The following is a 72,089-nucleotide window of genomic DNA, read 5'->3' as shown; positions in this document are numbered from 1 at the left end:
CTGCTCGTTTTATCTTTTGGGGACAGTGCGTGAGTGTTGAGTCAGTGGAATCTAAAAACAACATTTACATATTTACATATGTCACATTGACCGTTACGGTCTTCAAATTTCAAGCAAGATCTGGAAAACCTCACAGGTCATCTTGCAAGGTCACTTTGATCGGTCTTCTTCAATTCAGTACCAGAGACACAGATTCTGATCACTTGTTCAGGCTCTGAAAAACCTCAGAGGTGGCCAGATTGAGGTTCTGAGCTGAAAGGCGAGTTCAGCTTTTATTTCAGGCAAGGCACCATCTCGGTAAAGCAGTCAAAGCTTGCAGAGTCTTGGAATCAGAGTGCCGCTGCAGCACAGGAGGAGGCCGTAGAGTCTCCACCGACCCATTCAGCCCACTCCCCCACCCTATCCCTGTAACCCCACCTGCACATCTTTGGGCACCGAGGGGCAATTCAGCATGGTCAATCCACCTAACCTGCACATCTGTGGACTGTGGGAGGGAACTGGAGCACCCGGAGAAAAGCTACGCAGACACGGGGAGAATATGCAATCCCCACACAGACAGTCACCCAAGGTCAGAATCGAACCCGGGACCCTTGTGCTGTGAGGCAGCAGTGCTCACCAGTGTGCCAATGTTTGAGGAGGAATTTGGAAACATGTTGGGAGACTTTCTGGAACACATTGCCAGCTTCCTTATCAACGTTTACCCTACAAATAATCTGAAGGCTTCCCCAAAAAAAGGGCAAGTGTCTTGCGGAGCCATCTGACACAAGTAGCCAGGAGAAGGCAGTCCATACTCATCGGCATCTAACTCTGGGTCTCCCTTAACTTGCCGGAAATTAGGCCAGGCAGCGCATTACCAGCTGGCACACTTGGCACGGACATGGGCGGAAAGAGACCAAGTGGCCTCTGCCCTTGGGGTATCGGACATCCTCCTCTTGACCTCCTGCACCAGTGCTGCATCCAAGAACATGTGTGTCTTCAGACTCAACCCCTGAGCCACCCAGAAACATGCCAGTGGGACAATGGCAAAAAGGGCGTCAGGGACCCCGAAACTTTCCAAAGATGCACTCTGACCTGCACTCCCAGCACCTTTTGGTTTTCTTGCAGATTTCCAGCATCTGCAGTATTTGGCTTTTGGATTGATGCTCCCCTCGACTTCCCTTCCCTTGAGGCGATGTCCCCCGAATCACTGGGATTGCGTGGGGTCATGAAAGGCACTATAAAAATGCAGCGGTCCTGTGGTGAATGTGATTCACACCGGATTATAATCTGTATATACATGTGTCTATATTGTAAGTGCAGTTGCACTACATGTCCTCCAGGGGGAGTAGCTCTGGGAATGCTCGAGTTGTACGGGGCTTCTCCCTTGACTCTGCCCAGGTCTCCTCCCCCAGAAGCTGCTGTATAAAGATCAGTGCCACATGGTCAGCCGGCCAGTTCACCGAAAGTTCAATGGCAAATAGGCTGGCTCTGTTGTGAGTATATTAAAACCGCTATTCTAATCCTACAAGCAGGTGTCCGTAGAATTGTTGGTTCCAACAATTTAATATACTCAGGAAACAGTCGAAGAAATTATGGAAGCAGCCCTCAAGCCTGGACGCCTAGAACTCGACCCAGAGGATGCAGAGGCTAAAGACATTTTTTCCCACTGGCTGTTTTAAAGCCTACCTGGCAGAAGCCAGCACCGCCGGAACAACGGAGGAACAAAAACTCAGCCTACTGCATGCGAGGGTACGCCACAGAATATCCACACAGCTGAATCCGGCCGGTTCTTACACCACAGTGCTGGCAATATTGGACAAAATGTACGTTAGGCCCATTAACGAGGTTTATGCACGCCACGTGTTTACGACTCGCCGTCAGCGGCCTACAGAAACGCTAGCCGAGTTTGTAAGGGAATTAAACAGTCTTTCCAATGACTGTAATTATCAAGCCGTTACCGCGGCTGAACATAGGGAGCTTGCTGTGCGGGACGTTTTCGTAGCGGGCCTTAGGTCTAACTATGTGCGCCAAAGACTGCTAGAAAAGGGGGGCCAGGACATAGACACTACTGTGGAGGCTGCTACCACTATGGAAGTTTCCTTCCGCAGCCTCACCTCGTTTCCCGCAGACCCTGCAACCTCATCGTGGACCCTCATTGGGGCCTCACGGTAGCATGGTGGTTAGCATCAATGCTTCACAGCTCCAGGGTCCTAGGTTCGATTCCCGGCTGGGTCACTGTCTGTGTGGAGTCTGCACGTCCTCCCCGTGTGTGCGTGGGTTTCCTCCGGGTGCTCCGGTTTCCTCCCACAGTCCAAAGATGTGCGGGTTAGGTGGATTGGCCATGCTAAATTGCCCGCAGTGTAAGGTTAATGGGGGGATTGTTGGGTTACGGGTATAAGGGTTACGTGGGTTTAAGTAGGGTGATCATTGCTCGGCACAACATCGAGGGCCGAAGGGCCTGTTCTGTGCTGTACTGTTCTATGTTCCATAACCCCCGACTAACAGTCCCCCCAAGCCTGGGCTGCACGGCCCCCCAGCTACCGCGCTGCCAAAGCCAGTTACTCTGCTGCCCCAGCCAGCTACTCGGCTGCCCCAGCCAGCTACTCGGCTGCTTCAGCCAGTTACTCTGCTGCCCCAGCCAGCTACTCGGCTGCCCCAGCCAGCTACTCGGCTGCTCCAGCCTGCCATTTCTGTGGCCAGAACCAGCACCTGCGGCAGCACTGCCCGGCCCGTAACGCGACCTGCAGCAGCTGCGGCCGAAAAGAACACTATGCCAGAGTGTGTCTGGCGAAGAAAGCCCCAGCCTCTAACCCTCCCACGGCTCAAAGCACTCGTTCCCTAAATTCACAGGCCTGCAGGCCCCGAAATGCTGCAGCCTGTATGCCGACTCCGCCCCCACCCGACATGTACGACTCATGGGGGTGGCCATCTTGGCAATCCTCCTCCATGCGGCCGGCCATGTGTGACTCATGGGGGCGGCCATCTTGGCATTCCTCCTCCATGCAGCCGGCCATGTGTGACTCATGGGGGCGGCCATCCTGGCAATCCTCCTCCATGCGGCCGGCCATGTGTGACTCATGGGGGCGGCCATCTTGGGATCCATCCCCTTCAAACTCTGAGGGCGCGATTCTCCCAAAACGGGAGAAATCGTAAGGCTGGCGTCAAACCCGGGCGGGTTTGACGCCAGCGCGCCCCTTCCCGACCGGGAACCGATTCTGGTCCCCGGTCGGGGCTAGCAGCCCGACGCCGCAAGCTCCGGCATCACGGGCTTAACGAATTTCGTTAAGTCCGCTTGCCGGAGTTAGCGCCGGCTGACGCGTCATATGACGTCAGCCGCGCATGCGCGGATTGGAAGACTCCAACTCGCGCATGCGCGGATGACGTCATCGCGTATTTGCGCGAAACCCGCGCATGCGTGGGCCGGGATGCCCCTCAGCCGCCCCGCGAATGGATACTGCGGGGCGGCGGAAGGACAAATAGTGCGCGGGCATCGGGCCCGCGATCGGTGCCCACCGATCGCGGGCCCATGGCACCCTTGGCACGGCCGTGGTACAGCCGTGCCAATCGGTCCCATGGTTATGAAAAGTGAGTTTGTGACGCCGTTTTTACGAACAGCCAGACCAGGTCTGTTTGCCATTCGTAAAAACAGCCGTAAAGGGCTGGGACTTCGGCCCATCGAACAGCTGTGAATCGCTGCCGGCCGTAAAAAAAACGGCGGCAGCGATTCGTGTCGGGAGTTGGGCGGGGGGGGGGGAGAATAGCGGGATGGCGGAAAAAATGTCGGGAAGGCCCTCCCGCTATTCTCCGACCCGTCGTGGGGGTCGGAGAATTTCGCCCTGAAAATCACCTCGACGACTACGAAGTCAGAGGGCAGTCATCACGGGGCCACTCCAGCACAGCTGATCGAGCCACCGACTACCCGCAACTCAGCGCAGTCACTCTGGATCAATCCTGCCCCAAGCACCTACGAAGTTCGATGGCGGAGGTCCAGATCAATGGGTACAGCACGCCATGCCTCTTTGACTCCTGGAGCACCGAGAGCTTTATACATCCAGAGCTGGTAAGACGCTTTTCACTTACTATTTTTCCGGTGAGCCAAACTATCGCCCTCGCTTCGGGCTCCCACTCAGTCCAAATCCAAGGACGCACCGTTGCTACGCTCACAATTCGAGGCGCTAGTTATTCTAAATTTAAACTTTATGTCCTGCCCGACCTCTGCGCACCACTCTTATTAGGCCTGGATTTCCAGTGCAACCTCAAGAGCCTCACCCTCAGCTTCGGAGGGCTCTGCCCCCACTCACTATCTGCAGCCTAACCACGCTGCGCATCTCCCCCCCTCCGCTCTTCGCCAGTCTCACTCCAGATTGCAAGCCAGTAGCTACTCGCAGCAGGCGATACAGCCTACAGGATAGGGTCTTTATCCGATCGGAGGTCCGACGGCTGCTCAGTGAGGGGATCATAGAGGCCAGTAATAGTACCTGGAGAGCTCAGGTGGTGGTCGTCAAGACCGGGGAAAAAGTTTGCATGGTCGTCGACTATAGCCAGACCATAAATCGCTTTACGCTCCTAGACGCGTATCCCCTCCCCAGAATTGCAGACATGGTTAATCAGATCGTCCAATATCGGCTATTTTCCACGGTGGATCTGAAGTCTGCATACCACCAGCTCCCAATCCGCCCGGAGGACCGCCACTACACGGCATTCGAGGCCAATGGCCGCCTCTTCCATTTCCTCCGGGTCCCTTTCGGCGTCACTAATGGGGTTTCGGTGTTCCAACGAGCAATGGACCGAATGGTAGACCAGTACGGGCTGCGGGCCACGTTTCCGTATATGGACAATGTTACCATCTGCGGCTATGACCAGCAGGACCACGACGCCAACCTCCACCGTTTTCTCCAAACGGCACAGAAATTAAATCTCACTTATAACAAGGAGAAATGCGTTTTCCGCACAAACAGACTGGCCATCCTCGGCTACGTCATGGAGAACGGAGTCCTGGGCCCAGACCCGGACCGCATGCTCCCTCATTGCCCCAAGGACTCCCCCTCCCTCATTGCCCCAAGGCACTCAAACGGTGCTTGGGATTCTTCTCATACTACGCCCAGTGGGTCCCTCAATATGCGGACAAAGCCCGCCCACTCTTTAAGGCCACACGATTTCCCCTGTCAGCTGAGGCGCGCCAGGCCTTCAGCTGCATCAAGGAGGACATTGCCAAAGCAGCCATGCGGGCGGTGGATGAATCCACTCCCTTTCAGGTTGAGAGCGACGCCTCAGAGGTAGCTCTAGCAGCCACTTTAAATCAGGTAGGGAGGCCCATTGCATTTTTCTTCCGTACCCTATCCGCTTCAGAACTCCGACACTCCTCAGTCGAGAAGGAAGCACAAGCCTTCGTGGAGGCTGTTCGTCACTGGAGGCACTACCTCGCAGGTAGGAGGTTCACCCTCATCACCGACCAACGATCGGTTGCCTTTATGTTTGACAACTCGCAAAAGGGCAAAATAAAAAATGATAAAATCCTTCGGTGGAGGATCAAACTCTCCACCTATAGTTACGATATTAAATATCGACCAGGGAAGCTCAACGAGCCCTCGGATGCCCTATCCCACGGGACATGCACCAGCACGCAGATTAGCCATCTGAAAGCCATCCACGTTGACCCCTGCCATCCAGGGGTCACCCGGTTCGCCCACTACATCAGAGCCCGAAACCTGCCTTTCTCCAACGAGGAGGTAAAAGCGGTCACCAGGGACTGCCTGATCTGTGCAGAGTGAAAACCACACTTCTATAGACCAGACAGGGCCCACCTGGTCAAGGCGTCTAGGCCCTTTGAATGCCTTGTGATCGATTTAAAAGGGCCACTCCCCTCCACTAACAAGAACATTTATTTCCTCAACATCATCGACAAGATCTCCCGATTCCCTTTTGCCATTCCATGCCCTGATATGACCTCCCACAGTCATTAGGGCCCTGCATAGTGTCTTCACCCTGTTCGGTTTCCCCAGCTACGTGCACAGCGACCGGGGTTCATCCTTTATGAGCAACGAGCTGAGTCAGTACCTACTCGGCAAGGGCATCGCCTCGAGCAGGACTACCAGTTACAACCCCGGGGGAACAGGCAGGTGGAGAGGGAGAACGCAACGGTCTGGAAGACCGTCCTACTGACCCTCCGGTCTAGAAAACTCCAAGTCTCCCAATGGCAAGAAGTCCTCCCAGACGCGCTCCACGCAATCAGATCCCTCCTCTGTACAGCTACAAATCAAACCCCTCACGAGCGACTCTTCATTTTTTCTAGGGGCACTATCACAGGAGTCTCACTTCCGGCATGGCTGAGTACATCAGGCACGGTCCTCCTGAGGAAGCACGTCAGGGGGCACAAAACTGACCCCCTTGTTGAAAAGGTGCGCCTCCTCCATTCCAACCCCCAGTACGCATTCGTGGAGTTCCTGGATGGTCGCCAGGACACAGTATCCCTTCGGGACCTGGCACCCGCTGGATCCAGCCCCCCCTACCCCCGCTGAGGAACCCCTTACCCCGTTCCCTATGCTGCCGCCCCCTCTCACCCCCGATTCCGCAAGCTCACCCCACCGGTTCCACGCGCCAGAACCAGCCCGCCCCCAGTCTCTGGTCGAGCCAGAGGTGTATAAAGTTCGGATGAGACCCACCCAGCTCTCAACACCCACCCAGCCACCGCAAGAGGCTGCAACCCCGGTGCTCCGCAGATCGAAAAGAACAATTCATCTACCGGACAGACTAACTGTGAGCCACCACCCCTGCTGGACTTGATTTTTTTCACAGGGGGTGAATGTGGTGAATGTGATTCACACCGGATTATAATCTGTTTATACATGTGTCTATATTGTAAGTGCAATTGCACTACCTGTCCTCCAGGGGGAGTAGCTCTGGGAATGCCCAAGTTCTACGGGGCTTCTCCCTTGGCTCTGCCCAGGACTCCTCCCCCGGAAGCTGCTGTATAAAGATCAGTGCCACATGGTCAGCCGGCCAGTTCACTGAAATTTCAATGGCTAATAGGCTGGCTCTGTTGTGAGTATATTAAAACCGCTATTCTAATCCTACAAGCACGTGTCCGTAGAATTGTTAGTTCCAACAGGTCCTTTGGGTGAAAAAAGGGCCGCAAAAATCTGAGGTTGATTGAAGATTAGGTGAAATGACATGGAGGTTGGACAGCTATGATTTGTTTTCCCTTTGAAAGGCAAGCAGAAATCAGCTGAATCTGCACTTGCCTTGTAATTGAGGGTTGAGGGCTTTGAAAGGGATTAATAGACCAGAAAGGGAGAAATATTTTAAGTGGTGAGGGGAGTCTAGGACCAGGAGACATGACCTTAATATCATGAAACAAATGTTTAGAAGTGAAGTTTGGACCCAAAGGAGTGGTGGAAGTGTGAACTCCATCACAGAAACTCTAGTTGCGACGTCAATTAATAATTTGAAACTGAGATTGAAAGTTTTTTGCTCGCCGTGCAGGGATATAGCACCTGAGCAGGTCAATGAAGTTAAGAATGCAGATCCGGCTCCAATCTCTCTGAATGATGGAATACGCTTGAGGGGCTGAATGGCCTGCTGTTCCTCTGCTCCCACTGTGGAAGATAAATTGCTTGTTGAATAACATCAACAATTTTTTTAAAAATTTGTTAATTATTTTTTAAATTTAAAGTACGCAATTATTATTTTTTCCAATGAAGGGGCAATTTAGCATGGCCAATCCACCTACCCTGCACATCTTTGGGTTGTGGGGGTGAGACCCACGCAAACACGTGGAGAATGTGCAAACTCCACACTGACAGTGACCCGGGGCCGGGATCGAACCCAGGTCCTCAGCGTTGTTAGGCAGCAGTGCTTATCACTGCGCCATCGTTTAGCAATTAACTCCCTGTTTAGCAATTAAATCTAACCCCATCACTGCCACCCCCCCCCCCCCACCCCCCGTGGCAAACTACCAGCTCTGTTCAACCTTGACGATGTCTTGTACTCCAGACCCTGGACCCTCACCTAGATTTCTCAATGTAGCCAAGTATCGCTCGTGTTGCACTTGTGTGTTCTGATCATCCTAATCTTTCCAGCATGACTCACTTGTCACACAGATTTCACCTAATTGTGGATAAACAGTTCGAATCATTCAGTCAGCTTTGTCATCATCAGGTTGTGCTGATCGGGGATTGTAAAGAAAAAAATCAGTGACACGTCAAGGCCTATTTTTGCCAATTCGTGGAAGAAAAGTGGCTCGCTTCACGCTGGGACTTACAACCCAATGAAACTGAGAGCATACCAAATTTTATGTGGATTGGATTAGAATCAGAGTCAGAGAAATGAGAATTAGGGATCTAATTCACTGCGCCGTCCAGCAGCCTGTCGAAACGCTCATGAAAAAATTATGGGACACTATAGACAAACACACTTTTACTGGTCTGGCAATAACTTCTGCAGGCATCATGTCACCAGACAAACAAAATATTTCTTTACCTGTTTCTGCAAATCCAAAGAATTTTGAAAGGTAGTCGGGCCAGGATTTGGATTTGGATTATTTCAGTGGACATGACACCAATCTTTCTCCTTCAGACCTTGCCAATCCTGTCTCCCGCCCCCCCACTCAGCAATTGGAATATCCAACACCCACCATTTTTCTCCTCTCCTCTCCTAATTAAGATTTCTGCAAAACAGTCATCGCTTCAGCAAAGTAAAACTTCAAAAGAACATTTCACTTTTACGACAAGTAATCAGTTCCCAAGTTTAATTTCAGAGCTAATGATGCAACGAAAACAACCAGACGGGAAGAGGACTGGAGTCCAATTCAGTCATTCAAAATATCATCTCTTGTTAGAGGAGGAGGAGTGGGTTAATTAACCACAATCCTCCCTCTGTAGCTTGGGTGTGCTGCTAAACTGTGCTTGCATCATAAACTCACTTTCACTGTGCCCAAAGGATTGGAGCAGGACTGTCCACCTCAGCAGGCAGATGAGTGTGCTGTTTGCTGCTAGTTTGCCAAGTCGCTTTTGGAAGGAGGAGACTAGATACGAATCCAATCTCAAAGATGTTGGGCGTGAAATGCCGGTCTTGTCACACCAGGTTCGGTGTCGCGATGAGGTCATTAAATCTCGTGCGACGATCTCGCGAGACTTGCGACGCTCGAAACGTCGTGTGAGATTCAACGGAACCTCGCGAGACATTGCGATCTGGATCTCGCCCTCGCTGGACGAGATCCGGATTAGCATAGCTCATCTGCGCCAGACAGATCACCTTCGGGATGTGTGATTCTCAGTGCATGTCTCCTGTGCAATGCTGCCTCATGTGCGACCCACAGGCTGAGCAGCTGCTTCCACCACACCACGTCCACCTCGACAAACATTCTCCCTCTTTGGAGACTTGTTCCTTCACCGTCGTGTGTCGCAAAGTTTAACAAAGAAATTATAGGACGGAATCAGGCCATTCAATCCCAACGTAGCCATACGGACAAGCCTCCTGGCAGCCCCATCAACATATCCATTCCATTCTCCCTGACCAGCTCCCACAACCGTACCCCCCACACCCACCCCGGCAATGTGATGGCCCAGATTCCCCTTAACGTTTCTGTACCTTTAAGACTTCAATAACTGTTTTGGTGCAACATGGAGCGCTGCTGCTCCCAACAATGGAGCGAGTGCCACAATGAGGTTCTGCATAACATCCATACCTCATCGTACTGAAGTGTGGATGAACCCGTCACCATCGGACAATTGACCGGTGCAATCTCACAGCAGCTTTGCTCCCTTGCGAGGTTCAAAGGAATCAACTCATGAGGCAGACTTGACAAAATCAGCATTTACTACTGTGCTGCAAAGGTTCATCATAAAACTATAATCAAACTTTGGACTTGCACAATAGGGTTCGTTTGAATTAGTGAACGTATAAAATGGCTTCCAACAACTTTTTATATTGGAGCTCAGAGTTATTGAATCTGAAGATTGAGAAATATACCGAAATCATAGCTAAAGTACGAGAAATGTTGCCATTCTAAATTTCAGAAAGCAGAAAATCCTGGAAACTAGTATCTCAGGCAACATCTGTGGGGCTAAACATTTGAAGTGTTGTCACTGTTTTTAAGGAAGTCAAACATTATTTGCAGTTCTTCAAACCAGGGCACATTGGATTGAATCTGGAGGTGTGGATCAGACACTTCAGCAAATCGGTTGCACAGTGGTTAACACAGTTGCTTCACGGCGCCAGGGAGCCAAGTTCGATTCCCGGCTTGGGTCACTGTCTGTGCGGAGTCTGCACGTACTCCCCGTGTCTGCGTGGGCTTCCTCCGGGTGCCCCAGTTTCCTCCCACAAATCCCTAAAGACGTGCTGTTAGGTGAATTGGACATTCTCAATTCTCCCTCTGTGTGCCCGAACAGGTGCCGGAATGTGGCGACTGGGGGATTTTCACAGTAACTTCATTGCAGTGTTAATGACAGCTACTTGTGACAATAAAGATTTTTTTTTTAAAGCTACAAGGGAAGACCAAGGAAATAACGAGCACGTCCATCTCTCAATCCTGGGAGAAAGGTCGAGTGTGAAGTTACCCTAGTTCCCAGCCAGTTCAGATAGATAGAGTCTTGATTAATAAGGGAACCGAGGGTTATGGGGAGAAGGCAAGAGAATGGGGGTGAGAAACAGATCAACCATGATCAAATGGCGAAGCAGATGCGATGGGCCGAATGGCCTAATTGTGCCCCTATGTCTTATGGTCTTTGTGGTTCAAAAAGGCAACGCACCACCAACTGTTCAAGAGAAATTCGGAGAGGGCGAAAGATGCTGGCATTTCCCGTGACATCCATATCCCATGAATTGATGATTTTGTAAAAAAAAAAATCAAAGTGCCCCAGAAACATCAATTCAATTCCACTGCTATGCTGTTGGAAGCAAAATCGATTTTGTGAAGAGGCAGTCTAAAGATCAGAGGTATCACACACGGACATTCAATTTGCTTTGGTTCCAGCATGTTTTCATTGGTGCCGCACTTTGACTCTGGTTCATAAAGAGAGAGGTTTTAGGATTCAGATCAGGAGTAACAGTGGATAACCTAAACTAAATCTCCATTGGTATTAACGAGAGAGAGAGGGCTCCAACCACCCTTCAGATTAGATGGTAAACTGAGGCCCATCTGCTTTTCCTGATGTTTCAGCAAAGGCTCACAATCCAGCTGGCACAAGACAAATAAAAGGATTGAGATATCCCATTACCCAGGAGCACAATGTTCTTCTCCCTGCTATTATCTCATTATTATTTGTGGCATTTTATTGTGTGTGCCCACTGAATAATCCCTGGAAAGAAATCAGTTGCAAATCAGCCATATCGTGCAGCACCATCGCAGGCCTCACTTCCCATGTGATCCGGAAAATCTGAACATTCCTTCTGGACAGCCGTGCACGTTTGGGATAAGGCATTTGTGCAGTCATTCATTTTCAGAGCAGAAGCTCTCCCCCCCCCCCCCCCCCCCCACCCCCCGCACCCCCGCCACCTCTCCCACTCACATCACAAATGTGCACAGCCCCAATTCTGACTGAACCGGTGAGGAACAAAAGCGATGGATGCGATTTTCCGGTGCCACATTCCCGCCTGAAGTTTTACTGGTCCACTGAGATGGGGGATAAATTATTCATTTCAATGTTGAATTGATTGGGTTTTGTCAGTTTCTTTTCGATATCTACCTTAAACCCTTCAACACCTCCATCAGAACTTATCTTCGCCTTATCTGCTCAGTGCAGAAAAATGCTCGCCTCGTCAGTCTACCTTCATCACCTCCCTCATGCTCTCAGCCATTGTGGTCAATCTCACAGGACTCTCTTGAATGCTTTCAAATGTCCTAGTGTGGAGCCCAAAACTGAGCTGAAACAGTGTCCTTATAAAGTGCGTGAATGGGCACACATACGCATACACACATACATAAACACTCTCTCACACAAATACATCACCCTCTCATACACACCCTCTTTCATGTGCTCTCACATACACAAACTCTCCGACACACGTACACACATCAAGCTCTCAACTACACATTCTCTCTCTCTCACAGAAACACACTCTCTCACTGTGAGAGTTTTTCCTGTTTATTTCCTTTGTTCCCATTTATTTTATTATTTTGGTCCGTGGACCCATAATCAGCCTTCAATCAGATAACTCACACTTGAAAACAGCTTGCTGTCCAGGACACAGTGATCCCAGCTTTTATATTTTGGAGAGGAGAAACCAGACTCCTCGGCACCGAGTGGATCTTCGGCACCAGGTTGGGGAGGGAATTGGTTCAATTGGTTAAGTGGCAACTGGTGGGTAGGCCAGGCACAGTGTTCTGCCTGACAAAGGTCAGTGATTGGTTCCTGCGTGATGCTTTCTGAGGGAAAGTAGCAGAGGCAGAAGACCTTGGAAGTAAAAGGAATGCTCTATTTTCTCTCTCTCCTGTTGCTGGTGAAAAAATGGCTCTATTGTTCAGAAAGCAGAGAGTGCCTGGCACATCCATTGCTGCAAATCAGAAATGATGCTCAGTCTGCAGAGAAAGTAGACACCCTTGCCAGAGAAACCCATCTGGAGCCTAGAAGGGAACTGGTACCTAAACAAAAGCCTGAACTTCAGAAAGACATTGATTGGAAGTCATCCCAGTGCATCAAAGATCTAATCCTTTTATTTTTATTCATATTTTCTTTCTCTCTCCAACACCCCTTCCCCTCTGTGTTGTTTGTCTGTGTGCATGTGTCGTGGACGAGTTAGATCAGTGAGTGTTGGAAAAGGGATGGTAGATAGTTTTTTCCATTTAATTATAATACTGTACATAATAAAAGTTTATTTGAGTTTTAAAGTTACAAACCCGAGCTTGGGTATTTTGAATAAAAACAAATTTAATCTGCGTTGTGACTCCGTGTCAAGTGGGGCTGGAATTGACTGCGCTCCAGCTCAGCGTGTCATAACACTACACACACACACACACACACACACACACACACACACTCTCTCCTACACACTCTCTTCAACACGCACACAAAATAAATAACAGACGCAGGATAAACTGAGTATTGACTAGACAGCTAAAATCATCTGAAATTCAGAGGTTTCTATCCTATTCATTGAGGTCAAGACCAGAGTCCAGGAGCATGTTGCAATATGAAGAAGAGCAAGGGCAAGACAAGTTGGAAACAAATATAGTCAAGAGCCGGACTGAATGACAAGATGAAAATTGAACAGTAATCACGACTAATTTTGATGCCACTTGTCTTAGGTTTGAAGAAAAAAAGCAATAACTTTTGACATTGCGCTACGAATGATGGCTGGTTTGAGTTTCCTTGCTATCTGGTTAGATGCACACCACACGGAATGTAATTTTTCAACAATTTGCTCAACTTATTTGGTGTGTCATATATTTTCCTCGTTTGTCTATCTTCCTCTGGGCATTGAAGGCCCAACAGGAGGTATCAGGCAGAATTTCCAACAGAATAAACACTTCTTTATTGCAGATTTTCATGATGAGAAATGCAGAATTGATTTGGCAATTAGCTAAACTGCAGACATTTTGAAAACCGCAGGTTTGGGACTACATGTTGTTCATTGGCTTGTGACGCACCAAAAATCTAAGTGATGAATCATAACTTCCTGCCTACTCTGATTCATCAGTTTCCAAAAGGCAATCTTCAGATAAGGCACAGTCATTTGGGGGAACTAAGAGGAGCAGCAGAGGATCTTCACCTGAAGAACACATCTCAGCAATCAAGGCACATAACTGGCCAGAAAACAAGACAAACATTTAATTTCATGGATTACTGACTAAAAGGTTCGTGAATAACATCTATTAAAAGGTCTCTGGGGGAAAGAAAAGTAAAGGAATCCATCAGCAAAAGAAAGTAATACTCGTTCCCCCAATCTCTCTGCTGTTACTTCCGTCACATTAACAGATATCAGAAGACAAGAGTTTGATTCAACGCCTTAAGTCCCTTGATAAAGCTGAGGCTGTTCAACCGCCGCATATTGACACAACATCCTTGTGTCGAAGGTAACCTGGGACAGTTGAAACAGTGGGTGAGCCCCATTTACAGTCAAGTACTGGTTTGACATCAGATAGGTGACTCAGACATCAGCTGGTACATCTTCAAACTCTTCTTAAGTGTGAGAAAGTGTAGTTGCGCAGGACAGGTGAATAACCCTGTTCAACAATGAATGACATTTGCTCAGAACTAATCTTAGGGAATTTTTTCAAGATCACTTCTTTCCAGGTGAGTGTAATAGAATGCATGGCACTGCCTAAACAATCAGGCAATTCTGCCCACTGGCCTACATTTATGCCTCAAACAACATCACTTAAGATTGTGTGGTTACCAACCCACCGCTGTGTGGGAGCTTGCTGTGTATAAATACATTCTACATCACCAATGGTGGGCCCACTTCAAAAGTACTTGATTGGCAGTGAAGTACCATGGGATCACCCAAGGTTACCAACAGCAATATACGTGTGTAGGGGCGGCACGATGGCGCACTGCTGCCTCACGGCGCCGAGGACCTGGGTGCGATCCCGGCCCCGGGTCACTGTCAGTGTGGAGTTTTCACATTCTCTCCCTGTCTGCGTGGGTCTCACCCTCACAAGCCAAAGATGTGCAGGTTAGGTGGATTGGCCAACGCTAAATTTCCCCTTAATTGAAAAAAGTATAATTGGGTGCTCTAAATTTACATGTTGGTGCAAAACGTTATTTTCTTTTTCAAGATTGTGTGCAGCTTTAATTGTGACCTGATCAATAGAGTTTTCTGAGAATATTGTCCTCAGAAGTGTTGAGCGAGCCTGGCGATTGGCAAAGTTTTAAACAGAATTGTGGTGAGCCGGTGCACTGTTCAAGCATTTTCGAAACAATTTTGTTGTCACTGGCTTTTAACAATTCCAAGCATTATCCCGCGAGACAGAGAGTAACTCTGGTATAATACCAACTTGCTGGCTCTGCCTCACATCAACAAGTACCAACCAGTCTGCTGCCTCTTGTCATCTGAACTTGTACATGCTGTTCTGGTCCCCACAGAGACCGATGGCTTGCAAAATGAAATTGAAACTTCCAGTGAATGACTGAAAGGGTCACACCACAAGATTAAGTTTTAAAACCTTGACTGCCACAAACAACAGGGTCAAAATACTATTTAAATTGGCAACTTGCACCCAAAACTTCAGAAAATATCCCCTGTTTAACATTTACAACAATCAAAAATCCCCATGTCATGGTTGCACTTTACTCTTCCCCTGAGGGGGACAATTTATTTTTCAGCCGGGTAAATTCAACTTCCCGAACTGACATTTATGTTGAGCGATGGCTTGGTGATCCCTCCTTCTTGGCAAATCTTCCAACTTGGTCGCTTCAATCTGAGCATGAGCTCCCAACCCCATCTTACGGGTGAATAATAGAGACTTGCCGATTGTCTCTTTGCTCTCTCCCTCCCTCTCTCGCTCAGATTCTTGCAGTCTAACCATTTCTGCGAGGTTCAGTGATAGCTAGGGAAACTTTCACCCGTTGCTAGAATGGCAGTATCCAATGGACTCTTCCCTCCTTAAAGACTCAATTTCCAGGACAACGTTAATCACATGGGCCTTTTATCCAGGTACAAATGCTAATTAGACCACCAACTCCATTATATCTGAGAATTAAATAGAAGTATTACAAAACTTGACATTCTTGACTCCTCCCTGGGATTTGGGACACTTCCAGTCGATCAGCCATCAGCACAGTTGCGAGGTCCTCGTCTGCAGGTGTGAATATCTTGCTTTGTCTTCCCAGCACAACATCCCTCCTTCATCAGTGAGAATAAAATCAGCTGGGCTCGTCGTCAGCAGAATTCAGAACCTGACCCCTTTCGTTTCTCCATTCGACCCAGATCAATGAGCTGAAGTGCTTTCATCATTTGATTTAAGACTGGCTTGTGCTTTAATTCTGCCTATGAGCACCAAGTCAGCAAATGATCACTGGACTGTGGAACTGATCGCTGAAATTTGGACACCATTCAACCTGCAGCCACCTCTCCGTCATTTACTGAAAATTAACCCGCAGTTCATAGATAGATTTCATCATAGAATTTACAGTGCAGAAGGAGGCCATTCGGCCCATCAGTCTGCACCAGCCCTTGGAAAGAGCACCCCACCCAAGCCGACACCCCCACCCTCTCCCTGTAACCAAACCTTTTTTTGGACACGAAGAGCAATTTAGCATCCCAATCCACCCAACCTGCACATCTTTGGACTGTGGGAGGAAACTGGAGCACCCGGAGGAAACCCACGAAGATACGGGGAGAACGTGCAGACTCTGCACAGACAGTGACCCAAGCTGGGAATTGAACCGGGGACCCTGGAGCGGTGAAGCAACTGTGCTAACCACTGTGCTACCATGCCCCCAGTTAGGCAGGATTGCTCTGGTTCCAAAAGCACCCTGATGTCATTCGGAACCAGGAGACGCTAAAGCAGATGAATAGTAATTTGGTTGTACAGAACTTGAATATCGCTGAGAAAGAGCTATGTGGTCAAAGTTTTGTGTCTTGCACTCATCAGAACAATTCTGCAAGGTACTAAACACAAAGGGAACAAGAATGTACACTCTATGAAAAGAGAGTATAGTGCTAATTGGTCACGGCATAATCATGGAGAATGCTCCAGTTGATGGTGACTGACAGTGAACTGCATAGCATTGTTTGAAATTTAAACCAGGCAGCTTGACCCTGATTGGTCAAGGCATGAATCGATGAATGGCTGTCTTTTATTTTGTTCAGCTGAAATAGATGCAATGTGTGCGCATGTTATTTGTTAACAAAGAACCCTGTGCATTAAGATACATAGCTTTCAGTACATGCAAACACTCCACACTGTGAGCCCAACTAACAATCTTACATTGGTTGTCAATGTAATTCTTAGCACACTGAGAATTGTTTAACAAATGTTGCACAATCACAGAATCACATCTAATGTTGTACTCCGTGCTTTGGGTTTTGCAAGCACGGGGTGGCTGGGTACGGTCTGTACATTGTCACTCCTGCTGTTCGCAACAGACATGTTGTTTGATATGATCCACCAGTCTTTGGAACCTGCTGTCTGCATACCAAGCACTACACTGTCACTGAAATTCAGACACCCATTTGTGAGATAGGCAGAATGTATTTTTGGCTTGATGGCACCGTCCTGTTCATGGCGAATAGCACTTGTGTTGCTACTACTGCATACTAACAGCGTGAAACTACTAACTTCATCTGTTGCTCACGTCTTTGAAATGCCTTGCCCTTTGAAGGAGACTGGACATGTTTCAGCACCAAAAGTGATGGCCTTAGGCCTGTTCATGAGTTTGTGGGCTATACAGTGAAAAATGATCTGTTCAGAGTAGCCATTATCCCACAGGATGCCTTTGATATGCCCTATTTCAGCATTGTCATGAGAATATCACTTTAAGAAATATTTGTCTGTTCATGTGACTGCAGTGGTGTCAGAGTGTGGGTGGAGCTGATCTGCCTGTCAGTTTTTACTTTCAGTTTGAGAAAAGCTTGGGTGTGTCTGTATTTTTTCGGTTTTGTTTCAATGCTGGACCTGCAGTCAGCCACAGAAGGTGTAATGTTGTTCTCTCTGCCATGTAAAGACAATCTCTTGATCATTTGGTGAATTCAGAGTGATAACTGTTCTCACTAGTGAATTTAAACCTGATGTGTTTCTGTTAAAAGGTTTTTTTTAATGTCTTATGGATGTTAAAAGGAAAGTTTAAGTATTACTTAGAATGTTGTATTCTTTGGGGTTGTATTTGAATTGATGATTGCTAAGATGTTCACTGCATGTTTTAAAATGGTTAACTTGAGTTCATAGAATAAACATTGTTTTGCTTAAAAAATTACTGTTAGATGTCTGCGGTACAACACCTGTAGAGTGGGCCGATCTCCTCCCCCCCCCCCCCCCCCCCCCCACCGCAATCTATTAAAAGTTGTGGGTCAGGTGAACTCCATGATACACTTTGGGGTTCTCTAAACCCTGGCCCATAACAACATCAAGCTTACAAATGGCTCGGGCACCATCTATGAGGTTGGCGATAGGGTTAGTGCATGGAACTCTAAGAATCACAATGCATAGGGAGCATTGATGGCAGATTTCTGGGCTGGCACAGGGTAGGGGTTAGGAGGTTGAGGGACCTGTTTGTGGAGGGGAGGTTTGCAAGCTTGGGGGAGTTAGAGGGGAAGTTTGGGCTCCCCTCGGGGAACATGTTTCGGTACATGCAAGTTCGGGCGTTTGCCAGGCGGCAGGTGGAGGGGTTCCCCTTGTTGCCCCCACGTGGGGTACGGGACAGGGTGCTCTCGGGGGTGTGGGTTGGAGGAGGGAGGATTTCGGACATATACCGGGTAATGCAGGAGGTAGACGAGGCCTCGGTGGAGGAACTGAAGGGTAAATGGGAAGAGGAGCTGGATGAGGAGATTGAGGAGGGGACATGGGCGGATGCCCTGGAGAGAGTGAATTCCTCCTCTTCCTGTGTGAGGTTTAGCCTCATACAGTTCAAGGTGCTGCATAGGGCCCACATGACTGGGACGAGGATGAGTACGTTTTTCGGGGGCGAAGTCAGGTGTGCTAGGTGCTTGGGGAGCCCAGCGAACCACGCCCATATGTTTTGGGACTGCCCAGCGCTGGGGGAGTTTTGGAAGCAGGTAGCAAAGACGATGTCGAGGGTGGTGGGATCCATGGTCAAGCCAGGCTGTGGACTCGCAATTTTTGGGGTTTAAGTAGAGCCGGGAGTGCAGGAGGCGAAAGAGGTCGGTGTCCTGGCCTTTGCGTCCCTAGTAGCCCGGCGGAGGATTCTTCTTCAGTGGAAGGATGCGAGTCCCCCAAGCGTGGAGGCCTGGATCAGTGATATGGCGGGGTTCATCAAATTGGAGAAGGTGAAATTTGCCCTGAGGGGATCAGTACAGGGGTTCTTTAGGTGGTGGCAGCCTTTCCTGGACTTCCTGGTGGAACGGTATGGAAATAGGCTGGCAGCAGCAGCAACCCGGGGGGGAGGGGGTTTGGTTCGGTGGGAGAGAGAATTGTGTACATGGGTTTGTTGGATGTGGTGGGTGTTATCACTTTCCCTTTTGTTGTTTGCTTTTTTTTTATTTTTGTAGTTGGGTGGTTGTTGTTCTTGGGTTTTTACCATGGTTGTTTTGTTAATATTGTTTTGTTGTTTATACTTTGTGAAAATCTTAATAAAAATTATTTAAGAACAAAAGAATCACTGCATATATTGACCAACGAAGGTAGGCTTGGGGGAAACCGTGGTAGCAAACCCCCAAGCAGATTTGTCAACTAGTATGAATATCAAGAAAAGAGAGTTTGACTGCTTCATTTCAACTGGTTTAGCACACTGGGGCTGGTTTAGCACACTGGACTAAATCGCTGGTTTTTAAAGCAGATCAAGGCAGGCCAGCAGCACAGTAACTTCATTGAAGCCTACTTGTGACAATAAGTGATTTTTATTTCAGAGAATTTTAGCAGTAGCAGAAGGTGGAACCCCACTGAGGCAGGTATGGAAATTCTGACATTCAGCTACCGATTTAAAATGTGGCAAACCTATCATCCACATATCAAAAATATGCAAGAGAGAGGATGTTCAATGTCCTTCGATTGAAGGCAGGTTTCTCATGGAATCCAACATAGGTGTTGACGAGAAATGGGCTGAGAGGAGATCCCAAGGCGACACCATCTATTTGGGCATGCATTGACTTAAACCCAACTCAACTGCACGAGTTGCTGAGTTCCTAAGTTGGTTGAATACTGATTCAAAATGGTGGTGGGTCGGGAGCGTCATGATAGAGTGCTGCTGTGCAAATAACTGTGGCTTCCTTAAGTGGAGCATCGGTGAATAGGCACACATGGGCACAGCATCGCTATCGATGTGCAAGTACTCTGTGGATCTTATGTGAAGTAATCCTTCACCGCCTATGTGGAAAACCTGCTCAAAAGGGGTTGTAACCATTGGCCCAACCATTTGGCCTTTCAAGCGAGAGTCCCGGTCATGTTGAGTGGGAGGTCCAATGGTGTGGCGACCCGTGATCAAAAATGGCATGCATTCTGTAGACTTGCTCGTTAAGGGTGACCCGTCCCTTTGTCAGATTTATTACTGGTTTGTGTGTCTGGGTTGCCCTGCCATGTGAAAAATCAGACAGGTCCTCCAGAATCCGAACAATGTGCCTGCGCTTGACCAGCTGGGCGCCGCTTCCGAGGATCCAGCCTCTTCAGTGGAGGCTGGGAGCAGAGGGGTCGGAACCCAGCGAAACGCTGCACTGGTGCAGTGCGAATTCAAAGAATCACAGAATTTACAGTGCAGAAGAAGGCCATTCGGTCCATCAAGCCCTTGGAAAGAGCACCCTACTTAAGCCCCCACGCTTCCACCCTAACCTCTTTATCCCCGAACCCCTTTATCCCCGTAACCCAGTAACCCCACCTAATCTTTTTGGACAATTTAGAATGGACAATCCACCTAACCTGCACACCCAGAGGAAACCCACACAGACACGGGGAGAACGTGCAGACTCCGCACAGAGACTGACCCAAGCTGGGAATCGATCATGGGCCCCTGGAGCTGCGAAGCAACTGGGCTAACCACTGTGCTACCGTGCTGCTCCCAAGAGCCCTTGTCCCGGCGGGGGTGAAATGCCCCTTCCCCACCGAGGCTAAAGGAAGAGTGAATGGGGGCCACCACTTCCTTGATGGTCACACCGAAATATCCTGTCGTGCGTGGGAGGGAGGGGGTGGGAGGGGGGGAGGATTCTGCTGCTACATCGACTTGAAGACTCAAGCGAGGGCAGGCATTCTTTTCATCGCTCTGCCAGCAAATCAGAGATTTGCAGAGGATCCTCAGAGCAGAGAGCCGCGCACAGGTTACATCTCCAGTTTCCTCTCGTGTCTGGTCTCTCCCAGTTGGAGAGCGCAGGGTGGGGAATCTGCCGGATCTCCAGTGTGTGGGGGGGGGGGGGGGGGAAGGGGGACCTCGACCCATTTAATTCCTGGCTCGGGGTTTGCACAGGGGGCTGACTGACTGCAGGACAGCAGTTCCCACGCTGGGAGACGAGAGGGAGCGACTGGACAAGAACTTCACTGGCAGAAGGCAGACATCCCCCCCCCCCCCCCCCCCCCCGACGCCACCAACCCCATCACCAAGCCAGGACCGCCCGCAGGATAACTCTTGCAGCCAGTCCCTCCTCAGAGCCTCTTCTCTTCATCGGGTCCGAAGCTGCCCAGTTTTTTTGTTAACCCTCTCTCTCTGCCGGGTGCCATCTACTCGCTGCCGGACCCCTCCTCGCCTCTTGTTCCGGATAGAAAATCCCAGGGGCCATCCGAGCCGAGGAGAGCACCTTTTCCTCGCCCCGCGGCGCCCAGGGAGCTGAAAACAGCCTTCCTTCCTCAAGAGGGATCCCGGAGTGTCCTCCCGGTTCCCCCGCACGGAGCGAGAGGGAAGAGATAGAGAGAGAGAGACAGAAGAGAGATAGAGAGAGAAAGAAGAGAGATAGAGAGAGAAAGAAGCTGGGAAGAACAAGTTTCCTCGCCCCAGGTCCAACGCCAACTCTTGGCCACTGCAGGTGAAGAGTTGATTCTTCAAGCGTTGAAAGTTCCTCGGGAAGCGGCAGGTCCCCTCTCTCTGGCAACTTAACTGAACTTGCCCAGACTGGACGGTGATTTTGGGGGTCTTCAGACTCTTTGAGGTGAGGGGTTGAAGATGAGATTCCCCTCCGAAAACAGGACTTCGGTGCTGATTGTGAACTGCTCCGCCTGCCACCACCAACCCCTCAACGTGAGCCGGGCTGTGGCCCTGGGTGTGGTCCTAGGCTCCTTCATCCTCTTCGCCCTGCTGGGCAACGTGCTGGTCATCCTGTCGGTGGCTTGCCACCGGCAACTGCAGACGGTCACCAACTACTTCATTGTCAACCTGGCCATTGCCGACCTACTGCTCAGCTGCACCGTGCTGCCATTCTCGGCCAGCCTGGAGATCGCCGGCCACTGGGCGCTGGGCCGCCTCTTCTGCAGCGTCTGGGCGGCACTGGACGTCCTGTGCTCCACCGCCTCCATCCTCAGCCTCTGCCTCATCTCCATCGACCGCTACATCGGGGTCAGCTACCCCATGCGCCACCCCGGCATCATGACCGAGCGGCGGGGGCTCCTGAGCCTGGTGGCCGTCTGGCTGCTGGCCCTGCTGATCTCGGCCGGCCCTCTGCTGGGCTGGAAGGAGCCGGCCCCGCCGGACGAGACCCTCTGCCAGGTGACCCAGGAGCCGGGCTACGTGCTCTTCTCCGCCTGCGGCTCCTTCTACCTGCCGCTGGCCATCATCCTGGTCATGTACTGCCGGGTCTACCTGGTGGCCCAGAGGGAGACCCGGAGCCTGCGGGCCGGCAGGAAGCGGGAGGACGAGGAGGTGACCCTGCGGATCCACCGAGGGGACGCCCGGGCGGGCCTCCACTCCAGGAACAAGGGCGCTCAGCGCAAGACCCACTTCTCAGTCTTCCTGCTCCGGTTCTCCAAGGAGAAGAAAGCCGCCAAGACACTGGGGATTGTGGTGGGGGGCTTCACCCTCTGCTGGTTCCCTTTCTTTCTCATCCTCCCACTAGGTAAGACGCGATTTTGTTCAAGGGTGGGATTTGGGGTTGTTGAGTGGGGAAACTTGAGTAAATATTCAAACTTCTGTTTTCTCCTCTGAACATTAGTCGTTGACTATGATAAAAACACCAGGAAAGTTCTCTTGACCTGACCTTGCTGTCAGTTTATCCCAACCTTCCATCGTTGGTGTTATCTGATAACACGCCTGTTCTGAATCAGACATGATGAGGAGATGCCGGCGTTGGACTGGGGTGAGCACAGGCAGAATTCTTATAACACCAGATTAAAGTCCAACAGGTTGGTTTCAAATCACTAGCTTTCGGAGCACAGCTCCTTCCTCAGGTGAATCGACCTCTTCATTCACCTGAGGAAGGAGCGGTGCTCCGTAAGCTAGTGATTTGTAACAAACCTGTTGGTCTTTAACCTGGTGTTGTCAGACTTCCTACTAAATCAGATAAACAGGGCTCAGCTGTCGTAATTTCATCAGAAAACACTGAAATCCATGACCTTCCCAGGTGGGAGTTCATGTTGCCGAGAGTTTCTCTTTCGATGGTGGGAGTACATTCTCGGTATGTTGTCAGTAGGAGGCAGAAGAGAGTGCATCAGGATCACTTTGGCAATATTCCCTCCGTATTTCTGACTTGAAAATTTCAACACATCCAACAGTTGTAATGTGCTATTATTAAACTTGTTAGTATGTGCGCCGAAGCATTCAGTGGCATTGCCTTTGCTGAATCCCTCACTATCAACATCCTGAGGGTTACCATTGATCAGAAACTGAACTGGACTAGCCAAATTAATACTCTGACTACCAGGACAGGTCAAAGGCTCGGAATACTACACCAAGGAACTTGCCTCCTGACTCTCCCAGAGTCTGTCCACCATCGACAAGGCACAAGTACAGGAGTGTGATGTAATACTCTCCCCTTTGCCTGGATGAGTGCAGCTCCAACAATACTCAATGTGCTTGACACCACCCAGGACAAAGCAGCCCCGTTTGATTGGCACCCCATCCACAAACATTCACTTGCTCCACCACTGGCACACATTGGCAGCCGTGTGTACCATCTACAAGGTGCACTGCGGTAACTCAGTGAAGCTCCTCAGCCTACACCTCGGAGGACAAGAGCAGCAGGTACATGGGGACATCATGCAGGATGCTCCAGTCCAAATCACTCACCACCGTGACTTGGAAATATATCGGCTATTCTTTCACTGTCACTGGATCAAAATCCTGGAACTCCCTCCCTAACGGTTTGCCACTTGCACCGCAGTCAGGGCAATTCAGGACAGGCAACAAATGCTGCTCGAGCAACAAATAGTAGAGGGAGGAAGGCAAATTGTTTTGGGGAGGGAACTCCATGAGCTTCGAGGCTAAGGTAGCTGAAAATCTGGAATGGTCAAAAGAGCAGAAGCAGGTGAGCGCAGGTATCTCAAAAGAGTTCTAAGGCTGGAGGAGTCTGGGATTGGGAGACCATGGCCAAACATGGAAACAAATATCATTTTTAAAATCGAGGCACTACTGAACTGGGAACTGATGTACTTCAGATTGTACAAAGGTGATGGGGAAATGGGAGAATATGAACAGGGCTTGACGCAAGTTGGGCATAGGCAGCAGATTTGAACAAAATACAAACTCAATGGTTCACGAAGTGAGCACTTTATTCTTAGATTTACGCTGCTTGGTTTCAAGAAAAATAAGTTGTTCAGTAAATAAGTTCCCTGAATTTTTCAGTAACCTGTCGCACCAAGGCTCCTTGGCCCACTGCAAGATCCACCACACTTGGGCCGCGCTGGTGGAGACCATCCAATGGCCGCCCACACCCCCCGAACCCCCGCCCCAACAATTCACTGCCTGCCCACGCCTCCTCTACCAGACACCCCCCCCCCCCCCCCTCCACAGGACATCTCCGAAACGGTGTTATCACGGTGCACACCGTTAGGACGGCCTCAAGCCCTCACCTGAAGGCCCTCCCGTGATGCTCCGTCACCGATGGGCCCGAGTTCACGATCATGCAGTTGACGTGTAGGAACCCGGTGTGGCGGCTGCAGACTGTGTCCAGCAGGCACCATAGTCGGGAAGGGCCCGTGCTACTGGCCGGTGGGTGGACTGGGAGGGGGAGGGGGCTTTGGTGGTGGCGAGGAGTTGACCAGGGGGGCACTATCTGGCAGGTCAGGTCGGCACACAGCCAGCGTCATGTTGTACGGCGCGACCGTTGCAGGTCAGCACCATGTGCATGCGCGGCCACAGACCCGGCAATTCTCCAGCCATTTATTTTGTGGAGGCCGGGCATTTATGTGGTGTGGATGCTAACCTCTCACCGGTCACAGCGTCAATTCTACCCACATAAAACGCCACGGTTCCTCAGAATCAGAGAATCTGGCCCCGAGTCTCCCAAACAGAGCATCCTGCCCCAAATTGTTCATTAACAATTCCGAGATCCATTCCACAAAACCAGAATGAGTCCAGACAGAAATTAAAATTTAAAATGATGGAAACGTCAATGCCAGCAGTCCACAAGGGTTCCGTCGCATTTAAAACCCAGTGAGAGGTTAATGGAGCTCAGTCTGAAAGGATAGTTCCAGTTATTAGCGGTACCTTTTACTTGGCAAGGTTGCATGCACAGTGGATAAGAAATTGAATTTTTATGTAAATAAATGAATATCGAAAGGGCACCCATGGTTCAAGCACTACCACTGCTGGACAAATACAGTGGGTAAATTAGAAAGCAGTAATACAATAGCGGAGCGGAGGATTTCAACAGCGTGGGCATTCTGGGAAAGAATGATTATTGTAAAAAATATTGGAACAAACCGTCGCAACAGAATGAGGATGCTGGATGAGGATGACAGAGAGAGAGAGAGAGACCGACAGACAGAGAGAGAGAGAGAGAGACTGACAGGCAGAGAGAGAGAGACCGACAGACAAAGAGAGAGACCGCAGAGAGAGCGAGCAAGAGACAGTCAGAGAGACAGAGACAGAGAGACAGAGACAGAGAGAGAGACAGAGAGAGTGACTGAAAGACAGAGAGAGACCGACAGAGAGAGAGAGACCGACAGAGAGAGAGAGACCGACAGAGAGAGACCGACAGAGAGAGAGACCGACAGAGAGAGAGAGACCGACAGAGAGAGAGAGACCGACAGAGAGAGAGACCAAAAGGCAGAGGGAGACCAAAAGACAGAGAGAGAGACAGACAGAGAGACCGACAGGCAGCGAGAGAGACCGACAGGCAGCGAGAGAGACCGACAGGCAGCGAGAGAGACCGACAGGCAGCGAGAGAGACCGACAGGCAGCGACAGAGACCGACAGGCAGCGAGAGAGACCGACAGGCAGCGAGAGAGACCGACAGGCAGCGACAGAGACCGACAGGCAGCGACAGAGACCGACAGGCAGCGACAGAGACCGACAGGCAGCGACAGAGACCGACAGGCAGCGACAGAGACAAACATGGCAGCGAGAGAGACAAACATGGCAGCGAGAGCGACCAACAGGCAGCGAGATAGACCGACAGGCAGAGAGACAGGCAGCAAGATAGACCGACAGGCAGCGACAGAGACCGACAGGCAGCGACAGAGACCGACAGGCAGCGACAGAGACCGACAGGCAGCGACAGAGACCGACAGGCAGCGACAGAGACCGGCAGGCAGCGAGTGAGACCGGCAGGCAGCGAGTGAGACCGACAGGCAGCGACAGAGACCGACAGGCAGCGACTGAGACCGACAGGCAGCGACAGAGACTGACAGGCAGCGAGAGGGACCGACAGGCAGCGAGTGAGACCAACAGGCAGCGAGAGAGACCGACAGGCAGGAAGAGAGGTTGACAGGCAGCGAGAGAGACCGACAGGCAGAGAGATAGACCAAGAGGCAGCGAGAGAGACCGGCAGGCAGCGAGTGAGACCAAGAGGCAGCGACAGAGCATGCCAGGCAGCGAGTGAGACCGACAGGCAGCGACAGAGACCGACAGGCAGCGACAGAGACCGACAGGCAGCGACAGAGACCGACAGGGACAGAGACCGACAGGCAGCGACAGAGACCAACAGGCAGCGACAGAGACCGACAGGCAGCGACAGAGACCGACAGGCAGCGACAGAGACCGACAGGCAGCGACAGAGACCGACAGGCAGCAAGAGAGACCGACAGGCAGCAAGAGAGACCGACAGGCAGTGAGTGAGACCGACAGGCAGTGAGTGAGACCGACAGGCAGCGAGAGAGACCGACAGGCAGTGAGAGAGACCAACAGGCAGAGAGACAGGCAGCGAGATGGACCAACAGGCAGCGAGAGAGACCGACAGGCAGCGATAGAGACTGACAGGCAGAGAGACAGGCAGCGAGATAGACCCACAGGCAGCGAGAGAGACCAACTGGCAGCGAGAGAGACCCACAGGCAGCGAGAGAGACCCACAGGCAGCGAGAGAGACCCACAGGCATCGACAGAGACCGAAAGACAGAGAGAGTGACCGACATAGAGAGAGACCGACAGAGAGAGAGATCACCAGAGAGAGAGAGACCGACAGAGAGAGACCAGCAGAGAGAGAGAGAGAGACTGCCATACAGAGAGAGAGAGAGACCGACAGTGACCAACAGAGACAGAGAGAAAGCGACAGAGACTGACAGGCAGAGAGAGAGAGACAGACAGACAGAGTGACCAACAGAGACAGAGAGAAAGCGACAGAGAGAGAGAAAAACAGAGACAGACAAAGAGAGAGTCAGAGACCGACAGACAGAGAGAGAAAGAGAGACAGAGAGAGAGAGAGAGACAGACAGAGTGACCAACAGAGACAGAGAGAAAGTGACAGAGACTGACAGACAGAGAGAGAAAAACAGAGACAGACAAAGAGAGAGTCAGAGGCTGACAGACAGAGAGAGGGGAAAACAGAGAGGGCAAAAAAGAGAGACACACAGACAGACAGAGGTGCAGACGGAGACAGAGAGATTGGGAGTTAGAGAGAGGGAGAGAGAGAGAGACAGAGAGAGACAGAGAAACAGAACACTTGAGGACAGAGCAGAATTTCATAAATGGAAAAAAATGAACGCCAAATTCCAAAATCAGAAGTAGAAATGAAGAAATGATAAAGTTCTCTCTTTATAATTAGGTTGAATAATAGTACAAAGCAGCAACTAATCGGTTGAATAATCTGAAACGCGAAGAATCAGCTGCAATAAAATTCCTCTTTCATTCATAACAATAATACTGACTGAGTTTTGACCTTTAGGTATTTTCAGAATTATTATGGCTTTCTTGAATACCAAAAGGAAAAAAGATGGTGTGGCATTGTGTGGAACTAGAGATGGCAGAAGAAGAGAAACTTGAGGCGCAATATCACAAAAACGTTTCTACGTAGCGAGCGGGAATTGACTCAAACTTCCCAACGCTCAGATCAAAGAGGCCGTTCCTGCTATAAAACATTAATTGGTCCACTTCACCAGGCCCCACACGGGCTTCACGCCACAAATGACTGTCCCACCGGCTGATTCTGTGGATCCCTGAACCCCCCCCCCCCCCCCCCCAGAGTATGCAGCCAGCATAATCCTGTGTCCTAGTGCACCCATGTCCTGCAAGGCCACTCACCCCACCTCCTCCCCATTCACCTTCTCCCATACAGGACATCTCCCCAATCATCTCCCCCACCACCCAGTGAGCCCCAAGCAGCCCCCCCCCAGAGCCCCAGATGTTGGCCGGTGCATGCATGGTGTTGCCTCCCACAGTATTCACGCAGTGTTCAGGCCTCACGGTCTGATTGGGATGGGAGGCAATAACCCCCACAAGCCACATGGCCTGCCGACACACGGGGACCCACTTGGGGAATGTGAGGTGCTCACTTATCTACGATTGCCAATTCCCAATTAGCAATAGCCTTCAGACGTGTGGCCAGAGATCTCCGCAGTCAGTGGGAGTTATGTGGTCAGTGGGGCAGGCGAGCAGGGGCTGGGGTTGCTCCCGGATTGGGTACACATAATTTAGGGGTTGGCATGGCAGACTAGCGGGCACTGAGATGCCCATCTCTCCTTCCCTCATCCCCCCCCAAAGTGCGTGACCACTTGCTGGGGAGATCGTTAGATCACGGGGGGGGGGGGGGGGGGGGGGGGGGAGTGGTTGTTTAATACAAAGCTTTATTAGGAATGCAATATTAAACATTTTCTCCTCACGCCCAAAAAGATCAGCTTTTTATTATCTCTTAACAAGACTACTCAATTCCGCATGAAGCAACAGGAAACAAACATACAGCTCTCAATCCAGCTTAAAAATCAGCAGTGCATAGAGCAATACTTGCTTTGGAGAACAGACTTGGGCCCTAGTTTGAACCCCTTCAGACTCTGGCTGAATATCTTCAAATAGCTGCTTCAACGGGGTTGTTTAAGCCTTTTCCTCGTCTTCAGACATGGGTGCTCTGCTTTAAAATATTATTACTCTTTTTTAAACTATCCTGCGACTACGGCACGGTAGCATGGTGGTTAGCATAAATGCTTCACAGCTCCAGGGTCCCAGGTTCGATTCCCGGCTGGGTCACTGTCTGTGTGGAGTCTGCACGTCCTCCCCGTGTGTGCGTGGGTTTCCTCCAGGTGCTCCGGTTTCCTCCCACAGTCCAAAGATGTGCGGGTTAGGTGGATTGGCCATGCTAAATTGCCCGTAGTGTTCTAAAAAGTAAGGTTAAGGGGGGGCTTGTTGGGTTACGTGTATAGGGTGGGTACATGGGTTTCAGTAGGGTTATCATTTCTCGGCACAACATCGAGGGCCGAAGTGCCTGTTCTGCGTTGTACTGTTCTATTCTATATTCTATACTGGGAAATAAAACTGCCTTTCCTTGTGGCCAAAACGAGGGTTGCCAGATGACACTTCATCTCTTCTCCCAAATGCTTTTTCAAAATGTCTCTTTCTCTCCCTGAGCTCCACCCAGCACTTGCATCATCTCCCCAAGCTGAAAAACAAATCGAAACTTTCCGGGGAATGAAAGCATATCAACTCCCCAGGGACTTCACCCAGTCAGACTACAGTTCATTAGCCCAGACTGAAAAAACACATTCCGCTGCCAATTTCACCTTCTTGCTGCTAAAAGCACCCAGGTCCTGAAAACAGAATTCTATTACTTTTTTTTTCAACGACCACTGCAGTCAAACACACTCTAACCCCAGGTTTCTAACCCTGAAGATTGCCCAATCCATTTATAATCCAATTTTCTGAAAATTATTTCTCCGTCGCACTCACCAGGCTGCTAGAAAAGGAATACATGAACAGGTGTGGGTCGATAACTCCAATTAAGAGGTACCACTGATACAGGTACAAAGACCAGATGTCAAAGATCAACATTTCTAAACATCTTCAAAATGTTGATGAAACATTGGAGTAAAAGGCGCAAGGATTTTATATTGTAATCTGGAAGTCGCAAACCCAATTCTTTCGGCTTCTAGCTTTATCCTAATTTCTGTTCGACACCTGCACACCAGCCTCCTTAGCCACCTCAACCACCGGATATATTTATTCAGAGCAGGTGGTGCTGAATTTCACCTATCAACAGCATGTCCGGATCACATTAAAAATATATTCAGCAAGCTGGAGCAGATTGCAAGGCCGGTCAGGTGGGTCACATAAGCAACCAGCAACCCAAAACCACTTGTTGCGCCAGGAGACTGCCACTTGATCCGGGGAAAGCGAATGCTCGAATCTCACCCTTTTGTTTGGTGATGTTCCTTTCTCGCACCTCGGGATGTTTTCCAAACTTTAGGAAGTGCTTTACAAATGCAGGTTATTCTGTGGCTGTCATTTGTGATGGAATTTTGTGTGGTTGGGAAATTAAGCCTTGGAGATGAATGGAGAGTCGTTACTTTTGCGTATGGGTCTCGATTAAAGAAGATTGATCAGTTCTGCAACTTGCTGTCGCTTTTAGTCAGTTGCAAGAAGCTGTTATGATTAGCTGTTTTTCTAAGCAGTTCAAGTCTCGAAACAACTCTCGCCGAATATTTGGAATGATGCTTGTTAAATTCTGCAACGCAAAAACTTTATGAAAATAATCCCCTTGGTGAAAATGCATTCAAAAGTATCGTCTTGCATCTAACTTTGTCTATATACATGTTTCTGGAATCCACCTCTTCATTCACCTGAGGAAGGAGCAGTGCTCCGAAGGCGAGTGATTCGAAACAAACCTGTTAGACTTTAACCTGGTGTTGCAAGATTTCTTACTGTGCTCACCCCAGTCCAACGCCGGCATCCCCACATCATGAAAAAGATAGTCCAACTCTCAGAAGGGTAATTTGGGACGTTGATTATTCGTGGTGTGTATTTTCAATTCAATATATTGTGAGAAAAACAATGCAAACCAGGGAGTAATAGTCCAGGTGTAGTGTGAACAATTAATAAAGAATACACGGCAAGAAGGACGTTGGGCGCGATATAATAGAAATGTTTCTAAGTGTGGTAGAGAGTGGGAACTGCCATGAGCTTCCCGACTTTGGGCCCAGAAAGACCATCACTGCTATAAAACGTTAACTTAACGAGGCCCCACAGGCTTCACGCTGCAAATTATGGTCCCGCTGGCTGATTCGGCAGGACCACTCCTGCCAGCTCCCCGCCAACAAAGGGGAGCAGCACCTAAACCGATCCCGCAGAGTAAACCCCACACAATTCGCAGACGGAGGAGATCAGCCCCAAGACTCGGGGGATGCTGATCTGGCCAGACGAGGTCAAGTGCAGATGGGATGCCCTATTCTCCTGAGGAGCTCGAAGGGTCAGCCACAGGGCAGCCAGTGTTGCCTGGAAAGAGGGGGGTCAGGGCCGTCAGCTTGGAGAGCATCCAGCACCCAGTGCCATAAGATCAACGACCTCCACCGGGCCTCACGGATGGGTTGGCACTGCCCCCCCCCCCCCGATTGAAGACCATGAGGGTGGCTGAGGACAGATTGGTCACTGATGTAGAGGTTAGCGTATGGCGCAGAGGTGAGGATACATTGGCCGCCACCCAGATGACCTGTCACATACGAGTTTGTTAACGCCATACAGAATGATCCATCCCTCTCACTGACCACATGTCCATTCTCCTGCAGGACCCCCATCCGACGATGCCGGCGCATCCGGTGTGGTTTTCTGACACCCCACCACCACCACCACCACCACCCCCCAACCACGAGAACACCTCTGATGAAAGCTCGGAGGAGACCACCATATTCGCGGTTCGTCCCCACACTTCACCCGCACAGAGGCACATTCTGGTGAGCACCACACAGTTGCCGATGCACAGTAGGTGGAGGCAAGAACCCCCACGCAGTCAGCAGTTGGAGGGAGGACTGCTGAATGCCAGGACACAGCTGTGTTTCCGGTCAGATGCTGAGCCTCTGGACCAGGCTTACCCAGAGCTGATGCAGTCGATAAGAGTGTGACCGTGATATTCACAGGGGGATGTCAGCGATGCTCCAGTCAGTCCACAGCCAATTGGAGGAGTCATCGAGGCCACAGGCATGGGACACAGCGCCGGCAATGCGTGGCACCGAGGCCAACACTACGAGGGTGGTGACCGCAGTGGAAAGCCTGGTGCAGCAGGAGTCGTGGCGTCCAAGGCATAGCTCAGTCAGTGACCACCCAGAACCACCCTATGGAGTGGCCACAGCAGCCACCAACTCCACTCCCCCCACACAACGGTGGGTCTCGGAGTCAGTCCCCCGAACAGGAGGTAGGGACCACTGCACCACACAACCTCATCATGGGTTTCAGTGGTATCTTAAATAGTTCCAGGGGTTCTACCTCCTCAGCACTGGCTGGAAATCATTTTCCACATTGGCAGCAATTTGGATAAATCTGCTGGATTGTATCCTCGGGTTTTGACCTCTACCCTTCAGCTGACATTCATGGGTATTTAAAATGGTAAACATGGACTGAAAATTAAACCAAGTCATGTTTTGGGTTTTATCACAGAAAGGATGCGGGTAAAAGGTTCTTCCAACTTTGGACAAATGTTGGATTGTGCAAAACAGAGCTTATTAAGCATGTTAGAAAAGACGGGTGGTCAACAATTAAAATGCTATGAGCTAGACGTGATGATTCCACATGGGCTGAAATTATGAGCAGTCAAAAATATCATAACATCCATTGAACAGGAACATCTCTGGTCACTTCAAACAGCGACTGAGGCACAAGGGAAAAGAGAGGCTTTTAAAACAGGTCAGCTACAAGGGTAGTGAGGTTAATCAAAGAGAAACCTGTGATGGTTTCATGGAGGCAAATTGTCTTTGATTCTTCACACATCGCTGGATGCAGTTTTTAAACCCATTTTTTAAAAGTAGATTTACCAGTCTCAGAGTCCAAAGTCAGTACAGTTGCAGGTTGGAGGTGATCGGGAAACTATTGGAGAACATTTTGAAGGAGAGATCCTATCTCCACGGAGAGGCATGGTTTGATCAGGAAAAGTCAGTATGGCTTTGTCAGAGGGAGGTCATGCCTGACAAATTGGATCGAATCTTTTGAGCACGTGATCAGGTGTGTAGATGAGGGTCGTGCAGTTGATGTAGTTTACATGAATTTCAGCAAAGCTTTTGACAAGGTCCCACATGGAAGGCTTCTAAAGACGACAAATGCACATGGGATGCAGGGGAAACTGATAAGGTGGATTTATCATTGTCCAGTGGCATACTAGAGATCTGTGCTGGATCCCCTGTGCTCTGTCATTTATATGAATGACATAAATGACTATCTGGGGGGTTGGGTCAGTAAGTTTGCGGATGACTTTGGCCGTGTGGTTAACAGTGAGGTTGAGTGTTTTGGGTTACAGGAAGATATAGATGGCATGGGCAAATGGGCAGAAAAGTGGCAGATGGAATTTCACCCTGAAAAGTGCGAGGTGATACACTTTGGAAGGAGTAATTTGGAAGGAGTAATTTGACAAGGAAGTATTCAATGAACGACATGACTCTGGGAAGTTCTGAGGAACAAAGGGGCCTTAGTGCGTTTGTCCATGAATCTCTGAAGAGGGGCAGGTTAATAGGGTGGTGAAAAAGCCACATGGGACTTGCCTTCATCAATCAAGGCATTGGTTACAAAAGCAGGGAGGTCATGTTGGAGTTGTATAGAACTTTGGTGAGGCCACAGCTGGAGTACTGTGTGCAATTCTGGATGCGACATTATAGGAAGGATGTGATTGCACTGGAGGGGGTGCAGAGGTGATTCACCAGGATGTTGCCTGGGATGGAACATTTAAGTTATGAAGAGAGGTTGGATAGGCTTGGGATGTTTTCTCTGGAGCCGAGAAGACTGAGGGATGGCCTGATCGATGTGTCCAGGATTATGAGGGGCATGGACAGGGTGGATAGGGAGCAGTTGTCCCCCCGAGTTGAAAGGTCAGTTACGAGGAGACACAAATTCAAGGTGAGGGAAAGGAGGTTTAGGGGGATTTGAGGAAAATGTTTTTACCCAGAAGGTGGAATGCACGGAGGGTGGGAGAGGCGGGTTGCTTCACATCCTTCAAAAAGTACCTAATGAGCACTTGACAAATCATAACATTCAAGGCTATGGGCCAAGTGCTGGCAAATGGGATTAGATAGGCAGGTCAGGTATCTTTCATGTGTCAGTGCAGACTCGATGGGACAAAGGGCCTCTTCTGCACTGTGTTATTCTGTGAGGCAGGAGATAAGAAATATTAAAGGCCAGCTAGAAGTGAACCAACTACTGTCAGGAAACACAGCTGGGGCTTCGTTTTGTATCATCTGAATTTGTACCCAGTCATATTTGGTGTTCGGGTGTTCGCCTCAGGTGTGAAACAAAGCAGCTACAAAGCAAACGCAAATTTGTAAAAACTTGTAAAAGGTTACTTCTTAATCATTTCCTTCAAAGTTGCAAATCTCAATTTTCTCATTTCCTTTGCGGTATCACAGCCCTCAGACAGGCAGAGATGAGGTTGGAGATATAAAACGCTTGGCCACACCACCAAACTCAATTGAGATTTACTGAGACAGGGACTCTGCAGAAAAGATAAAGTATCCCTATATTGAACGGATTATATCTTGACAAGGAGTCACCTTTCTGCCTCAGCTGTATTGCAGCATCAGACCTTTTGAAATGGGCAGCTACATTTGCAATGCTTTAGATTTGGTGAGCATGGATGCCTCTCTTCTCCTGTTCAAAATCCTGGCATAGGTCCTGTTGGGACTTGTTGGAACAGTGAAATAACAATTCATACCCTTTCTCATCTCGTATTCATCTTGTTTAAGTGAATGGACTAGGGTGTGGCAAATGGAATACAATGTTGACAAATTATCCATTTTGATAGGAATAGCGGCAAAAGGGATTATTATTTAAATGATAAGATATTAAAACATGCTGCTGTGCAGAGGGACCTGGGTGTCCTAGTGCACGAGTTGCAAAAAGTTGGTTTACAGGTGATTAAGGCGGCGAATGGAGTTTTGGCCTTCATTGCTAGAGGGATGGAGTTTAAGATTAGGGAGGTTATGCTGCAACTGTATACGGTGTTAGTGAGGCCAATAGATAGGATAGATGTGGGGAAGTAGTTTCCACTGGCGGGTGAAAGCAGAACTAGGGGGCATAACCTCAAAATAAGGGGAAGTAGATTTAGGACTGAGTTTAGGAGGAACTTCTTCCCGCAAAGGGTTGTGAATCTATGGAATTCCCTGCCCAGTGAAGCAGTTGAGGCTCCTTCATTAAATGTTTTCAAGATAAAGACAGATAGTTTTTTGAAGAATAAGGAAATAAAGGGTTATGGTGTTCGGGCGAGAAAGTGGAGCTGAGGCCACAAAAGATCAGCCATGATCTAATTGGATGGCGGAGCAGGCTCGAAGGGCTAGGTGGCCTACTCCTGCTCCTAGTTCTTATGTTCTTACGTGAAGCACAAATTATGCCAAAAAATCATTGACCTGGCTAGAAAATCCACTGAGCGAAAGCAGACAGAGAATATGATACACAGTATGCATCGGTGGCCCATTAACAAAAGGTCTTTCAAGAGGAGCGGCACTGAACAGAGCAAGTTTAAGCAAAGATATTGATAAGTCAAGTGAAGGGGCCAACTGGATTTCAGTGTTGGCAAGTGCGAGGAATTTCCAATTGCAGGAACTCTGCTCCTTGCTGTGATTAAGAATCACAGAAGCCTTAGTTCATGCAGTGTAAACTTCCCAACAACCTTGAAGCAGGGATGCGCCAACACAAAAATAAATCAAGCACGAGTCAACATTCTTATTGAACAGAAAACTTAGTTCTGAATTAAGATCAGTAACACTTGCATTGCAACCATTTAAAGAGATAAATGATAAAAGATGTTGGTTTGTAAGTTTGACCCGACACATCTAGACACGAGCGTAGATGGCCAACTAGATTTATAGAAAAGTGAATAATATTTGACAGGTTTGTGTAATCAGTTTTGAACTCAAGAATTCCCGACGATCCACAATCGATGTTGCAAAACCTTGGTCAAATGGAGACGAGCTGGCCAGATACTTTTATGGTGCTTCCCCAACCCAACAGGTTATCAATTACCTGAAACTCTGAATATTCCAGTCAAAATGATCTCACTAACTGGAATTTTAACAGGATCGAAAGTTGGGCTAAAAGCAAATGAAGTGTGTTTAATCCTCACAAATGCTATTTTTAGGGCCACTGTCCTGTCTGCAACATTTTAATGCACCTTAACTCGGTTAATGGGTCCATTAAATCAAAAAGGTCGCAAATCTGTATCAAAGCAACAATGGTTTATGTTTCTAGGATATCTTTAATGTAATAAAACATCACAAGGTGGTTCACAAGAGGATTATAACACAAACTATGATACTGAGCCACACTTTCACATCAGTCATAAAATGAATTGTCTCTCTCTCTCTCACAAATAGAGAGATGTCAGAGACCTTACATGGACGATGGCTAATTATCTGAAAGATTAAGCACTTCCCTCATTATAATCTCTCCCTTCAATTGAGGTGAAAGGAGTTTGACTTCTTTATATCCTCCTTGTGCTTTTTTTTGCATTAATTTGATTTAGCATTTACTGCTTTCTCAGTCTAATAGCAGATGTAATTATAGTTCGGTACTGTGCAAGAGCCAACGCACATTTAATTAGAACACAGAGCTTGTCCTTTCATTGTCGTCTTCAGCAAACTACACAAGGCACTGTAAATTTGCGCTTCCTGCATCAGTTATGGGGCAACGGAGATTCAGGTGTATCATAACTAATCTTATGCAATGCAGCAAAACAAAATTCAAAAGGGTGAATAGACTACTTTGATTTTAAGCAGTTTCTTGGAAGGATTCAGACCAAAGCCAGGTTATTTCAGACAGCTCATCTGCAGCAAAGTCAGTGTTCTTTATTGATCCATGTTCATCAATAACCAATCAAACAGAACTTGCCACCACATGCAGTGGTTGAGACTAAGAGAACAGGGGCACTCGAGGAGAAGCTGGATACATAGGGGAAGAAAATTGATCCTGTGAGGTGAAGGAGGGACAGGATGAGGTTCTTGTGGAGAACAGACACTGGCGTTGATCTGTTGGGCTGTCAAGTCGATGTAATTTTCCATGTAAACATTCTTCCATTTTGAAATTTAATTGCAGGCTGCAATGATCACGTTTTTTATGATATAACAAAGGAACACGCATCTCCAAAGGTTACAGTTCGGGTCGCTGTCTTCCTGAGGAAGCAGGCAGGATTATGGAATGGGGTGCCGAATCCCAAACAGAAATCCTAAACAGCAACGAGAGATTTGAATTGCCCTGTCACTGACAGCCAAGGTTCCTGGCAACGGCACATAAAAAGACAGGCATAGTTTGCGATTTCTGGCCCGGTCCTTCGTTGGTCGAATCAGACGGTATGCCTGACTGCATACATTAGCTGCCATCCGTGTTCAAAGCACAAGAAGCAAAACGACCAACTTTGCAAACTCCTTCCACTTTACACAGAAACTCGTTTTAAATCAGTAACAGGCACCGCGTCCAGAACATTGTGCATCCCCAGTCAGAGCCGAGTATATTTCACGGGTTGCAATAAATTCCATCAGCAAAACGAGCTACACAGTGTCACTGGGAATTCCGAGGAGACCTGGAAATCCAAGTTTCTTTCCAATTTGTTCTTTTCCAGTTTTGTCAGGATTCCGGAATGATTAACTGCAGTTGCTGCAGATGGAAGGGGAGCGAGGACTTTGTAAAATCATTTGGAAAAGTAAAGCACCTCCCCTAAGTTTATTTATTTTAAATATTTTTATTGAGTTTTTAGCGATTTTTTTACAAAGTTTACAAAAAGCAGAAGTGTTATCGCAGCTGAGCAGGATTCTATGGCGGGCGATTAGAGAGGCAAAGGCAAGAACATCGGTCCCCATGAATATCCCAAAGACCACCAGAGGGCTCAGAGGCATGTCCCTATTCAGGAACTCTCCTCCATCCTCAGCCATTCGGTTTCTGGTTCCTTTATCCATCCCCTCACTCTCTCTGCTGTGGTTGGCCAGTGATGGCACTGTCGGTTTGGGAGGGCCAGGCACCTTTTTTTATGTCCCGAGTTTGGTCCAGCTGCTGCTCAAACTGTCATCCATATCTTGATCACCTCCAGACTTGACTCAGCCAACATTTTCCTGTCCAGGCTCCCATCCTCCGCAGTCTAAAGTTCAGTTTATCCTGTTCTGCTCATCCATCTCTCCTTTTCTCGATGACCTAACAAGACTTCTGTTTGCAATTCACATCCTCTTCTTTCAAGCCCTTCATGGCCTCACCTTTCCCCCATCTCTGTAACCTCCTGCAGATCTGTGGGAGGCATTGGTTCAACCTGCTCCTCTGTAGCTTTGGTGCTCCAGTCACTTGAGCAACCTGCACCTTCCCTTCATCCCACCACTGGCAACCATGCCATCAACCGGATAGATCCCATGTTGGTTCCAAAACCCTTCCAACCTCTTCATCACACCTTTTGGTCAGACTGCCCATCTCTTTCTTTGGTTGACTGTCCATTTAGGCCGGTTCGGTGAAGCTTTTGAAAATGAATGAAATGAAAATCGCTTATTGTCATGAGTAGGCTTCAATGAAGTTACTGTGAAAAGCCTCTAGTCACCACATTCCGGCGCATGTTCGGGGAGGCTGGTACGAGAATCAAACCATGCTGCTGGCCTGCTTGGTCTGCTTTAAAAGCCAGCGATTTAGCCAAGTGAGCTAAACCAGCCCGGGATATTCTTCTACTCCCTTTCCTTGACATACTGCCAGGGCGTTGAACAGCACAGGTTTCTGATGGTTATTTTGTTGACTGTTGCCCACATTTGGCACATTTTCACTGATTTCCGTCTGTGTCATTTTTTTCCCCTTCTGGTATGACTGAAGTGGCTTGCATGTAAAACAAGGGCAAGTGAAGTGAGGCACGTGCTGCTTGCTCACAACATTTACTGAGAGTGATGTACTTTCTGTGTCCAAAGAGTTAAGTTATTTTGTTTTTACCATTTGAAGTTGATGACAATTCTATGAATATATAAATGATTAAGCATTTTCTCTGACCAGTTATGAAATATTTGTCAAGTATAATATATATTTATCCTCATTCATGGGGTTACAGTTAGTGAACAAGCCCAGTTTCAACCTTGCGACCCACTGAGCTAAAGGAGGGCCACTCATGCGGCCCACTAACTCGCCTAGATTTATCAACACTGGTCTACTGCAAGCCTACCTTCACTAATCAATTTGAGCAACAGGTGAAGTTATCTATTTCACGCTATTATGGTGCAGTAGCAGCACAGGTGGTATTCGCCACGAACAGGATGCTGCCATTGAGCCAAAAAGATCTTCGACCTCTCACACAAATGAATAACGTGATGTATGAATTTCAGTGCCAGTGTGATGACTAGGTATACAGACCCCAAAGGCTGGCTGCTTACATCAAACAGCCTGTTCACAATCGGCAAAGTACAGACATTAACCAAACAGCTTGTGCTTCTAAAACACAAAACAGTGTCCAACGTTAGAGGTGATCCTGCAATTGGCAACATTTGCTGAGTAGTGTTGCACGTTTTACTGTGGTTGTAAAACGCGTTTATTGGAGTGTATTAACACGCCTCCGTATTCGACGTGTGCTTAACACTACTAGGCTCTGTTCTATGTATTTATTCAGCTCTGGGAGTCGCCAGTTGCCGTATAGACAACGTCACAAGTATTCCAAGGTCAAGTTCAAAGTAATAAAGACGATACACCGATTAGTGAGGTTCAAACGATCAATATTTATTATACAGTTATAATAAATACTCATGCACACACTAAGAGACTAAGCTATAACTAAACTTAAGTGAACAGAATACTTATCTAACAGGAACAGGCAAGGTCAGAGAACGAGGCCTTCGTCCTGGTCTTGTACTGCAGCCTTCAGCAAGCGTTCTGGTACTGGGGGTCTAGTGGGCTTGGATCGCGTAGCGAGCGTTGAACTTACGGTTTCGGCGGCTGGTGCTCAACGGCTGGAGTCAGGATGCAAGATGTCTATCAGGGCCGGAGCACGGGTTTAACAGACCGGGCTCTGTGGGGAATTTGCCTTTATACCCCTCTCTAATGTCCTTGCCCCCTTCTAGGCGGGCTCTACCTTTCGGTACCGATTGGAGCGTTTCCAAACGGTTACCTTCGAAATCCTCCAATGCGGGGGCTTCCCTCGATGTTGGGGGGTGGTTTCGATATTCGTTACTCTGGTGCCATCCTGTCTGCACAACCAATTAAGTGTTACATTGAGATGGAAATGTTGCCATTGTTTGTGCCTGGATCTGGGCTGCCTCATCAGAATGCTAAGCGCTTTGCCATTAACACCTTTGGCTTGGAGATCTTGCACCTGGCCAGAAACTGTTTTGCTGCTTGCAAAATGCTAATTAGTTGAGAGCAGGCTGTCTGTTCTCACTAAACAGGCTTTTCCTTCTGTCTTCCATTTTAGTTTGGCTCAGTGTCCATTTTGCGTGGCCAGCATGGCTACATGTAGTCCTCGGTGAGCTGCGGATTACGACGACGAATGATTTAAGATTGTCAGTCGGGCTCACAGTTTGGCGCGTGTGTGTGTGTGTGCGTGGAAGCTCCATATATTAATGCACAAGGCCCTGTTCTTGGTGAAATGAAAGGGCATGTGCACACATTGAGCATGTTTCAGCAAAACAGAATAAGTGACAGCTGACTATTTCCTCGGGGCAATGTCTTGGCGAATCAGGGTCAAACTTCCTGGTTTAAATTTCAAACAATGCATAACATTTGACGGTCAGTCACCTTATACAGTCTCTCGGCACACCTCTACCAGTCAGAGCCCATTTGCCAACCAGTCAGCACCTGCGTCCCAATAAATCTTTGTTCTCCACTGATATCGGTATTCTTGTGAAGTATTCTGATGGGTGCAAGGCGTAAAGATTCAACATCTCTTGTTTTGCAATACTCAAGTTCTTTGCAGCCCACGAGAGATGTTCTTCTCCTTAACATTCATCGCTGTTGTCAGGGGTTACTCCCATTCATGGTGACGTTATGTAAACAATGCTTCTGGGAGTCTGGGAGAGCACGCAAGTAGGGACTAAAATTACTTGATGCCTGGCTTCGCTGAATATCACAACTCTTTTAGGATTGCTTCTTCATAATACGAGTGCCTGGGGCATTGTTTATGATGAATATAACAGACCTGCTCCAAAGTCCTGAATGGATAAGCCCTCAGTCCAACTCTCTCCAGTGAAATCTCATTCCACTCGCATCCCACTGCTGATCTCAGTTTAGGTTGCTGATGCAGTACATTATAACCCCACAAATACTGACTCCTGTGTAATCCGATCAGCCCAACACAAATTAGAGGACAACGCAAGACCGTACATTCGTACAGGAATGGTGGTCTGAAGCGCTGCCTTCTGTGTTGGATGATACCATGATTCTCTGGCTCACTCATAATTATTTGGCAGAGCATTCAGTTTCGCAGTTCCAGCTGTTTCTCACGACCTGAATTCTCATCTTTCTACCGCTTAACACCAAGTGCAAAAGGTCAAATCGCGGGCTCGCCCAGACGATAAAACGTCAATTCTCAGTGGAGTCAGAAGATTCGCATTTTTGTCCCACCTTCTGTGATCTCACAAAACCCCAGAGTCGTCAGTGAATGTTTTTTTAAAAATACAAAAATACATATTTATCTGGTTCAATTAAACACTTTTTTAAAGATCTTTACTGTTGTATTGTCAGACACACAGCAGCCAATTTGCACACAGAAATACAATAACGTGATAGTGGCCAGTTTATTTGTCTTTTTCATGTCGACCAAGGAATAGAAAGCTCAGTGAACCAGGATTAATGCCACAGAAACCTCTTTTGACTGCATTGCTCCTACCCTTCCATCGCTGCACTCTTTTTTAATGAGGGAATATGGCAGAAGAGCTGATCCAAGCTGCACTCTTCAATTCAGTAAAATTATCGGCATGTCTCCTGACCACAATATGTCAAACCAAAGTTTGTGTATTTGCTGAAACACGTCAATGACAGGTGGACCTGACCGTTGTCGACAAGGAAACCACAAGTGTTGGGCACATTTGGATGTGCTATGGGATCTTTTCACCCATCTTGAGAGTGATGTGTTGGGTATGCTGGGTCTGCGAGGACTGTGTTTACCATAACAGTGAGAGAGACAGGCTTCCAACACTTGGAGAAATGCAACTCTATTTTATTGAACTCTTACCTATTAAACATACTTTAACTGTGGGTTGACACTATGCTGTGTTGACTGGAGACCTGAGGCTAACCTGACCAGACTGTCTTACTACCACATGGGGGATGTTCTGGTTGTTGCTCACAGGCTCTGACTGTCTCAGAGGCTGCATCCCAAGAGAGCGGGAAAACTAGTGCCGTCTGGCTTTCTAGTGGCCGTGTCCTGTCTGGTGATTGGCTGCTGTGTTCTGTGTGTTCATTGGTCATCCTGTGTGTCAATCAATGTCTGTGTGTGCACCATCATATACTTGTGTGTATATTATGATAGAGAGCGCCTTAACGTCACGTCTGAAATAGAGCCCCTACAACATTACAGCACTCGCTCAGCCCTGCCATGGAGCGTCAAGCTGGATTTTCTAGAATGTTCACATGACGAGATTGCTACAAAAAGGAGAGAAGGCCATGGCAAGGGTTGGCACACACGTCATCAGTGAATGTTCTTTTCACACAGGGATACACATATTTATCTGGTTCAAATGCAATAAACCAGGGACCATGGACATTGCATTGGAGAATCCCTGATGCCTGGCAAACATTTTGTTTCCTCCCCCCTCCACAGCTGGGATTCTTCTTTCTGTTCATACGGTTTTTACATTTTCCTTGCTACTGAGCAGAGCATCTTGAAATACCATTTTAAGGACTCAAAACACAGCATTAAAAAAAGCTGCAATGTCCCTTTTATGTAACTGAATCATAAGACCATTAAATTTGACAGGCAACAGAGACTAAAACTTATTCATCCAAAGCACCTTGAAAACACAATGATTCATCAGGCACACATTGTCACTCTGTTACTGCAGCAGATTACATTTTCACTCACTAATTGAAGGCCCGGCTATCTTGCTTCGTTAAATAACAAGCCAGGATAAATACGTGCAAAACCAATTAGATTTCAAGCTCAGCGGGGTCTTTCTGAAATCTGACTTGTTCAACTTTTTTTTTTGAAAAGAAGGTTGCAATTTGAATTACACACGGGAATTTTAAGGTAGAGCCGAATTCTCTCATGCTGCTATCTCCATCCCACACCCTTGCTGGTCTACCCTGCTGTAGAATAATCTGTTTGCAGATTGTTACAGGTCACAATAAAAATACACCAACCAGCTATTTCTCTGCGGTGCTGTTCACGCTGAACAACTGATCACGAAAACACCAAGTACGAAAATAACGCAAGAAATAGAAGAGGACTGCACAATCTGCAGATGAGCACATGAAACACCAGAGGGTATAAGTCCATGGACCAGTGTTGGAAAATGGGATCAGATGGGCCAAAGGCCTCTTGCAAAACTGTATGACTCCAACCTTGTTTTTATCTAAATTTTCAAATCTCACCCCCACCGCCTCAAACCCTCACCCCCACTATTTAGTTTATGAACCACCAGGATACTGTCCCAGCGGAGATCAGGTAAAGACTATCCCAAAGGTACAGCACTCACTTTCCAGCGCCTCAGGAATCGAAACCCATTTCTCTCACACCACACATTCAACTCCCTAATCTTATTTACCTTACGCTAATTTACTGGTGGCTCAGGGAACAAACCAAATATGCTTTTTATAGTAGCCCAGAGTTGCTGATGCTCTGTCTGCAAAACCTCTTTCTTCATCTTACCTATGTTGTTGGTTTCCACAAGGACCATAAGGCTATAAGACATAGGAGGAGAATTAGGCCACTCGGCCCATCCGCCATTCAATCATGGCTGATATTTTCTCATCCCCATTCTCCTGCCTTCGCCCCATAACCCCTGATCCCCTTATTAATCAAGAACCTATCTAACTCTGTCTTAAAGACACTCAATGATTTGGCCTCCAAAGCCTTCTGCGGCAAAGAGTTCCACAGATTCACCAGCCTCCGGCTGAAGGAATTCCTCCTCATCTCAGTTTTAAAGGATCATCCGTTTCGTCTGAGATGGTGTGCTCTGCTTCTAGTTTTTCCGACAAGTGGAAACATACTCTCCACATCCACTCTATCCAGGCCTCGCAGTATCCTGGAAGTTTTAATAAGATTCCCCCGTCATCCTTCTATACTCCAATGAGTCCAGACCCAGAGTCCTGAACCGTTCCTCATATCACAAGCTCTTCATTCCAGGGATCATTCTTGTGAATCTCCTCTGGACCCTTTCCAAGGCCAGCACATCCTTCCTTAGATACGGGGCTCAAAACTGCTCATAATACTCCAAATGGGGACTGACCAGAGCCTTATACAGTCTCAGAAGTACATCCCTGCTCTTGTATTCTAGCCCTCTTGACATGAATGCGAATATTGCATTTGCCTTCTTAACTGCCGACTGAACCTACACATTAACCTTAAGAGAATCGTGAACAAGGACTCCCAAATCCATTTGTGCTTCTGATTTCCGAAGCATTTCCCCATTTAGAAAATAACCATGACAACCAAATCCTTCGTATCCCACTCCAGTCCCAAAGTGATATCCTGAACTCTGGCTTGGAAGTAACACTTGTGGCTGCAGAGAACAGTATCTCACGCCCCAAATCTACTGACTCGACTCAAACTACATAATACGGCCAAGGTTTTAAACAAGGTTAACGATTCCGTTTCCACGCATGCATCAACGGGTACCTCCTTTTCAGCCACAAGATCAGACAAGGTCCCAAGCCCAATCACTGATCTGTGCCTGATGAATCACAGATGGTATGGTTAGTGAATGGTTTATGATAGCGGACAGATAACCCACCAATCACCCCAGCAGATTGTGGGTACCAAAAACATTACCGGGAGATCTACAAGTTCACTGTAAAAGTTCAGCTGGTTAACCAATGTCCTCCAAAGTGAAATCCAGGGTACTTCTCAAGTCATGCTCATTGCTGTTAGTTCTCCATTCCCAAGGGTAAGAAGAAATGGGAAATAAGGAGTGTATCGCCAGCACTAGCCTCAACCCCATGAACCAGTTAGAAAGCACCAGGCAAGGAACTCAACGTTGATTTGTTTGCACTTCAAATTATTGAACAGGATTGCACATTTTAGTTACCGTTTCTGCGAGATGATTTTTCACCTAGAATGTCCCAAGAGTTCCTTCCTGTGATGCATCTCTGTCTTAGGGGAAAAAATATTCGGGGTCAGTTCCACTGAAGTGCTCTTGGATGATCTTCGACCAGGGTTGAGAAGCTCATTCCACTCTGTCCAGGTCTTGTGTTGGTCTGGAAGCATTGAAAGGAAGATTCATATACCTGCAACTTTTCCTTATTGAAACTGTGGACAAGTTTGGTCAGCTTCACCAGGACATTGATACATTCTTGATTAAGGGGGTGGGAGGGGGGGCGGTGAGAGGTTATGGGGGGGTGGGGGCAGAAATGTGGGGTTGAAGTTACATCAGGTCTTATTGAATGGTAGAGCAGGCTCGAACAGCCTCCTCCTGATCCTGATGTTCCGTCGTTTGCATCCACCAATTATAGGTGCTGATTTAATTCCCTCTTCCATCATTATGCAAGGTGCACCAATTTTCCACACAAATTCGCTGCTCTTCACACAGTTCAATGCGATTACGTGCTTCACCTGTACAACTGGTATATTTGTATTGACTGAGGATAACTAGTCTTTGATTTCAATTACTTTCTCAAGCGCAGAGCTTTAAATCCTATTTCCGTGCCAATAAGTATGGAACGTGTGCATTTTTTTTTCCTGATGTCAATGCAATTGCACACCTGAAGTAATTCTCTCTCTTCTTTGCCCCCTCAGGTTCGTTCTTCCCCGCCTACAAGCCCCCAGAGACGGTTTTCAAGATAGCATTTTGGCTTGGTTACTTCAACAGCTGCATCAACCCCATCATCTACCCGGCTTCGAACCAAGAATTTAAAAAGGCCTTCCAAAATATCCTCAGGGGTCGGTGCCAGCGCCGGAAACGAGCGTCCAGTGAGCCCACCTCGGGCAGCAGCACAGGCAGCGGCCATAGCACAGCGGGGCAGAAGGACGTGGTGCGGATTCCTGTCGGGTCCAGTGAGGCCTTGTTCAAGATCTCAAAGTCTGACCGGGTGTGCGAATGGAGGTTGTTCGCCACCGTGCCCGACCAGGGGACCAATCCGGGCAGTGGGCCTCTCTGCGGGAGACGGGGGACAACTTTGCGCTGTTGCTGCAGCACCGCGGATGCCCATGTGTCGTCGGACTGTGATGCCTACAGCGCACCGAGTTTGAGACTGCACGCCTACTCGGTTGGTGCCTGCGGTGACCCTGTTTGAGGAAGTGTGGTTCAACCAGAAGCTCCCCCAATTGGTGAGGTTCGGGGTGGGGGGGGGGGGAGACGTAAATTCCATGCCTGAAAAATGACAAATATTTTCAGTTTTGCATCTCAATCACATTCATCCATCAGCCATCACCCCACCTCCATTGATGATGCATCTTCCACCAGCTGAGGGGAGTTGATGATATTTCAGGTTATTGCCCTGGTGGAGCGCTGAGACGACCACAAAAGAACAGGCTCAAACTCACTCAGACAAACTGCAACCCATCCTTGACAACCTCTTTCAATTCTGGGCAGGTTTTAGCCTGGTAGGTGAAGCAGTCCTAACTCCCTTTTCAACGGTGTCAGTTAGACCTTCCAGCGACCCGTTTCAATATTTAATGCCGGGTCCACTTCTAAAAAAGGGATTAAACGCATTTGTGAAAAAACCAGGTGGATTCAGGTCTGGAGGTGGATAAAATTCAGCAGGACTCCCGGCGTCAACAGGAATGAACATACCCCAGGGAGATGACCTTGAAGGTTACTGCCTTGCAATTAATGACAACACGCAAAATTCTCTTTTCTAATCAACCCCCTGCCTTTTATCTGTCAATTCACTGCGTTTAACCCAAACCCTGTTTGAAGCAGTTGTGGGTACAACACCTGAGGAACGATATTCTGGCCTTGGAGTGCATTTTCGATTTGCCGTAAATATGAAGGGGCTCCACGGAGAGACATTGTACAAACTAATTCCCTGGAACATAGAAGGTTCAGGGGTGATTTGACTGAAGTTTTTAATCTATCAGGGGAAACAAATGGCATAGACAAGAGCTATTTCTGCTGGTTGGGGAGTATGAGGACTCGGAGGCAGACCGTCCCGGAATGAAATTCGGAAATATAGAGATGCAAAGGGTGGTTAAAATTTAGAATTCTGTTCAGTAAATCAATGCTAGGTCAATTTCTAATTTTAATCTGATCTTGTTGTTTTAACTAAGGTATCAAGGCAAAGATGAGTAGATTCAGTTGGACGTAGATAAGCCATGATCTCACAGAATGACAGAACAAATTCAAGGACTAAATGACCTGCTCCTGTGTTCCCAACATCTGCTTGGTCTCTGTGCAGAATGGTGCCTAGAAAAGGGGATGTACTCTGTAACATGCACTCCTCCCCATCCGGAACCCAGATAAGTAGATGAGCATTATCGATAGGAAACAGATGTGAGCCACCTGACAAACTCTTCCTCAGGCTCATCGTGCGTCGGAGGGGTTTTCTAAATTCCTCTCTGGGTCCTTCCTGCTACTCAGCTCTAACCTTGCCATCCGTCCCTTTCCTCTGCTTCATCAAAGCAAACGAGTCAATCTGAAGCCTCTGTATTAATTGATAGGTACTTGAGAACAGCCAACACAATTCAATCCAAATTCTTCAAATACCACATTCGGGTGAGGTATTGCATTTTTAATGGAGTGAACTGTTTTGACCAGGGCACATCTCCTTTCTCCCTTTTTTATCTTCATTTATGGGGCAGTCGGGTTGCTGGTTAGGCCAGCATTTATTGCCTATCCCTAGTTGCCTTTCAGGAGGGGAAGATCCTAACTTAAATTCTCTCATCTCTAACATCTTTCAGCTGTTGCATGAAATAAATTGTAGCTAAAACGTATTTCGACAGTCAAGGATTGGAAAACGTATTCAGCTAAGTTACCTCTCATCATGCTAAAATGCTCCATGAGCATCTCAACCATTCGAACGCTTACCATAGCTTCGATTTTATATGAAGACATTTTGAACAGTACAACTCTGAAGCTTCATGGAATCAGTGGATCCCCGACAGAAGGAGGCCAGTTGGCCAATCAAGTCTGCACTGACCCTCGTAAAGAACAACCTACCGAGGCCCAAGCCCCCACCCTATCACCGTAACCACACCTAACCGTTTGGGCACTAAGGGACAATTTAGCATAGCCAGTCCACCCAAAATGTACATCTTTGGACTGTGGGAGGAAACCGGAGCACCCGGAGGAAACCCACGCAGACTGGGGGAGAAAGTGCAAAGCCCACACAGTCATCCAAGGCCAGAATTGAACCTGGGTACCTGATGCTGTGAGGCAGCAGTGCTCATCACTAAGCCACTGTGCCACTCTTCCTCATTTCTTCCTGTCAAGTTCCAAATACACTGTTCATTCCTCTTCAAGCTGTTAAAGTTAACCCTCATCATGCAATCTCCTTATCTAATGGGTGACGCAGTGGCACAATGGGCTGTTTTTTCAGTCTAGTTTTCAGGGAGCGAAACATTATTCCAGATGCCATCTTCAGGATGGGACTTGGACTTAACATCTTGTCCAGGCTGTGTTCTGCAATGCAAAGTTGAACAGAGTGTCTGCCTATTCAAATAGTGCTTAAAAAGCCACATGACACACGATTCAAGCAGCAGCAAGAAGTTCTCGTGGTATCCAGACTATTATCCATTCATAGAACAACATAGAACATACAGTACAGAAGGAGGCCATTCGGCCCATTGAGTCTGCACCGACCCACTTAAGCCCTCACTTCCACCCTATCCCTGTAACTCAATAACCCCTCCTAAACCTTTTTTGGTCACGAAGGGCAAATTATCATGGCCAATCCACCTAACCTGCACGTCTTTGGACTGTGGGAAGAAACCGGAGCACCCGGAGGAAACCCACGCAGACACGGGGAGTACGTGCAGGCTCCGCACAGACAGTGGCCCAGCAGGGAATCGAACCTGGGACCATGGTGCTGTGAAGCCACAGTGCTATCCACTTGTGCTACCCATTCCTCAGACAAAACTGCTGAATGCAGATCATGTATCAGTTGCTGTTGATCACCAGATCATACCGTGCACAATTTGATGGTTCATTTGCCTGCACAATGCCAACGACTGCACTTTAATCTCATTGAAATTTCCATCCTCTTCTCAAAAGGTTTTAGCATTTGCCTCTATTTGAAACAAATTTTGATGTCGACTCTGATATATGTATCAGTGTCATTTTTTTATTTTGTGCAACCGGCATTACCAGTCATCTCCACAGAGTTAACGATTTGCTCAGCACCAGTGTTTCGGAGATACAATCCAAGCTCCACAGAATTGGCCTTACGCTGGAATCTTCCATCCCTCCCACTGCAGCCCACTTCAGATTTATACAAAAAAACTCAGCCATGTAGATGGAAAATAATCAAGTAATTGTTAGTGGGGGGTGCCGCAATTAGATTTAGTGTACCATGGCTAGTAAGAGGGAGGAAAATAACTGGGTTGCACTCATGACTCACGCTTAATGTCCGTGGAAAGTGTAAGTATCCATGCAGCGAGGGGCAGGATATAGCACTGAATCATTGTCTGGTCAGAAAGTATATTCACTTTCAGTTAGAAATATCAAAGCTTTAAAGCACAGAAGGTGGTCCATTCAGCCCATGTAGTCTGTGCCAGCCAGAAAATGACAAAGTAGTTGAATCCACGATCCATTAGGTCGAGTGTACATCCAAGTCTTTTTAAATGTAATTAAGGTGTCTGCCACTACCATCCTTCCAGGCAGCAAGTTCCGAATGTCCACACCTTCCAGCTGAAAAATCAACTCCCCTCCAGTCCTGCTGCCAATTATTTAACTTGCATGCACTTTGTTCATTTATCGCTCAGCCAAGAACTGTAGGTCCTTCCCATCTCCTCTACCCAGGCCTTCAGTGAAATTTCCTTTCAGACTCCATTTTTCCAAGTAAAACAACCAAAACCTCTCCAATCTTATCAAAGAGCGAGAATTCTCTACTCCTGGCGACATTCTCACAAATCCCCTCTGTACAAGGTCACAAAATGTTCGAGGATAGCCGAAGCTGGTGGATCCATCCCTCAGTGAGACTCAATGTCGGTCAGAGAGAAAATGAAAAAGACCCGAGGGCAAATAAGCGGCAGAATTTACTTTTTAAAAATTGATCCATATCCAAAAAACGTGGGTGCTTCTTTCTGAAAATACAATCCCAGCTCACCATCAGGGTTCCAGCTACATTTTGACAGATTTTACGAGTTACTGTGAACTTTGTTGTCAAAGAGATTTGGAAGTTCAAAGTCACAACTCTACAGTTAATGTTGCACTAAGGCCATGCAGAGCGCGTTGCTTCCACTGCCTGCTCAAGGGCAAGAGAGTCAAACCCAATTCTGACTGTATTTCATCATACATTGGATGTTTTCCAAGGAGCTTTTGTGGGAAAGGACATTGAAATAAATAATGTTCTCCCTTTATTTATTCATGAATTTGTGCATAAAACACTTCCAAAGATGTTTAACAAGGTTAGTGGTAGTCCAGTTGCATGGGGCCTGTGAATGCTGCTCTTGTGTCTTGTATGCTTTCTTCATGCAGTGAACTTCTTTGCCATGAAAAAAAAGAGAGCATCTGGTCAACCACATCTGTCAGTTCCCTACCTTCCCCTGGAGGCAAACCCCTTCGAAGATACTCCCAGCCCTGAACTCACATCCATCTCAAGTTTCACTTGTGACGGTCCCTAGGCAAGGTTCTGCAAATTTGTTATCCCAAACAAGATCCCTCAATTTATTAAGTTCCGGGTGGGATATCCCCGAATTGTTATGCTCCCAGGTGAGGAACGATGACCTGCCTCCCCTTCTTTATCGCGCCCCCTCAGTTGTCCATTGCAAGATTAAATTTAAAAAGGATCCCTTCCCTAACCTTTTCCCAGCCAAAGAGAAAGAAAGCGAGATAGATAGCTGCAAAAAAAAACACTTCTACAGGATCCTTCTACTGTCTTTCTTCTTGTGTCACAATTTCACACACCCAGCACTTGAAACTCAACGTACGAACAGGTATGGTTAGGATCATGTACACTTAAATCAATTCATTGCTCAGCTGACACATAAAACGTGCTTGAGCAGATAAATAGTGAGACGACAAAGTTGGCAAAGGATCAAAAGGAGGAGGACAGTTTGTGCCTGGAGGCCAGGCTCGATAATAAAACACAGGAATGGACACTTCTCCCACTGAAGATCTCCCGCAGGTTTTCTTGCGGTTCTGTTTGTTTATAAAGCTGTAATTGTGGTGGAAACGACAGACAGCATTTAAGACAGGTACAAGCTTTGAAGACAACCTGGATTGGCACATCATTTTGACAGAGATCTAGGATGGCATGGTGCTGCAGTGGCTAGCCCTGCTACCTCATGACGCTGAGGATTCAGGTTCGATCCTGGCCTAGGGTCACTGTCCATGTGGTGTTTGCACATATTCCTCGTGCCTGCGTGGGTCTCTTCCCCACAACCCACAAAGATGTGCTGGGTAGGTGGATTGGCCACGTTAAATTACCCCTTAAATGGAAAAAAAATTGGGTACTCTAAATTTATTTTTAAAAAATAAATTGACAGAAAACTAAGAAAACTATTTGGTTGAGAGTAAGATTTGTCTCTTTTTCAAAGTCAGGTCAGTGACAAGGTCCAACCCACCCTTTTCATTCATTGAGTCCCATAAAAAAGCATTCCACTCACAAGGATGCACAATAAAATGGATGTAGGAACCAGTAGTTTCAAATCCAAAGCAAAATTTAGAATGCATTTATACAAGATTGGAAATACACACGAGGTCAGGATCGATGAAAGGAAAACATCAGCTAGCGTTTTGGAGGGGCATTTTTTGAAGGCCAAACAAACATGACATGTTCGATTTGTTTCAACCCAAAGACGCCAATGAACCCACCTCTGGTTTTCTTCATTTATTTCAGTCTCCAGCATTTGCAGTTTTTGTTTTTCTACTATGTTGTAAACCAATACTTGAGCTGAACAGTTGCCATTCCAAAACCATTTGTAATAATGGAGCAACTCTGTAATATACTCACCAACATGGGAATATTTCCCACTAGTGTAATGTTATAAAACGCAGGATTAGAGAGATATGATTGATAGGAAATGGTATTGAGAAGGTAACTCGAAACCATGACTTCAATGCACAGGGACAAAGTTCACAGATTGAAAGTGGTCAAAGTCCAAAAATTTGAGCGTAAAAGTCAGAACAATCTTCTTAACGCAAAGAGGCATCAACACTTCGGTTGATCTCCGAGGTAGAACTGTGGAGGTGAAAATCTTAACTCATTGTCAATTCGGTTAGATTGAAACAAAGGAACAGCTAGTCAAAGCTCATCCCCTCCTTGCACAATAAAACATCTGCACATCATCATCCTCAAGTTCCTTTCCACTTGACATTCTTCCTTGCCTTTCCACAGACCTGCAATATCATATTCGAGCAGAAAAAAAATACCTTCAGCTAGTGTGAGGAATTCAGTTCAAATACTCCAGAGACAATCAATCAATCTCCAGTGACTCTGTGGCACTGAATCATCCACTTATCATCGACATAGACTTTTCATCCGGATTTGTTCAGTGGACGCTTAAAATGGAGGCAGATCTGAATAAACCATCTGCAAATCCTCTTTTATCTGAAGTTCATCTCAATTTAAGGCCAACATGCTGTTACAATATTAATCATTGAGTTGAGAAATATATATGAATTTGTATTTGGCAACCCATTAATCATGTGCACAAACCCGAGATGCAAGTTGGGTTTAATTAAAAGGTTTCTGTCACAGCACTTTCAAACATAAATGAGGATTACAGTGGTTTTAAAACATGCATAAATATTGAAAGTGGTGAAGATAAAAGTAAATGTTTAAAGTAGAGAAGACGAAAGGGCTACAGGGAGAGACCAGGGCTCTGGGATTAATTTTTGAATTGTTCTCAGAAAGGACTGGCCTCAATCCAATGGGCATGGCTTTCTTCTCAAGAGGGGAAAACGGTGCATCATTGCAGCGGATGCTGCAGGTGGGGATGAGGCGCTGCTGTTCCTGAACCAGTGCATTTGCTATTTCACATTAACTTCTCTGCAGTTGCCACCTTCACTGAATCCCAATTTTCGTCTTTGGTCCAATGCCAGGAGGAAACATTGGTGAGCAAGTTTCATGCTCTGAACTTCAAATTCTGTGTCTCTGGGATGAGAGATGGGGGTTATAGTCAGGTGGGGTTACACTTAGGGTGTAGATAGTTGTGTTTCCATGAGCTCTTTGGCTGAATTTCAGAAGGTGGGAGCTGACACACGAGAAAACCAGTAGTTTACTGAGTGGAGAATAAGTTTACTGATATCAAGCCACCTTTAAGATTCTTACTGCCAGCTGAGAAACAGTCTTTGGATGCAACGGAACTGTGTAGTTTAATATTTATTGATATTTTGTGTTACATTTAACATTATTGAAACCTTTATTGCAGATCAAGGGTGAGAAAGCATGGGTGTTGTGATTATTTTTGACATGCTTCAAATTCTGACATGCAACGCTGGTATTTCAGCTGTCTATCAGGACTGAAAACATCCTCAAAATAATCAAGAGACACTTCTTTGATGCAATCATTTTGGACAAATGTTGGCAGTGTTTGACCAGTAGATGGCTAGGTCATCTTCTTCAAGTTCCCATTCCTCATGGGAGGAGTCCAAACAGTACCCACCATCAGGTTCACAAACCTTGGAAAGCAAGGTGGCCAAAACTCTGCCTTGTCCCTGTAAATTACAGGAATTAATCGCTGCCTGTTTCCCTCTTTGCAATCTATCCTGACTGAAATTAATTAACTGGTCACGGTTTAGTGTTGAGAACTTTCTTGTCTGTATTACATTCAATTTTCGGAACCTGTGCAGGAGTTAAAAATCTTTATCGTCGAACTCCAGAGTGGCTTTAATGAACAAAGCCTCCAGCTGCATCTCAATCTTCCAGATGCATTTCAATCTATCCAAAGAAATTCCAACAACATCTATGGCCTATCCACGCACAAATTAATGAACAGAAATGGTGGCAGGTCTTGTGGATTTTTCGAGTCTCTTTGTATTAGCTCTGTTGTGTATACTTGAATTATTGTACTAGTTTGTGCTTGGAAATCTTGATTTTGCAATGTAACATTTCAGACAGCAATGCTGCTGAAGATATTAAAAGAGTAACCTACGTGTGATTTTAAAAGATTAATTCATTCAATATTGGTGAACCCTGTCAAGGTCAGCATTCATTGACCATTCCACATCGGCTTCAAAAAGGTGATGGCCTTCAACTACTACAGCCCTCATCTTGCAGCTACTCCCACAATACTCTTCAGGTGGGATTTCCAGGGTTTTGACCATACACTGAAGAAAGACCAGCAATCCATTTCCAAGTGAGCACAGCCATTTGGACTGTGTGTCATAGGTAAGAGACTCTACAGTCAGAGTACACACATCATCGGCAGCACGGGAAACACAGTGGTTAGCACTGTTGCTTCACATCGCCAGGGTCGTAGGTTCAATTCCTGGCTTGGGACATTGTGCAGATTCTGCACAGACATTCTCCATTAGTTTCCTCCGAGTGCTCTGGTTTCCTCCCGAAAGATGGGCTGTTAGGTAATTTGGACATTTTGAATTCTCCCTGTGTACCCGAACAGGCGATTAGGGGATTTCACAGTAACTTCATTGCAGTGTTAATGGAAGCCTACTTATGACAATAAAGATTATTACTATCATACAAGAAGTGAACATTTCAGTCGATGACCAGAATACTGATCAAACAAATTGCTTTGGCGCTGAATGTTGTGGCAACTGCTGCTGACTAGATGAGTGACAAGTATTCATCCGTCGCATTGCTGACTTGTTCCTTGTACTGGATATTGGGTGGTACTTCAGATGATCCCACATGAAGGATAAAATGAAATTAATTGATTAAATAGGACAAATAACTCTTGGCAGAATGCAATGAGTAGTGATTTGCATTTATTTGGCACCTACCTGTCATAAAATATCCTAAAATACTTGGCCTTCCAGATTTCGACCAAGGCAGAACTCAAACTGAGCATTGGTGAGCTGTTTATTGCAGAGCAAGTGCCTCTCGTCAGCAGATCCTCACTTCCCGACGGGTGGCTTCGATTAAAATTGTCCCCGTTGTATCGAGGTCTGTGCAGAATGTGACCAGCCTCAAATAGCTTCCAAAGCTTAAATGGATTTTCAACTCAAGGCCCACATCCTCCACCCACGCGAGACTAAGTGGATCTTTCACATGTCAGTGTAAATGACGGCAACCCAGAGAGAAGTATCATTCACTAGTAGCTCACGTACAGATGCTGAAAAGCTCTCGACCAGCATGGGGCAAGTTTGCTGAAAGCTCGCCAAAGTCTTCAGCATCTGTGGTGATCCAAATTATTTATTACTGCAACTCTGTTCTTAAACTCAATCAGGTTTGCAATGATCTAAATCATTTGTTTCCAGAATTCACCTTGTGAAATGATCCAAATCTCTGACAATTAAAAATCGCATCATTAAAACTGGATAGATAATTCATCTGCACAATATCAGTGCAAAATAATCAGACAAGGCTGTGACTAAGTGAAAGAAAAGATTCTTGTTTAATAATTCATCTAAGAATTGAAGTGGTTTCAGACTAAGATTTTTCCTCAAAAGTCAACAATATTCAGCAAGTAAACAAGGTAAGGAAGCAAGGTTGAAGATCCAGGAATTGCTCCATGCTATTCGTGTTTGTAGAAATGCTTGCAGATCGAGGCCCAGGCTCAAACACAGTCTGTGGTAATCCTGGAACAACAGAAATGGGGCCACTGGCAAAGTGTGAAACATCTCCCCCTGACTTTGTCAACAAAATCCAGGGAGAACTAGCCCTTTCATCCGCATGTGTTGAATGGCATTTAGAATTCACTTTTTTAAAATAAATTTAGAGTATCCAATTCTTTTTTTCCAATTAAGGGGCAATTTAGCGTGGCCAATCCACCTGGCCTGCACATCTTTGGGATGTGGGGGTGAAACCCACGCAAACACGAGGCGAATGTGCAAACTCCACACGGAGAGTGACTCAGGGCCAGGATCAAACCTGGGGCCTCGCCACCATGAGGCAGCAGCGCTAACCACTGCGTCTAGAATTCACTTTTGAGAGAAACTGGAGGAGGAGGGGTACAGGGGCCTGGGTGCCAGGGGCCTGGGTGCAGTAATGAAAGAGTCAGAAATATCGAGAATGAAGAAAATATTGATTTGAATTCAGGAGAGAAAAAGCGTGACAAGGGAAAAAGTAAGCGAGAGGTGCAGTGGTGAATCTGTAAGGTACCAATCCCTGGCAGGCCTCTGATTTACCTGTTAATTCATAATTGTGCACTCCAGTCTCAAAGTCATCAAGTTGTGGGCTTGACACCACTAATGAATTAATCACATACACAACCTGGGCTGTCCTGTACTTGGCATAATAATAATAATAATCTTTATTCGTGTCACAAGTAGGCTTACATTAACACTGCAATGAAGTTACTGTGAAAATACCCTAGTCGCCACACTCAAAATTCAGAATGTCCAATTCACCTCTCAATATTTCGGGATTATTAAAGTTTGCCGGCGCGAGACATCCCTTTAATTCCGAAGTTGAAAGCTGAAGAGACGCTGGAAAGGGCTTGAGGTGGGGAATCTTGGCTGGCAGGTTGCATTCAGAGGAGTTTCCACCTACCTGTCCAGGTGGGCGTTCGCCGAGTCCGCGGTAAGTCTGGGCGGAGCAGAGGAAAGTTCTCTTCATGGCCAGACCAAACCTTGGCGGCTGAACCAAAAAAACAAAAACACGTCAGCTCAGTCATTGTTTGAGTCAGATACACAAGAAGATTTTTTTTTAAAGTTCCTGTCAAATTAATGTCTCATTGTTTTGAGCAATCTGAAACCTTTGGGGAATATAGAATATAGAACAGTACAGGCCCTTCGGCCCTCGATGTTGTGCCGAGCAATGATCACCCTACTTAAACCCACGTAACCCGTATACCCGTAACCCAACAATCCCCCCATTAACCTTACACTACGGGCAATTTAGCATGGCCAATCCACCTAACCCGCACATCTTTGGACTGTGGGAGGAAACCGGAGCACCCGGAGGAAACCCACGCACACACGGGGAGGACGTGCAGACTCCACACAGACAGTGACCCAGCCGGGAATCGAACCTGGGACCCTGGAGCTGTGAAGCATTGATGCTAACCACCATGCTACCGTGAGGCCCGAAATGTGTCCAGCTTTTGTGTGTGCAACATTTTGAGAGGATTAACTCGTCTGTTCAGAATGAGGCAGGTTGAGGAGCCTTGCCTCCCCACGAGCAGCTCAGCAAGACGGAGGTGGCCAATATTTTCGTCCGTGTCCAGAGAAGGTCTGGAGGCGACGGTGGGGGGAGAAACTGCGCCCCCACCCCACATCATCTCCACTTCCTCATCTTCCCCGTTTCTTCACACTTGGCTTGGACGCTGGACTTCGTTTCCCGCCCTGGCTCCCACTCCTCGTCCAACAACCCACCCGACCCCCCAACACACAAATTGGCAACTTGCCCCCAGTCCCGAGGAAAAAAAAATCACTTCAAAAGTAACATCGTTGCCTTCTCTTCCTCAGAAAGGTAAGAGGTTGTCCCACATCCCAGGGTGGGAGGTTTGGGGCAAACGTGTTAAAGGACATTTAAACATCGCTTTTGGGTTCTTCACCCCCCCCCCCCCCCCCCGACCCCCCCGTTCTGTCATAAAGCTGACTTAGAGTTCCCAACCATCAATCCCAAACTATTTCTGTAATGGTTTGCCCCACCTCAACACAAAGTCCAATGTTCTGAGGAGCGCGAGACCGCCTGAAGAAGTGCTCCGGTTTTTTTGGTGGGGAGAGGCGCTCGAATTGGAGGTCTGACTGCCTCTGTCCGGTCATTAGGGAACTGACCGCACAGCTGGTGCTGAGGAGCGCCCTCCCACACCTGGTGCTGATTGCCGGGGGAGGGGCAGGATGTTCTGGAGATGCCTTGCCTTTCACCAGCTGCACAATCAGATTGCCAGCTGGCTATTGGCTATTCCAGATTGGTGATGTCTTCACCCTGCAGTCACTGGGCAATATCCTCCATTAGGCTGCTGCTGTTCAGGGGAACATTTGCACAAGTCCCCCAGCCCTGGCATCCCGTCTGCTCCAATCGGTTGAACCAATTAAGATTTTTAAAAATAGGATGATAAACAGGCCACACAACACCTTGCCCCAGTTGCCGCACGGTAGCACAGTGGTTAGCACTGTTGCTTCACTGCACCAGGGTCCCAGGTTCGATTCCCGGCTTGGTTCACTGTCTGTGTGGAGTCTGCATGTTCTCCCCGTGTCTGCGTGGGCTTCCTCTGGGTGCTCTGGTTTCCTCCCACAAGTCCTGAAAGATGTGCTGTTAGGTGAATTGGACTTTCTGAATTCTCCCTCAGACGCCCTTCGGAATTTTCACAGTAACTTCATTGCAGTCTTAATGTAAGCTTACTTGTGATACTAACAAAGATTATTAACATTTGCCAAGACCGTGGCTTCTCTTAAACAGCAATCTTTAAGAGATCCCCTGATCTCTTGATTCCACTTTTGTGTCCAACAAGATCCAAGTTAACTTTCTTTGATAGCTCTTGAAAGGCAGAGAGAATAAATAATTGCAAAAAAGACACCAGGGCATGCAATTGGATCTGGAAATAGATCACACGGAATACAGAAGTGTCACAGTGCCGAAAGTCCATGTGGCCCATGGTGTCTGCACTGACTCACTGAATGAATAACTCACCTTGTTCCATTTTTCCATTCATTCTGCCCATTCTTTCTTTTCAACAAATGGTTTCATTCCCTTTTGAATGCTTCAAATCAACCTGCTTCCACCACTCTCAGGCAGTGCATTCCAGACCTTAACTATTTGCTGCATAATAGTTTTTCCTCATTTCTGCTTCTTTTGCTGATTCTCAATTATTTCACAGGTGGCCACAGTTTCTCCCTTTCAACTCTCTCCAGACCCCTCATAATTTTGAATGAGTTCAGCTCCCCATTGCTGCAAAAGGTTCCATGTGTGGGCTATACCGGGGAGAAACTCCCCAGGGGCCAAAAACATGACTAAGTGTGGGTGAATCCAGGTCTGCATGGAAAGGCTGTATGCAACACCCCACCAAACTCTTCCAAAATGACACATGATCATTTTTTGTGTAAATTGTACCCTAAATGTCTGTTCATTTTGTCCTGAGCGACAGTCTGCAGAAGTTTTCCTATCACTGAAGTCAAACTAACTGGTCTACAGTTGCTGGCTTTATTCTTGCACCCCTTTTTGTACAAGCGTCTAACAATCACAATCCTCCAGTCCTCTGGCACCACTTCTCTGTCAAAGGCAGATTATCACCAGTGCCTCTGCAATTTTCACTCTCACTTCCCTCAGTATCCTTGGATGCATCTCATCCATTCCCAGTACCTTAACTCTTTTAAATAATGATAGTCTTTGGAACACCTATTCCTTCTCAATTATAAATTCTGTGAGTGTACCAGTCACCACCTCTCTAATCTCGGGTACAATATTCTTCCTTTGCAAAAGCAGATGCAAAGTCCTTGTTTAATAACTGCACTAAATATCCTGCCTCCATGTGCAAGACCCCCTTTTCATTCATAATCTGCCTGACTTTAGCTTTTACCAACCTTTATTTATTTAAATGCTACTAGAAGACCTTGGGTTTCCGTTTGCTGTTAGCTGCCAGTCTCTGTCCATGCTCTCTCCTTACTTTTCTTTGTAGTTTTTTTCGCATACCCTTCAATATTGAGCCTGATTTTCCATTGTTTTTTCTACCTAGTGTCACAAAACACGCTGATGTTATCTGAGAGGGTATCCCAATTTGGAACACCAGTTTGTGGGGGTGTTCAGTTTTATTTTGTTTTGGTGTGAGGAGACAAGTGAAACGCCAGTGAGAATAAGCAGTCCAGTCGCCATGTAACAATTATTAAAGAGGATTTATTAAATTTTTTGAAAACCAAATACACACACACAGGACTATACTATGCTACAATTAAGTATATGGATTAGTAAACACACAGAGTTTCCGTAAAGTGTACCCCTTGTTCCAAAATACAGCTATGAAACCTGAATTCCTTCCCCTTTCCCCCCCAAACAACATCCCAATAGATGTACAAGTCAAAACCCAGCTTCTCGTTATCACACACTACAGGGATGATAATCAAGTGTGGGGAATGTCTTGGCCTGGTCCAGTGAAGATACTTATACTGTCTTTATGAAGGTTTTCTGTAGTGCCTTGACTGGAAGACAGAGGCTGTTAGATGTAAACTGGCCTCCCTGCCTCTGAGTGTGCTGGCATTTATACCATTTTGCCCTTTTGATTATGCATTCTGTGTATGTGGCTGGCTGCCTCTATCAAATTTCTTTAGTCTAGAGATTGGCGTGTGTATAGCTCATTGATCTGCCAATAGTCTGGGTGAATTATTTGAACTGATATTCGATTCACACCTGAAGCTATCTCAAAGTCTCCTAATCTTGTTGGTGGGAAAGAAGCAGCTCATCCGGCTTTTTGAATACTGGCTATTGCTGTCTCGAGGCAGATTTCTACCTATTGCTGGGCAGGTTGCCACCGATCATGTCTTATTAAATTCGTGTCACTGCTGTTACTCGGCAAATCCATGACACTGGCATCTGTCCCATGTGAAGTTGTCCCTTTTCAACTCTATCTCTCTCGTCAACTCTTTCATTCCTTACCACTTTCCAGAGAAATTCTGTTCTTGACCCCTCTGGAACCGTGTCGCGTCTTTTCGTCCGACGTCACTTCGTCCAACGACACTTCGTCCACGTCTTTTGGTCCAACGTCTTTTTGTCCGCCCGTCTTTTGGTCCAACGTCACTTCGTCCAATTATCCAATTACAAATTAACTCCGTATAAAACCATTTAATTGATAAAATGTAAGTACAATACAGCAAGTGAATTTAATTGCTAAAATGCAAGTAATTGGTAAAATGCAAGTAAAATGCAAGTTGAAAAATGCAGTTAAAAAGTTAAAAAATCTAAAAATGCAGTTAAAAAATCTAAAAGTTTACTAATTACTTAAAATTCCCGAAATTACTTAAAATTGATGTAAATTGTAAATTCCCGAAATTGCTTAAAATTGATGTAAATTGTAAGCAACATTCCTCAAGAAATCAATTTTTGTTGTAGAATCATATTCAACGACCAATCTTTTGAGGCGTTCAGTTATTTTCTTATATCGCGTACATGAAGTCGACTGATCTCCCCGAAGAATTTGAGCCTTTTTGCCTATTATGAACCCTTCCTCTTCCTTCAGAGTTTTGATTAACCTCCAGATATTCAAATGAGCTCCACCCGCCGAACGCTTTATCACAGAATGAAACCCTTCTTTATTTGTTCTCGGTAGATCATGTAGAACACGCTGATTAACATTCCATACAGCTGTCGGGAATGTAGGTGTTTCTCTCCTTCGTCTGGCACCACGTCCTCTCACAATGCCTATGTAAGTCAAGTCGAAGTAAACGATGAATTCAGCAGGTATTTCTTCATCGTCTATCAAATCTTCATAAGCCTCTTCGACATCTTCAACGGGGAGGAAAGCTAATGCTGAAAAACATCGAATTTTAAGACAGAATTCAGAGTCTGTATTGTATTTTTCTTTGAGGCCTAAATCGGTAATTTTTCGAAACACAGATTGGCTCAAATGAAACAAACATGCCATGACAGATGAATTAAGGAATGATGAATGAATTGCCTTGTGAACTGCAACTTCGAAATCTGCCATGATATCAATCGGATCTGCATTAGGTTGCAAAATTTTCAATTGGTCAAAGAATAATTCGTATGTCTGCTTTCTTTTATTCGGCAGTAATGCAAAGACCCGTGGAAAACTGCTTCCTTTAACTTGTACATGAATGCAGAACAGTTGAAACCACTGTTGTGGCACAATCTTGAATGTCCCATCGCATGCCCAATGACGATATGATGCTAAATCCTGAAGAGCACTTTCTGATGCGAATACTAGTAAGCGCTGTTGATCCTCGGCGCCCGAATCGTATCTCAGAAACTGTTCGCCATTGTCAAGTTTACAATATTTGTCAGGTATTTCAAAACTGTGTCTAGCCGCTGGATTAGCGGGAAATCCAAAAATCTTTTTGTCGGCACCTTTGAATAGTCCTTGAGACGACGGGCAACCTAGGGAGTTGAGAGCAGGTATTTTCTGATAGCTGCGTAAACTTGGCCGCTAGTATGCTACGCGAACTTGCTGCTATGTTTTCCACTGCTTCATGCTTTATTTCTGCAACTGCTTTTCTAGCATTTAACGAATCAACATCAGCTGGATGAAGGTGCTCATTAGAGAAATAAATAATTTTCGGCTCATTGTTTTCCGTGATCGTGTGAATCCGCACTGAACACAGCCTTCTTTTCTCACATCTCCAGTATTCTTTTCCTAGGTTTGCACTGCTCGAATGAAAATCGTAGATATAGTTATTTCCATCAGCTACCTTCCGTTTACTCTTCGTTGACACAATGAACTTTGCCATTTCGGGATGGGCGAATTAAGAAAGAGAACGATAATATCTATCCTTTAACGAGGCTCGTTAAAGGAAAGAGAACGATAATAACTATCCTTTAACGAGGCTCGTTAAAGGAAAGAGACCGGTAATAAAAATCCTTTATTGCATATTATACCTTGCTATGTGCATTAGAGAAGATTTCTATTTACAAAAGGTTAATGTGGGGAGTGGAGTGGAATGCAACTAAGCAAGTTACAAAAAGTCAAGTTACAAAAAGTCTTTTACAAAAAAAATCATCCGACAAAAAAACGTAACAAGTCACAAAAAGTCTTTGACGAAAAAAATCATCGGACAAAAAGACGTTGGACCAAAAGACGGGCGGACAAAATGACGTTGGACCAAAAGACGTGGACGAAGTGTCGTTGGACGAAATGACGTCGGACGAAAAGACATAGCACCCTCTGGAACATCTCTCTCCGGCTCTGACATGCCATCTTTTAAGCAATACGGCCAACCCCCTCCCACTTTCTTCCTTTCCTGTCTCTCCTGAACACATTGAACCCAGAAATACTTAATGCTCAGTTCGGCCCCTCTTTGAGCCATAGCAACAACATCAAATTCGATTTGGAAACCCATGCCTGTAGTTCTCTCACCGTAAGAACCACACTCCATACATTCACATGCATTCACATGAAGCCAGGTTCAGTCTTTAAAGTTAGCTTTCCCCAGTTAATTTTTCTTACTCTGGACTCTTCTTTTTCCTTTTCACAGTCAGTCCAAACCTGATGATACAATTATTACTGTACCTTCAATATTCTCTGACATTTGATCCACCTGGTCCACCCCATTTTGAAGAGGCTGTTCCTCCTTCATTTTTGGATATCAAAGATGAAGAAAAGTTCCCTGAACATGAGGAATTCTTCTGCCCTTTACACTTTCACTATTGCAGTCTATATTCAGATAAAGAGCCCCACCCATTATAACGACTCCATAATTCCTGCACCTCTCTCTAACTTCCTTTCAAATTTATTCCTCTACGTCCTTTCCACTACTTGGCAGTCAATAGACTATGTGAAGCAATCTAACTGCACATTTTTTGTTCCTTGGCTCCAGCCAAGTTGATTGTGTCCCTGGCGACTGGGCCATCCTCTTTCTTCAGCACTGCAATGCTCTCCCTGATCTATACTGCCACACCTCTTCCTTTTCTTCCTTAACTGAACACCTTGTATTCAGGAATATTTTATACTTTCTTCCTTCCTCTGACTCCACCTATCAACTTATTATTCCCAACTCGAGCTGCTACCTCTGCCAAAATTCTATGCATCTTGGTCTTTGTCTCTGATATTATTTCCTGGTTCCCACACCCCTGCTAAGTTAGTTTAAAACCTCCCCAAGAACACCAATGAAACATCCTGCAAGGAACCTAGACCCACCTCTGTTCAGGTGCAACCCATCCAGCAAGTCCATTTCCCATAGGTATGATGCGGGTATAAAATAGCTGGTTCATGAACTAACTCTAGTTGTAGGCCCACGCCATAGCTGAAATTTCTTCAGTGATGTATTAACTGCAAGGGTTGGTATTTTAGGATTTGTATTTTACCATGCCAACAAAAAATAGGTCCAATTAAAATAGCACAGGATAGGAAGGCCCTCAACTGTGGATCCCACGTTGGCATTAGGTTGTTAGATCTTAAGTCAGTGTTCCATCAGCGACACTGTATTTGTTTCTCAGTGTTCCTGAGTTCGGAAGAATAACCATATAGTTTTCTTCTGATTTATCAATACCAAATGGCTCCTTCAACAAAGTGACCATGTTATTATTATTATTATGTCTGGTCTTCAGGGAAGATTAAGATTGAACGGAGAGATGATAGCCCAATGATTGGGATCAGTAGTGTTGAATTATGGCTTCGGATGGGGTTGGGGGAGGAAATTGCCCTAGGGCAGTTCGAATACAGAGAATTGTACCATTGCACGCATACTTCAAGGTAACAAGAAGCATGTGAGAAGAAAACAATATTTTTTTAAATTAATCCTTGTACTTGGTATTTTCACAAGAGTATAAAAAAAACTAATTCACTTGACCCAACTCCTCCATGTCCTGAAAGATTTCTCTTGGAATGTCAGAATGTTTATTTTGCTGTTTCTATAATCTTCAACATTTTATTAACAAGATTCTCAAGTGAATTCCTGCTCTTCTCAGTAATATAAAAAACTCATGTGAAAATCTTTTGAGCAACCTCAACATGTACAAGATCAAGATTGAGGCCACTGATGCTGGGTTAGTTGTTAATTTTAAATCTGAGATTCATCATTTTTTTGTGAACCAAAGGTATTAAGGGACTGTAGTTTTGAGTCACAGATTAACCATGATTATAGTGAATGGCAGAACATGCTCAGGGGAACCAAATGGCTGACTCCTCTTCCTTGGTTCTTATCCAACACACAACAGGAGGGACAGATCTTGATTCATGTTTCTTTCAAAGGACGGCGTCACTGGCCATGCAGCACTCTCTGTCCTGTACCTGAGAGTTAGCCGAGGTGAAGAGCTCAGCCTCAGAGTGTTGGCAGGGGTGAGAGTGAACGACTGATGGAACTGATTGGGAAATAAATAGGAATTAGGACTTCAAACATTCCCAAAGCAATGACAATTTTTCTTCTGAATGTACAGCTCCAAAAGGATTAGAGTTTTCTTTTTAATAGATTTGTTACTCAGAATTGGTGCATGTAGTGAAATATGGTGAGATTTCCGTCTCACGTGCAATTGTGGAGGCGAAGTTTTGAAAAGAATGAGGACAAGGCAATCAGAGAAAAAGGTAAATAATGTGAAAAATAAAACCAATGGCCTCAACAAAAAACAAACAAGGATGAAATGATTCCACTCATCTTTGCCCAAATGGACATATTACTGCTGACGTAATAATTAGAAGTATGTCTTTGTTTGCTTCTTGTCCTTCTGTATTGTGAGTGAATTAGCTACACTTCCTCTCTCCAGCTATTTTAATAAGGCTGATGAACTGCTTAAACCGCGTGAAATTTGCAGCTGCTGGAATAGAAACGGTGGCAATAACATGAATGATAACAATTTATATTATCTACATTCAGATTGGCACCCCTTGCACAAAATTCGCTCCCTCCACCGACGCACAGTAGCAGCAGTGTGTGCCACCACTGCAGGAACTCACCACGGCTCCTTCAACACCTTCCAAAACCCATGACAACTACCACCTAGAAGGAGAAAAGGACAGCAGATGCATGGGAACAACACCATCTGGAAGTTCCCATCCAAGTGTGACAAATGCAGGATTTTAGATATATTGGATTATAAACATTTGGCAATTAAAAGGTTAAAAGTCTGGGTTAGAGTGTGGTTGACTGCAGTTGTCATGTTTTTAAAATAATCTTGTTTTGCAAGAGCCGAAAGTTGTTCGGAGCCCGAGGTGAAGTTGACCATCATAAAAGCCTGGGCTAATGCACTGTTGCTTGACAAGGGGGGGGGGGGGGGCCTGGGGAATTAATGGGTTTTCAGCATGGGGATGTAACAATGATGTAATTGCTGGACGGAAATAATTCTCCGCCGGCGTGATTCTCCGTTTTGCCGGCGCCCGGGGGGTTTCCCGACAGCTTGGGGCCGCCCCACAATGGGAAACCCCATTGACCGGCCGGCATAATGGAGAATCACGCTGGCGGGCCAGGGCGGGGGGGGGGGGGGGGGGGGGGGGGGGGTCCCGCCCACTGTATTCAGACATTTTGCAAAAACCTTTGAATTGAGTTTGGATCTGGCTACCCTTACACCACAAAGCCTCTTACTCACAATGGGAGAGCTAAAAAAAAGATTAATAGTATTTAAAGCAGTGCAGACTTGTCTGAGGACAAGGGGAAAGCTGAAACAAACGAGATGAAACAGCTTTTTGAAGATATCCAGCCAGAGCCTGCAAGGGTTCCAACAAGAGCCACTCTGTCCTGGAAAGCAAGTATTAATAATAATAACAACAATGATAATCCTTATTAGTATCACAAGTAGGCTTACATTAACACTGCAATGTTGTTACTGTGAAAATCCCCTCGTCGCCACACTCCAGCGCCTGTTCGGATAAACTGAGGGAGAATTCAGGTTGTCCAATTCACCTAACATGCACGCCTTTTGGGACTTGAGGGCAGCACAGTAGCCTTTTGGATCGCACAATTGCTTCACAGCTCCAGGGTCCCAGGTTCGATTCCGGCTTGGGTCACTGTCTGTGTCGACTCTGCACATCCTCCCCGTGTGTTTATTAGGGTGGGTTTCCTCCGGGTGCTCCGGTTTCCTCCCACAGTCCAAAGATGTACAGGTTAGGTGGATTGGCCATGATAAATTGCCCTTAGTGTCCAAAATTGCCCTTAGTGTTGGGTGGGGTTACTGGGTTATGAGGATAAGGTGGAGGTGTTGACCTTGGGTAGGGTGCTCTTCCCAAGAGCCGGTGCAGACTCGATGGGCCGAATGGCCTCCTTCTAGAACAGTACAGCACAGAACAGGCCCTTCGGCCCTCGATGTTGTGCCGAACAATGATCACCCCACATTAAACCCACGTAACCCGTATACCCGTAACCCATCAATCCCCCCATTAACCTTACACTACGGGCAATTTAGCATGGCCAATCCACCTAACCCGCACATCTTTGGACTGTGGGAGGAAACCGGAGCACCCGGAGGAAACCCACGCGCACACGGGGAGGACGTGCAGACTCCGCACAGACAGTGACCCAGCCGGGAATCGAACCTGGGAACCTGGAGCTGTGAAGCATTGATGCTAACCACCATGCTACCGTGAGGCCCCTGCACTGTAAATTCTATGATATCTATGAAACCTGAGCGCACGGAGGAAACCCACGCAGACACGGGGAGGGTGTGTGGACTCCACACAGACAGTGATCCAAGCCGGGAATCAAACCCAGGTCCCTGGGATTGTGAAGCAGCAGTGCTAACCATGTGCTACCATGCCGCCCTCACTCTGTGGGTTGCAGGATGGATTGGGAACTGTATTGTTTTCCTTTCTTGTTGTTTCATTGGGAATACAGTAATTAAGGGTGTTGTATTTACTGTACTTAGTAGTGTTTTTAAGGGCTAATTGTAAGCTATTTTCAGATGTGAAGTTAAAGAGTTTAATATTGTATTCATAATAAAGCTTTGTGTTAAAATACCAAAGCCCTACTTCTTAATGCAACCACTCCTGGAGAAAAGTTTTCTTTCCGCAGTCTTACAAACTAAACTAAAATATTTGGGTTTCGGGATCTGCTCTGGGATTGTAGTTCAAGCTGCACACCATTTCACTTGGAAATATATCGCCGTTCTTTCACTGTTGCTGGGTCAAAATATGGAATACCCTCCCTCACAGCACTGTGGATTAGGGATGAGTAATAAATGCTAGCCTCGCCAGCAATATCCAATTCCTATGAATTGATTTTTAAAAAAATATTCTAGTGTCTGAAAAACATTTCCCCCATGTCTGCCCTTTCAAACTCTTTCATAATCTACATCCGATCAGTCTTCCAATTTCCAAAGAGCTCCAGCCTAGATTCAATACAAGTTCAAAGTAACTTTTATGCTTAAAATTCTGTTCCTCTAGAAAAAAAATTATTTTTCATAATGGATCTATTTACCTGTGTCATTGCTTTTCGCGCGTTGTTTCAGTTCCCCAGGATCCCTCTGTTCCTCTCCCATTGAGACAATTAATTTCCATAATGTACGTGGCCTCCTTATTGATCCTGTCCATTTTTATTTTTGAATGCAACTCAGTGCTGGCAGATAAACCTTGATTTTGTAACAGTGCAACTGTATGGCTGGCAGCTGAAATTATCAAACTAAATGATCCCATCGCCTCAGCACACGTCCAGGACTTGTAGAGCTCATGTTACACCAACTTGGCTGAAAGTTCACCAAAAGAAACAGAGAAGCATTCAGATGAAACAAAATAGAAAAGGGTTAGAATCACAATGCTATTTGATACTGTAGGATACAGGTAGAAGGTAAGAAAGTTGGAAAAGCTGAGAAATACACAGTTTTTGTCAAGCAGTCAAGGGAAGCAAGGTGATAAATTGGTTTGCCCCAAAAAATCCAGGGACCAACATCCTATACCAGCTCATTACTATTATTATTATTATTATTTCTGCATTTAATCAGGGAATCCCGGACTGTTTACAGGTTGCATACACCATCATGTTTGATAACTTGCAATTCTTTAAACTGTCCTGGACCTCCGAAAGGGGAAGTGAATTGCAGCTTCATTGGGCACTGACCATCTTTCTGCAACTGAATCTGACCTTGGAAAGTAGGGTCATTGGTTGATCATGGGAGGGGTGAACCACCACGGTTTTGTACGTTGCACTGGAACTCTTGAAGGAGTAGGTGGAAAAGAGGGGAGAGGCCCCGTAGGCACAGGCTCTCCACGGACATGCTGGAGATGTATTTGGACAAGACAGCCATGGAGATCAAGATCAGCCGTAAATCCCTGAGGAACTGGAAGCAGTGCCAGAAAATGCACGAGAATGGTCATTGAATGCATCTTCGAATGCCATTTCCTACCAACTGCACCACACATCCATCACTCCACCTCCATTACTCACATCTAACAGTGATATCCAGCAGGTCCCCATGTACCTCAAATTCCCTCACACAAATTGCATCGCTGCAAGCCTCATAACTCACAGCTTACATAAACTACCAGCTATTCAACTATTACAGCCACACTACCCAAACACATTGTACCACACTCACTTTCAGGACCAGATAGCTCAAGAATGGAGACACCAAGAGCTAACTGGAAGAGTTGAGATGCATGTGCATGTTCTAGCCTCCATAGAGAAGATGTTGATGCCCATTGTGGGAAAATCCTTTTGCTGAGGTCATAGAACATAGAACATAGAACATAGAACAGTACAGCACAGAACAGGCCCTTCGGCCCTCGATGTTGTGCCGAACAATGATCACCCTACTTATACCCACGTAACCCGTATACCCATAACCCAACAATCCCCCCATTAACCTTACACTACGGGCAATTTAGCATGGCCAATCCACCTAACCCGCACATCTTTGGACTGTGGGAGGAAACCGGAGCACCCGGAGGAAACCCACGCACACACGGGGAGGACGTGCAGACTCCACACAGACAGTGACCCAGCCGGGAATCGAACCTGGGACCCTGGAGCTGTGAAGCATTGTGCTAACCACCTGCAAAAGGGCTGAAGCCATAGAAGATGAGAACATCTGGAAGTCTGATCTACTTTGTTGCATTCCACTTACCCCTAAACTCTGTTCTAACCGAGAAGCTGATCAGTTAAACAAGCATTCCTTACTTTCACCACCTCCCCCACCGCCTCCCCTTGTCGCTCAGCATTATCCAACTTCTGCATCTTTTTTTCCCTTTTAAACACCAAAGAACTGCAACATACCCAGTCAGTGGCCAGCAAGATAATGATGTTGAAGACATGCTGTCACTCAATTGTTCACTGGCAGCCAGCAGCTCAAATATGATAACAGTGAAAATCTTCGGTGATAGCATTGAGGCAACATCTGTATGTGGTGAGACACGAACACTCTGCTGCAGCCAGAGCAGGAGAACAGCATAGTTCAGATGGGAACTCACTGCAAGGTTCAAGATGACGACATCTTTGGCACGGGCTATAAAATGCTGATGGGTGCAGATACTAAAATACTAACAACCACAAAGCCCAGACTTCCCAACATCCGTCAGCACACCCGTGCCACCAAAGTTAGGAACGAGAGATCATTTTAACTAAGTTATATATGTATTGGGAATACGCTGTAGCTTTAAGTTGATCAAAAATAAATTATTTGTGTTTTGAGAAAGGTGAATCCTGAGTTTCGTTCCACTTGAATGAGGAGTCAGCAAGCTTTGTTCACATGTATTAATGCATTTTTAATGAAGTTTTGCAGAGAGATCCACAGAGACAGGGGAAAAACAAAGAACAGTGCAGCACAGGAACAGGCCCTTCGACCCTCCAAGCCTGTGCTGACCATGCTGCCCGTCTAAACTAAAATCTTCTCCACTTCCGGGGTCTGTATCCCTCTATTCCCACCCTATTCATGTATTTGTCCAGATGCCCCTTAAACATGACTATCGTCCCTGCTTCCACCACCTCCTCCGGCAGCGAGTTCCAGGCACCCACTACCGTCTGTGTAAAAAATAACTTGCCTCGTACGTCTCCTCTAAACCTTGCCCCTCGTACCTTTAATCTATGCCCCCTAGTAATTGACCATTCTACCCGGTAAAAAGCCTCTGACTATCCACTCTGTCCCTCATAATTTTGTCGACCTCTATCAAGACACCCCTCAACTCCGTCGTTCCAGTGAGAACAAACAGAGTTTATTCAACCTCTCCTCATAGCTAATGCCGGCCAAACCAGTCAACATCCTGGTAAATCTCTTCTACACCCTCTTTAAAGCCTCCACATCCTTCTGGTAGTGTGGCGACCAGAATTGAACACAATACTCCAAGTGTGGCCCAACTAACGTTCTGTACAGCTGCAACATGACTTGCCAATTTTTATACTCAATGCCCCGGCCAATAAAGGCAAGCATGCCGTATGCCTTCTTGACTACCTTCTCCACCTGTGTTGCCCCTTTCAGTGATCTGTGGACGTGTACACTTAGAGCTGACTGTCAATAGTCTTGAGGGTTCTACCATTCACTATGCATTCATACTTGCATTCGACCTTCCAAAATGCATTACCTCACATTTGTCTGGATTAAACTCCATTTGCTGCCTCGCTGCCCAAGTCTCCAATCAATCTAAATCCTGCTGTATCCTCTGACAGTCCTCATCGCTATCCGCAATTCCACTAACCTTTGTGTCGTCTCCAAACTTACTAATCAGACCAGTTACATTTTCCCACAAATCATTTATATGTACTACGAACAGCAAAGGTCCCAGCACAGATCCCTGCGAAACACCACTAGTCACAGCCCTCCAATCAGAAAAGAACCCATCCATTGCTACTCTCTGCCTTCTGTGACCTAGCCAGTTCTGTATCCATCTTGCCAGCTCACCTCTGATCCTGTGTGATGTCACTTTTTGTACCAGTCTACCACGAGGGACCTTTTCAAAGGCCTTACTGAAGTCCATATAGACAACATCCACTGCCCTACCTGCATCAATCGTCTTTGTGACATCTTCAAAAAACTCTCAAGTTAGTGAGACACGACCTCCCCTTCACAAAACCATGCTGCCTCTCGCGAATACATTAGTTTGATTCCACAGAAACTGCCAAAGTAGACAGGGCGGGAGCTGCAGAGTGCAGATTTCCCAAAAGGAAAAGAAGAAAAGTCCTCAAAACAGGGGCGAAATTCTCCGACCCCACGCAGGGTCGGAGAATCGGCCGGCAGCAGCGTTAATCCCGCTCCCGC

General features: G+C 46.8%; 1 protein-coding gene across 1 annotated transcript; it reads left to right on the top strand.

The window, feature by feature from the left end:
* The first annotated feature begins 21,581 nt into the window (after positions 1-21,581).
* Positions 21,582-65,898, top strand: adra1aa (adrenoceptor alpha 1Aa). The gene is made up of 3 exons (XM_038785627.1): positions 21,582-22,563; positions 45,886-46,416; positions 65,792-65,898. The coding sequence occupies exons 1-2, from the start codon at positions 21,678-21,680 to the stop codon at positions 46,380-46,382; spliced, it is 1,383 nt and encodes a 460-aa protein (XP_038641555.1). The 5' UTR covers positions 21,582-21,677; the 3' UTR covers positions 46,383-46,416; positions 65,792-65,898.
* The last annotated feature ends 6,191 nt before the right edge of the window (positions 65,899-72,089 follow it).

The sequence above is a fragment of the Scyliorhinus canicula genome, chromosome 26 (genome assembly GCF_902713615.1).
Source record: "Scyliorhinus canicula chromosome 26, sScyCan1.1, whole genome shotgun sequence".
Classification (NCBI taxonomy): domain Eukaryota; kingdom Metazoa; phylum Chordata; class Chondrichthyes; order Carcharhiniformes; family Scyliorhinidae; genus Scyliorhinus; species Scyliorhinus canicula.
Note: the sequence above shows the minus strand (reverse complement) of the source record. Positions and strands in the feature narration are given on the sequence as shown.

Excerpts from the sequence above, each read along its gene's own strand:
- adra1aa (XM_038785627.1), top strand. The coding sequence starts at position 21,678 with ATGAGATTCCCCTCCGAAAACAGGACTTCGGTGCTGATTGTGAACTGC. Across the intron at positions 22,564-45,885 it reads CTTTCTCATCCTCCCACTAG|GTTCGTTCTTCCCCGCCTAC; the intron begins GTAAGACGCGAT and ends TTGCCCCCTCAG.